The sequence below is a fragment of the Simochromis diagramma genome, unplaced genomic scaffold (genome assembly GCF_900408965.1).
Source record: "Simochromis diagramma unplaced genomic scaffold, fSimDia1.1 OVJJ01000343.1, whole genome shotgun sequence".
In the NCBI taxonomy this organism is placed as follows: domain Eukaryota; kingdom Metazoa; phylum Chordata; class Actinopteri; order Cichliformes; family Cichlidae; genus Simochromis; species Simochromis diagramma.
This window is the reverse complement of record NW_024386831.1, coordinates 8,637,373-8,708,492: the sequence shown is the minus strand read 5'-3', so window position 1 is coordinate 8,708,492 and position 71,120 is coordinate 8,637,373. Positions and strand designations below refer to the sequence as shown.

General features: G+C 46.2%; 3 protein-coding genes across 5 annotated transcripts; 1 reads left to right on the top strand and 2 right to left on the bottom strand.

Moving 5' to 3' along the window:
• Window positions 1-13,347: 13,347 nt before the first annotated feature.
• LOC120731068 lies at window positions 13,348-25,284 on the bottom strand. The gene is made up of 8 exons (XM_040027832.1): window positions 25,153-25,284; window positions 22,975-23,095; window positions 22,712-22,835; window positions 19,026-19,216; window positions 18,709-18,869; window positions 15,332-15,485; window positions 14,929-15,056; window positions 13,348-14,349 (listed from the first exon to the last, which is right to left on the bottom strand). The coding sequence occupies exons 1-8, from the start codon at window positions 25,258-25,260 to the stop codon at window positions 13,639-13,641; spliced, it is 1,698 nt and encodes a 565-aa protein (XP_039883766.1). The 5' UTR covers window positions 25,261-25,284; the 3' UTR covers window positions 13,348-13,638.
• Window positions 25,285-28,988: 3,704 nt separating this feature from the next.
• LOC120731067 (uncharacterized protein C21orf62 homolog) lies at window positions 28,989-43,603 on the bottom strand. Of its 2 annotated transcripts, none has more exons than XM_040027830.1 (2): window positions 42,337-43,603; window positions 28,989-34,500 (listed from the first exon to the last, which is right to left on the bottom strand). In XM_040027830.1, exons 1-2 carry the CDS (start codon window positions 42,412-42,414, stop codon window positions 33,709-33,711), a joined length of 870 nt encoding a protein of 289 aa, XP_039883764.1. In that variant the 5' UTR covers window positions 42,415-43,603; the 3' UTR covers window positions 28,989-33,708. The 2 variants fall into 2 exon arrangements, with proteins under 2 accessions (XP_039883764.1, XP_039883765.1); XM_040027831.1 differs by having other exon boundaries at window positions 42,324-43,602.
• A 6,901-nt stretch (window positions 43,604-50,504) lies between these two features.
• On the top strand, window positions 50,505-59,740 carry LOC120731065 (CD276 antigen-like). 2 transcript variants are annotated; one of them, XM_040027829.1, is made up of 11 exons: window positions 50,507-50,800; window positions 51,956-52,006; window positions 52,221-52,263; window positions 53,373-53,711; window positions 53,867-54,160; window positions 55,930-56,040; window positions 58,108-58,149; window positions 58,254-58,304; window positions 58,622-58,678; window positions 58,765-58,821; window positions 59,120-59,740. In XM_040027829.1, exons 3-11 carry the CDS (start codon window positions 52,227-52,229, stop codon window positions 59,188-59,190), a joined length of 1,059 nt encoding a protein of 352 aa, XP_039883763.1. In that variant the 5' UTR covers window positions 50,507-50,800; window positions 51,956-52,006; window positions 52,221-52,226; the 3' UTR covers window positions 59,191-59,740. The 2 variants fall into 2 exon arrangements, with proteins under 2 accessions (XP_039883762.1, XP_039883763.1); XM_040027828.1 differs by having other exon boundaries at window positions 50,505-52,006.
• Window positions 59,741-71,120: the final 11,380 nt, after the last annotated feature.

Genomic DNA, 71,120 nt, shown 5'->3' with positions numbered 1-71,120 from the left:
ATGAGGGAAACACAGGCAGCACCTCCTACTCCCCAAATTAAAGTGCACTATCCAGACTCAAACCCATTTTTCTCAGCAGAACATTTCCACTAATACACACACTCTAAAGCTGACTGAGAAAATATATGTGGCTAAAACCCTTGATACTGCTTCTTTGTTTCATGGCTGGACCATGGGGGAGCTGAGCCAAGCCCAGGACGCTGATGCAGACATTGCACCCATACGTGCCTGGATGGAGGCCAGCAGTGAGCGTCCCCAATGGACTATTGTTTCACCATGCAGCCCGGCCACTAAGACACACTGGGCTCAATGGAAACGGCTCTACTTCAGAAATGGAGTTCTGGTCCGTTGCTTCTACTGCCTTGACGAGACCCAGTTCTTCCAAATCATACTGCCACGCAAGCTACAACCAGAAGTGATGAGCCTGATGCACAAAGGGCCAGTGGGCGGACATTTTGGTGTCAAGAGGACTGTGGCCAGACTACGAACCCGATTCTGTCATGAATCGCTGTGCGGCAGGCAGGAGTTGGACCCAAAATGCAGGCACTCAGGCACGAGGTTTAAACACAAAGAACTCAGCTTTATTCGCTGTCAGGAGAAAGTCATACAAAGAAAACTAAACTGGAACTCACAAACTAAACCCACAGAGAGACACAGGGAGATCCACACAGCATGAGGGACGACGCGGCACTGACTCAGAGAAACACAGGGTTTAAATACACTGGGGAGTAACGAGGGGAATGAGACACAGAAGGAGGGCACAGCTGGGAGAAATCAGGACTGACAAGACAAGCAAAGCAGGATGCATTCACATAAGACACGGACCATCAAAGTAAAACAGGAAGTTTCACACAGAGACGCGAACTTGACACAGTGGAGACAGCAACTAAGAAACACAGAGACATAAACCATAAGGCAGAGGACTCTAAGAACCGAGAGACACAGAGGGGAACTCAAACATGCAGACACAGACTACACAGAACAGAGGGGACACAGAGAAACATGAAGGGCAAGGGATCGAAACTAGAAACCATAGAATAACTCACACAAGTACAATAATACAAACATCACAAAGAACTAAAAACGCTGGGTCAGGAGACCCAGGACCGTGACAGATTCTATTGGTATCACATGAGGGAAGACGTCGCTCTTTGGTGCCATACTTGTACCAGCTGTGCATCCAGAGCCCGACCCCAGAAGACACCACAAGCTCCGATGGGAACTGTCCGGATAGGAGCCCCAATGGAGCGCATTGCGCTGGACATTATGGGACCACTGAATGAGAGCGCAGAAACCGATATGTGCTTGTGATACAAGACTACTTTACAAAGTGGACTGAAGCCTTTCCTATCCCAGATGAATGGGCTGCAACTGTTGCTGAGGTTGTTGCATCTGAGTGGGTGTGCCGCTACGGGATACCTCAAGCAGTGCACAGTGACCAGGGACGCAATTTTGAATCTGAGGTGTTCCAGGGGGTGTGCAGTTTGTTTGGCATAGACAAGACTCACACAACACCATTCAGACCCCAGTCAGATGGCCAGGTTGAACGTTTCAATGCCACTCTCCAAAAGATCCTGGCCTCCACAGCAGAACGTTGTCATTGGGACTGGGACCTGATGATCCCGTACGCTGTTATGGCCTACAGGGCGACCAAGCACAGTGCTACAGGTTTCACCCCAAACTTCATGATGTTTGGTCGAGAACTGAGTGAGCCAGTGGACCTTGTCGCAGGTTTACCTCCCGATCCAGACAACCAACCCTCAGCTCCAGAGTATGTGCAGCAAATGCTTCAGCGGCTGGAGCTGGCTCACCTCATCGTCAGGGAAGCCCTGTGTGAGTCAGTCACGCGCGCAAAGAGACAATATGACAAGAACTGTTGCCACACACAGTACAAGACTGGAGATCCTGTGTGGTATCTCATCAAAGGAACATGTCACATCAAGAACAAGGTCAAAAATTTCCTCCCATCGTATGAAGGACCATTCTTTGTCCTGGGGCAATTGGATGACCTAGTTTATCGGATCCAGAAGAACCCAAGATCTAAAATGAAAGTTGTCCACCATGACCAGCTAAAGCATTATCGCTGCTGCGAGCCCCTGGACAATACCTGGGTCCTTGATCAAGCTCATCAGTGGTCACCTACAGAGGTCCCACCAGCTTTAGAGGATGACCCAGCAGACTGTGATCTGGGTCTGCACAGTCTGTTCTTTACAGACACTGGCAATGATCCCAGCTTCTCTCTGTTTCAGTTGCAGCTGATCCCACTCTGGTTGTGCTTGTCCCATCGTCTCCTTCCCATGTAGACCATGAGAATGGTGGGGGTGTGGTGGGTGAGCCAGACCATCTGGCCCAACAGTTTCAGTGACCAACTCGTCGGCGCAGAGCACCAGACCGGTATGGGGTGTGGGTTACTTAGCTTGGTTTATCTACCATGGACAGTTCCAAGTAGGACTGAAGATTCAGTTCAAGTTTAAATCGTTTCAGCCTCCAACAGTGTTAGCTACAATGGTTTAAGAGAGCTATGTTTTTCATTGTGCCAGTGTTTACATTAAAAAAGGGGGAGTAAAGTATCTGAAGAACCTACGGGGTTATGTACATGCATTTGTATTTGTGCCTTCCAAGATGCTAGGATAAGTTAGTTATTCTTATTATATATAGTCGCCATGTAATAGTTACAGTTGTGTAATTTCTTTTCTACTTTACAGCACTTGAAATGTTTTATTTTGTGCATTACAATTCTGGAGTGGAACTATTGTTTAATTGCCATCCAGAGTGGGGGTAGTGTTGCGGGAACTGCCGGCTTGTGTGTGGCTGGGTGCTGTGTGAGGAGTGTATGCGATGTGTGTGTGAGCATGCGTGTGAGGAAACGCAGTGAGCGAAAAAGAATGTCATGGGTAGGGGCGGCGATTGGGAGCAGCGTTCTAACGGGCTACAGCCTATGCAGTGTGTTTTGAAATGTGCAGTACCGTTATTAAAGCCTCATCTCTTTAGTACTCCCGGGTGTCTCGGCTGATTTCTGCCTGCCTCACTACTCCACAAAAGTGAAGGGAGTTAACCCTGAAGGAGGACAAAACTTCGGCCCTGGAGGAAGCATCTCCCCTTGCGTATCCCGACCATGGTCCAGGGACCGACGGCGAGGAATGGCTAACAAAGGTAAGGTATCATCCAGTTAGCTCCTCCAGACCTCCTCCTGTCCTCCTCCAGACCTCCTCCTGTCCTCCTCCCGATCTCCTCCTGACCACTCCAGTTAGCTCCTCCTGATCTTCTCCTGACCTCCTCCTGTCCTCCTCCAGACCTCCTCCTGTCCCAGACCTCCTCTGTCCTCCTCCTGACCTCCTCCTGTCCCAGACCTCCTTCTGTCGTCCTCCTGTCGTCCTCCTGTCCCAGACCTCCTCTGTCCTTCTCCAGACCTCCTCCTGTCGTCCTCCTGTCCCAGACCTCCTCTGTCCTCCTCCTGACCTCCTCCTGTCGTCTTTCTTACCTCCTCCTATCCTCCTCCTGTTCCAGACCTCCTCCTGTCCTCCTCCTAACCTCCTCCTGACCTCCTCCTGTCCCAGACCTCCTCCTGTCGTCCTCCTGTCCCAGACCTCCTCTGTCCTTCTCCAGACCTCCTCCTGTCGTCCTCCTGACCTCCTCCAGACCTTCTCCTGACATCCTCCTGTCGTCCTCCTGTCCCAGACCTCCTCCTGACCCCCTCCAGTTAGCTCCTCCTGATCTTCTCCTGACCTCCTCCAGACCTCCTCCTGTCGTCCTCCTGTCCCAGACCTCCTCTGTCCTCCTCCTGACCTCCTCCAGACCTCCTCCTGTCGTCCTCCTGTCCCAGACCTCCTCCTGTCGTCTTTCTGACCTCCTCCTATCCTCCTCCTAACCTTCTCCTGTTCCAGACCTCCTCCTGTCCTCCTCCTAACCTCCTCCTGACCTCCTCCTGTCATCTTTCTTACCTCCTCCTATTCTCCTCCTGTTCCAGACCTCCTCCTGTCCTCCTCCTAACCTCCTCCTGACCTCCTCCTGTCCCAGACCTCCTCCTGTCGTCTTTCTTACCTCCTCCTATTCTCCTCCTGTTCCAGACCTCCTCCTGTCCTCCTCCTAACCTCCTCCTGACCTCCTCCTGTCCCTGACCTCCTCCAGATCTTGATGATAAGAAAACTGAAATTGTGGTCTTTGGCAGTAACATTCTCCGTGCCAAACTTCGTGATGCTTTTGGTTTTCTCACTAGTTCCTTTTCCGACACTGTTAGGAATCTGGGCGTGTTACTTGACAGCTCTTTTAAACTTGATAAACAAGTGTCTGCTGTTGTTAGATCCAGTTTTTACCAACTCCGCCTTATTTCTAAGGCCAGGCAGTATATCCCGCATAAAGACCTGGAAAAGCTCATCCATGCCTTTGTAACTTCGAGACTGGATTACTGCAATTCACTCTATTTTGGTCTCCACTCTGCCCTCCTTCATAGATTACAGACAGTCCAAAATGCTGCTGCACGCATTCTAACCAAAACTAGGAAGTTTGCCCACATTACTCCCGTCCTAGCTGGTTTGCACTGGTTGCCTGTGAAATACCGTATCCAATTTAAAATTCTGCTGTTTACTTTTAAAATCACTAACAACATAGCACCGAGCTATCTTAAGGAACTCCTAAGCTCATATGTTCCTGCTAGGGCTTTAAGATCATCCTCACAGTTACTGTTGGTGCAGCCTAGATCTCGGCTGAAGTCTAGAGGTGATCGAGCGTTTGCTCTGGCTGCACCAGAGTTGTGGAACAACCTTCCGATTGGCATCCGGGCGTCTGACTCTATTCAATCTTTTAAATCACGGCTTAAAGCGTATTTGTTTAATCTTGCTTTTTCTACCGGTTAAATTCTGGCCTTGTTTGCAGTGATTTATTCTATTTATTTTCCTATCATGCTTTTATTTGCGCTGTGCATGTCATATCGCCATTGTGTTTTGATGGCATAGTTATATTGTGCTATAGTTATGTGCTATAGTTATACTTTTTTCTATTGGTGGCTTTTTCCTGTGAACATAATTTTACACTTTTATTTTTTGTTTTTATGACTTTGATTATACTTGTGTTAATTTGTTTTATGTTAAGCACTTTGGCATGCCGTTGGTTTTTAAATGTGCTCTATAAATAAAGATTGTTGTTGTTGTTGTTGTTGTTGAGTGGTGAGTCTTTGCTCCCCGTCTGACGTGACTGTCAGATACACACTGCACACCACGCTGAGATCAGGTAAGTTTCCAGCTAACAGCTGTTGGTGCCACTATTTCAGGTCAAACTGTGTTTTTTCATTTTTTTGTAGATTTAGCAAAAGAAGCAAATGACGTGTTTTGTGAGAGGCGAGCAAACACAACGAGCCTGAAGATCCGTTTTAAAATGAAAATTGAAATGTTGTGTGTTCATCTAGTTCATCCCTGGAGTTAGAGGCTCACCTTGGCTCATCTCGGCTTCACCTCGGCTTTACGAGCAAACTGAGCTCGGTGTTACGGTCGAAGCGCTGAACAGACCTTTGTGGGCTGTGAGCGCTTCATCTGCTCGCGTGGCCTTTGCGTGTTTCCTAGCAGTGGAAACGTAGCTGAATCACATTAAAAGAAGTGCGGTGTGACAGAGAGCTGGGCACGGCGCCGTGTTTTGGAAAAAACTGTTGGTGAGCACCCAAACCCTCCAAATTTCATGTTTGGTTTGTTGGTCACACAGCAGGGGAAAGCCCCCTCTGTCACGGCTGCCGAGGCGAGCCGTGTGGAATTGGAAGAAGGACCCAAGATGCAGGCAGTGGATGAGATACCGGTGGTTTTATTTACAGAGGTGTAGTGGCAAACAAACAGTGGGGCATAACAAATAACTAAAGACACCTAAACTGGGAGAACTAAAAATAACAGACCTGGGAGCATATGACAACGGGATGAGAAGCAGAGAGACGCAGACGAGGAACAGGACACCGTGGAACACAGGGTAACAGACTGACACGGAGTTACACAGACGAACCGGCAACAGGCAGGAGAACACACAGGGCTTAAATACACACACCAGTAATCAGGGGATGAGAGACAGGAGGGCAACACAGCTGGGAGGAATCTGGGCTGACGGGACAGGGGAAACGTAAACTGAGCACACTCACATATGACACAGACCTTCACAATAAAACAGGAAACTCAGACACATGGAACCAGACAAGACATTGAACTAAACAGACAGATTTACAAACAGATGGGGTGACACCATAGACAGACAGATACAGACACGGACTCAGAGGCAGACTGAATATAACACATAGAACTTAAACAATCATCATCAAGAAAAAGATAACGAACTAAAAGCGCTGGGTCACCGACCCAGGGCCATGACACCCTCTGCATCTTGGTTAACTAAAGGCAGTTAATAATGGAACATGAAACTGCATCTATTTCATGAAAAGCGTCTGCTGATCCCCCCGTTCACATGAGACACTACAAATATTAAAAAGGTTAACTGTAAGGACGCCCACAGCTGCTCCATCCCAGCACGCTGTCTGCACGAAGAAAATACTCAGATGAATTCAAGGTTTCACAAACTAAAGGTGACAACGAGTCACACGGCACTCACCGACACGTTAACAGGAGCTCATCTTTAAAATAAGCCCGGGGTTCATTCATGCTCATAAACCACACGACCTTTAGATCCCAGCAAACAGGTGGTTACAGATAAATAATCACGTGAGAAGACGAGATAACGACTCACAGCAGGTAACAGAGAAGACTTCCTGATGCGAAGTGTTTCCCTGTGCAGGACAGCCTCTGCTCTGAGACTCACGTCACCAAGTCTCCATAGCAACTTCAGCCAAGACGCCAACACAGACATATATCAGCAAACACCGCAGAACGACAACACCAAGAATAAACCCAGATGAACATTTCTACACTGGGTTCAAAGCCAAACTGAACCAGCGGCTCCTCAGGCCACATTTTTAAATATTCACCAGTTTTTTATGTGATAACATTTCCTGTGCACAGAGGAAGCAGCCGCTGGCCGGCGTTCTGCTGCTTCGGGTTGTGATAAACTCAGAAGAACAATGAGCCGAGAACCCTACCCTGGGGTACACCGGAGTCCCGGATACACGGCGAAGACGTTCAACCTTCAGATAAACAACACTCACTCACAACACCACAGAAACGCTGCTCTGCTTTCACCTCAGAGGGGTGGCCAACGTTTGAGTGCAGGCTCGAGGTCAAAGCAGAAAATAAAAGCCAAACTTAAAAGCAGCTTTTGAACACTGCACGGAGAGCGGGCCGGGGTCGGGGTCTTCCTGCGTTCCAGCTCTGAGCTCTCAGCCCTGATATGAAAACATTACTTTGATCATGAAGCGTCTGAAATGTGACCAGAGGGACGTGAGACACTGTGAAACTGAATCACTGTGAGATCTCTGTGGACAAACATTACACTTCAGTCTGGCGAGCGCTTTAAACATGGACGGCTCGTGCCGATGCAGGAGTATTAAAAGTTGTTTGCTGGCATCTCCACACCAGGAATAACACGGCACGTTATGAACGGAGCGATTAGCGGCTCGGTGACCGAGCAGCCGAGCGGGTCTCAGCGCTGCTGTGACTGGGAGCAAATGGGATTTCACTGCGGTACGAGCTGTAAAAACATGGCTGTGTTTCACCTCTCGAAGCACATCCTGCCTGCACGCTCTGTGTGCGCGAGCTCTTTAGCAGCGTCCTGAGTCTGTGCAGCTGTCTCTCTTTGTTTGTACAACCGCAGCTCTGGCAGAGTTTCCACCTGCTGCTGTTTCTTCCTGTGTCTTTACTCAGAAAACGCTGAGCGCTCGCCGCTCGACCACAAACAGCAAACAGCACATTAACTGTTTGGCCTGCGACTCCAGCTGTAGCAGAGAGCCCGACCCTGGGCGATTCCACCACATTAGAGTCCTGTTAAAGCATCTGATGGTGTAATCTGCACTCAGATTTATGCTTCACACGCATCAAAGGATGTGAGATGACAGAGATGTGAAACCACAGAAAGAAAGAACTCTTCACACGTTCCCACTCGTGTTCTCTGCAGATCAACGGGAATATTTCTGCTGAGATCGTTCTGGTGCTTTAGACACGCGGATCTGTTCGCGTGGAAAACACTTTGCTGTGATGAAGCAATGAGAAGTGACAGGAGTGAGACTGAAACTACGTGACTATCACAGCACGATCGTATCACGTTCTCATGAACCAGCGTCCTCGAGTTCGCTTCAAAGGCTCAAACTCAGGACCTCTGACCCGTTTGCTGCTGGATGCTGAAGGGTCAGGTCCAGTTAGCGGTGCGGGTACAGGATGGAAACTTTATTTTATAACTGAAAACAACTGAACTTTCAAAATAAGAGCCACTCGTCACACGCATCGCGATGGCGTTCTTTGAAACTGTGAAACAACAACAAAGGTCGAACATCAGACAGACCTACGAGCGCTGACGACTGAAACCTGAAGGAATCAGATGCTAGAATAAATCGTCTTCCTTTGGTGACGTGTTCAGCGTGTGATGCTCTGACTCTGAACTTACCAGAACCGACGGCAGCAGCCTCCGTCTCGGACAGATGAACCCGGTCGAGATCAGCATCAAGATGCAGAACATGACGATGATCACCAACGAGCACAACATTTAGAGATGAACATCAACATGAACAACATCATTGTTCTAACAATATAATATCATGTTATTACAATATACACAACTATCACGTTCGTACAATATAAATATTATATTGTTCAAACATGAAAAGTATATTGTTAGAACAATAAACTTTTCACGTTCTAACATGATATAGCTCTATTTTCCTTTTGCCTGGGTGGCAGCTCTACGCTTACGTACTCAGATGAGCTTGCCTCATCCTACAAGTTGTGCTTCCATCTCTTGTGTCCAGATCACACGCTGCACTGCTGTGCTGCTCCACCTTTTCTCTTTCATTTCTGTGTTTGTGCGTGCGCAGTGTGAGAGGCTGCGTTGAGGGGCGACAGGATTTCAAACAGGCTTGATTATCTTGCGACCAAACGATTGATGATTGGGAGCTGGTCGTGAGGTGTTAACTGCTCATTACCCCATGTATACTACACGATGCACGACACACGATGAAGGCAAAACACTGGCCGATCCCCAAAACTGTTGCGCGACTGAAAAATCGGCTCAAAATGGGCCAAAAATCGCACAGTGTATGGCCAGCTTTTGGAGGCTAGCTCCAAACAAACATCTGCAGCTTGGCAGTGTATACAGCACTATAATGACCAGACCTAATTCTTTTGAAAACCTTACATCTTTCCACAGGTCTCCACTTCATCAGACATCACCTAGACTCAGAGCTGGATGAGGCCAGCACAAACAGCGGCCTAACCGACTAAGATGATGGATCCATGGGGTCAGGAAAGCCAGAAGCAGGGGAGCTGGAGAGGTACCTTTCATGTCCATTCACTGGAGGTGTGGATCTATTGCATGGCGTTCCTCACATCAAGAAGCTGTTGATCAAAGTCAATACAGCTCTTCCTGCATCTGGAGCTTGTGAAGGACTTCTCAGTCATGCAGGACTCCTGTTCACTGCTGAACAGTCACAGCTTCACAGAAAGGACCTTGAGAGCAAACTGCTGCTGAAGCTTAACCATCACCTCACTGAGTGAAGAAATGGCACATTTTTGCTAAATATGCAGAAATAGATGCACACCCATACAACTTATGGTAAACTGAGCTGCCTTGTATGAACATATGTTGAAGATGCCTCGTTCTAATGTTTTCTCTGAGGCTGCTGCTGTTTATATATTTATATTATTTACTGTAGGTTTTGGTGAAAAAAGCTTTATGTTGTGAAAAACTGAAATCTGGAAATTAGAATAGTTAATTGTGCCTCTGAGGCTGTATCTGAGGCTGAGACCACGGGACTGTAAACATGATTGTTGGGCTTCATTTCTGTACTGAACAGTCATTTAAGATTAGTTAGTAAATAACAATTAGCTAATGTTGTTCATGAGACTAAAGTCATCTCACTGTGGCAATGTAAATATAATATGGCCAATATTATAGTATTGTCAGATTATTATGATATATATATATACAGTGTTGGGGAGTAACGGAATACATGTACCGCCGTTACGTATTTAAAATACAAAATATGAGTAACTGTATTCGTTACAGTTACCGTTTAAAAAGGTGGTATTCAGAATACAGTTACTTTGTTGAAATAAATGGATTACACTGCGGTACTTTCCTGTTTCATCTTGTCGCGGGTCAGGACTGTTTGGGTTTTGTTTGACAGCTACGTTCTGTTGTTCCAGGCGGCAGCGTTACGGTTGCCATGGTTACAGTCAAGGCTGGACTGGGACAAAAAATCGGCCCGGGCATTTTGACTAGAGACCGGCCCACCAGGATAAAGATTGAAAATGTGACGTCATTCAGGGGTAAAACCGCAAAGGATTCTGGGAACTTGTGGCAAGAGGTACTAGCGCACGCAGGCTTTCAATTGAAATCAGTTACACAGCGATAAAAAGAAACCCAAAAAATGGCAAGAAGCTGTTGTATTATTAACTGCAATAGCCGGTCGCATGACAGCCACAGGAAGCCGACGGGTAAAGAGATCGTTTTTTTTTTTATCGGATTAAGTCGTTGAAGAGAAAATTTTTAAGCCATGTTTCCGAAGTAAGAGCCGACGGATGGTCTGGATATACCAAATATAACGTCTCAGAACACTCCAGCTCCCATGTTAGTCTGCTCCAAGCATTCCCACAAAGGTCAGAGTTTTGTAGTAGTTAATACGTCATTTTTCTTAACATAATTGGTGATATAGGTTACAAGCAAGTCTGGCGCTGAACAGAAATTGTTGCGCTATGCTCCTTTGTTTATTGTGCATAAATAGTGAATTGTCCTGACACAATATTGCGTTTCGCTTCTGTTATTATGGTACATTGACAAAAACATATACTTTTATTCACAGGATAAAACAGTTGTTTTGTATCACTAATTGCCCAGTACGATTACAGCATACAGTATTATTGTCACTGCTACATTTCTGTGATGCTACCAGAAATTATTTCCACTACTAATTAATTACCGTTGAGCTCAAAGGTTATATTAATAAACGGTTAACGAATGTGTATTTATGACGACGATTTGTGAGACTGGTAAACTTACCTTTGTTCGTACGATGGTCTTTACTTTCTACACGGTGCATTTCAAGGTCCTGCACCCATCCGTCGGTAAACTGTACCTGGGCTTGTTGCAGTGACCTGAAGTTACTAAACTTCATGAGTGTGTGCACTCACTCCAAGAACCATATAATTATAAATCTGAGCGTGGTGAAAGTTGGGCAGCACGCTAACGTCTTTTGTCCACTCTGTGTGCTCGTAAGGGTCTAACCCATGCCTATTCAACTACGAAGTTAGTTGGGCCAGATTTTCAAACCGAGGAATTTATCTGGGCCAGATATTTTTTTTGAAGCCAGTAAGCAGCAGATCATGATCAATTTCAAACCCAAACAACTGTACTGAAAAACAAGTATTTTTTTTATTCCTTTTCCCCTATAAATCTGGTGGTGACCTCTCACAAATGCACACCAAAAGGTCCATTTAAAAAAAAGGGAGCTATAACTAAACTATTTTTTGCACATTTGAAATAATAATAATAATAACAAAAAACATTTTGATAATTCCCTTTCAAATTAAAATAAATATTTCGCTGACCACTCACTTTTCCTGCCATGGATGGAGCCCCATCGGTCACACGTATACAGACACGCTTCATATCCAGACCATTTTCCTCAAAAAGAGCTTAAATCTTCTCAAACATCATTTCGCCAGCTGTTTGTCCCTCTAACGGTAGTAAGCCGAGCAATTTCCCATCCAAAAAACGGACATATACGCATTATCAGTTCTGTCTGTGATCTCCTGCTATAGACATTACATCAGTTTTCTTCAGGTCATCTAACAGCATTTCAAACTCGTCTGACGCCAGAACTTCAATTCTACGAATATTTGAACTGTCCTACAGGGGTACGTTTTTAATAGCAGATGTCACACTCACTTTTCACCGCATCCACCACGGCCAGCATGCAGTATTTCATTGTTTCAGAATCTGTGAAAGGCCTTTTCTTCTTCGCCAAGAAGCAAACACGAAGGGAAGATGCTGCAGCTCTCTCTTGGGCTGTACAGGACCCTCACCATGGTAGTACAACTCCGGTTTTAAGATTATTAAACTCGGTAAAATGAATAAGTATTTGTCAGTCCGGGCAGGGTTAAACCGACAGTTTTCATTGTCAATTTTGCGCTTTTGGAGTGAGAAAGACATGCTGTTGTCGCATCATATATTACGATGATTGTTTAATATGTTTACATCACGGTGCATTGTGGGTTAAATATTGCTAGGCTACTAGGAGTGTTGCATTCACAGTCTACACTACGCTGTAGGGATATTTATTTTTTTTTTTAATTAATTAACGAATTCATTTTTTGCGTTTTCTCTGTGTTTCTGCCAGGACCACAGGCAGGGCCACTCGCAGGTTGCTTCTGGGCCGCATTTGGCCCGCGGGCCGCCATTTGAATAGGCTTGGTCTAACCCTTTCACTCCTTTGATTTTTTCCTCGTATCTTTTCTTTGTCTTTTCGTCGAGTCTGTCTTTGTACGGACCGGCATTGTTCTCCTTTTGTTTTGTACATTCCTTTTTTGTGCGTCAAAGAAAAAACAAGAAGGTATTGGAACCGGAGAATGAACGTTTTGCGGTGCTGCAAATGCTTACATTTGATGCGGTACTTGGATTGTTTTGCCACTAGTTCCCGGCATGCAATGCGCGAAAATCACGTGATTGCTAAACAAGGGGGAGGGTGCATCCGGCCTCCTCGGCTGTAATTGGTCCAGCCCAGAGTCGATCATGACCAATTGGCCAATCCAACACCTTTCATTATATATCCAGTCGCCTCTTTGTTACTTCGGAAACATAGCTCGAACAATTTCTCTTCAACGACGTAATCCGATAACAACCGATCTCTTTACCCGTCGGCTTTCCGTGGGTGTCATGCGACCGGCTATTGCAGTTAATAATACAACAGCTTCTTGCCATTTTTTGTGATTCTTTTTATCGCTGTGTAACTGATTTCAATTGAAAGCCTTCCTAAAAAAAAAAAAAAAAAAAAAAAAAAAAATCCATCGGCCCATAAAAAAAAAAATCGCCATCGGGCATACCGGGCCAGTCCAGCTATGAATCACGTGATGTTGTGGAAGCACGGACGCTTACCTGACAGGCTCCCAGTAGCTTTGAGAAGTCATGTGATATAGTTTGTGGTTATTTTTTCCTGAGACCCAGCGTGAGATGACCCAAACTTAATTATGAAGTACAGAGAATGGAAACCAGGAGAAAAGCAAACATTAAAATCTATATTTAATGAAGAACATTAGAAAGAGAAATGTCACAGTTTCCTTTGATTTTCTTAAAATGCTTATGTTTAATTTTCAAACAACATTAAAAAGTGTCTGGACCCCATTTGGGAGCATCAGTTTTACGTTCACAGTCAAACAAGTCAAAAAGTCAGACACAGAAAATCCGGCTGGTTCATTTGCAGATCTTCTGACCTGCAGCACCAAATAATAAGCTGGTCTACAAACACGAGGAGAACCTGCGAGTCATCGACGCTCAGAGCAGCACACATCAGTATCATCTGTTTCTCAAATAGGGCGAGAACTCCTCCTCTTCCTCTTCAGTTAGCGTGTCCGTGCTGTTGCCTTCACATCTGCTCGCAGTGCGGTCTGTGTGTGTCGGGAATACTTGAGGTGTCAGGTGATCTGATTCAGTTTGTGAGTCTGTGGCAGGTAAACCCTCCAGGCTGGACTCTTTCAAAAAGCCTGTGACGTCCTCCTCATCTTCATCGCGTGCAGCCATTGAGGCGAGGGTGACTGAGAACAGGTTGACATTGCCGGAGATGTCCCGCACCTCCTTGTCCTCTTTGGACTTCGTCACCTCCTCGTCCTGACTTTGTCCCCAGACTCCACTTCGACTCCTCTCTTTCACCAAACAGAGCTGCGCTCCCTCCACCTCCGTCTCCACCTGGCCTTCGTCAGACTCTGCAGGCAGCGCCGTTACTTTCACCTTAGCAAATAACCTTGCGCTTCCAGCGTCCAGTGCTGCCGTTGGCTCGCTGTTCGTTGACATGTTGCCAGACAGCTCCTCACAGCAGCAGCTCTCCCCCGAGGAGAGATCCACTGCTCTGTTCACATAGTTGCCATCATCGTCGTCCTCTGAGACATCGTCAATGTTGGCAGAAGGTGATGTTGTGTGATTGTTATGCTCCCCGGTCTCCGAGGTAACTGAGATGGGATCTGGGACGGTGGGCTGCGGGGCCAGGACGTAGCCTTTGGTTAGAGCCGTCTACAAAGAGAAGAGAAAGAAGCTCTGAGAAGGAGGAACAGAGGCAAACTCTGCTGAAGATGTCTGAGTATCATCGAGTCACAGCTGTGTCTAAGTATGCAGGACAAACACATCAGCCAAAGCTGTTTTCTGGGGACAGTCACTGTGATCTGTTAGCTGTTTAACAACTACTCTTTCAAGGATCTAGAGATGGTCTAGAGATGCTTTTTGAGTAAAGGTTTAACTACAGCCAGCTTGAAGGCCTGTGGTACACAGCTGATTATTAGAGATAGGTTGATCATATTTAAGACTGAAGCAAGATATACACAGAGCAGCAGGGCAAAACAGAAGTAGTTTTCAGCTCAGCTGACTCATTTGCTTAACCTTTGAAGGACTTTGGTCCTTCTGTGGAAATGCAAATCACAATATGCTGGAGGAGCTTTACAACTGTGGAGCTTCAAAGTGTTTGAACTTTGTCCTCTGAGAGACGCTCATGGATGAAATGAAGGCGATGTTCAACTTCACAGCAGAAATAAACACATCATTATAAAATCTCTCAAACCACAGGTGTTAGAGTGCACATGAAACTGGATTTCTTACAATTAGAGCTCTGGGCACAGTTTCCTTCAGTTTACAAATGACTCCCGTGTAGAAGAGGAGGAGCAGGCAGCTCGTGACGATGAAGATGGCAACCATCGGGACGCCGATGACCAAACCTAAAGTGAGGCCTGCAGACACACAGACACACATTATTCCATGCAGACGACCGTCTGAACCAGCCGAAGTACAGCGGAGGGGTGTGGTTTGTGGCTGTGCTGTGGGAGGGATGGGTGGAGCAGGTGGCTGGGGGAGGAGTCCCACTGGCGAGAGGGGCAGCCCTGGCATGTGTTAGTAATTACTCCCTCTGCATATTTACACAGATAAGGAGGCAGATGAATTGTGGCAGCTCATTATGCTCTGATTCAGCAACAACGCCCGCCTTACCGGCTGCACATCAGCTCACCTCTCTGCTGGTCCACCGCCGTGGTGAAGGTGCACTTCCAGGCAGACGGCTCATGCTTGTTTAGTTCTCTGGTGTTGAGCTTCACCTCTATGCAGTACTCCGCCCCTTTCTTTAAGTTTTCAAGGGTAAAACTTTTATTTTCTGTTTCCAGCGTCTGCAGGTCAAAGAAGGAGGAAACGTGTCATTAAAATCACATCTGGGATTTGTCCACGACCCACTGGTGTGATCCTCAGCATCGTTTTCTCCTCTGACCTCTACGCGGCCATGAAGACACCTTTGGAGGCCTGACCAGGTGTACAACACCTGCTCTGACAGGTGACTCTCAAAGTCAAAGTCTCCTCATGTCAATCAACCCGACACCTGCTTTTAGGCAGAAGCCTGCTGTGATTGCAAGGGCGTAGATTTGGTTGTGGCATTGGTGGGGACGGATGATTCAACCACCGACCCCTGCCCTGTTTCTTTTCCCCCCCCTTTTTGTCTTTTTTTCTTGATAAAAGGAGAAATATACTTGCCTACATATGCTATCTCTTTACATCAGCACTAAGGGAACACTGAATGACCTGCTGGGTTTTGTCCATAAAACTACTCACGAAAGATTACCACAGAGTAAAAGATCTCTCAGCAAAATTCTGCAACATTTTAGGCACTATTGCCCCGATCAAATCAGTGAGCTGGGATCTTTTATTCTAAGCATGAACTACTGTTACCAGTTGGTGTTGGCACAAAACCTTCGGCCTTCTGTTAGAAAGCGGAAGATATGCCCCACCTTTTCCGCTGGCTGCGGGAGTTCAGCAACATATCGGGGTATAAGGTTAATTTATCAAAATCTTTACTGTTTCCATTGAACAATCTGGCAAAACAGACCACTTATGACGATTTGCCTTTTAAAATTGAAAATGACAAATTCACATATTTGGGACTGGAAATAGCTGGCTCGATTAAGACTATTTTCCAGTATAACTACAGGTCTATTCTGGACAGTACTAAATCTGATCTGGATAGGTGGTCAAAACTTCCACTTTCGCTGGCAGGACGGATAAATGTGGTGAAGATGACTGTAATGCCCAGGTTTCTTTATCTATTCCAAATGATCCCCATCTTTCTCCCCAAATCCTATTTTGCCCAGCTGGATCGCTTTGTCTCTTTGTTCATATGGAACAAAAAACCTGCACGCATAAGGAGAGCAAGCCTGGAGAGAGCTAAAGCTGATGGTGGTTTGGGCTTACCTAATTTCTTATTCTATTATTGGGCTGCTAACATTGTCAAGCTGACATATTGGATAACCATGTTTGCGGATGGGGAGGGTCCAGTCTGGGCAGATATGGAACTGAGAGCTACACTCCCAATCTCCCCGATTTCGATCTTAACTGCCCCTCTCCCACTGAATGTCAAAGCATCTGGACTGAACTCCAATTTGGTGGTTCAAAATTCAATTAAGATCTGGGGTCAATTCAGGAAACATTTTAACTTGACAAATACTTGTGGCTTTTCTCCGATAATGTTTAACCATCTTTTTACACCATCTCAAATAGATCATTCATTTGCAATCTGGCACAGAAACGGTCTGGTTTTCTTTCAAGATCTCTTCACTGAGGATGGCTTTGTCTCATTTAAATATTTGTGTGAAGACCATAACTTACCAAAGTCTCACTACTTCAGATACCTTCAGGCTCGGAGTTTTGCCTCTAAATTTCTCCCAGGGTACCCGTCTCTGCCCTCTAAGGACCTACTGTATCTAGTTCTTAATGTGAGTCAGCCCACTAAAAGAGCAATATCGAAGATTTATGCATTGATTCTTGAAAGCTGCCCTCATACATGGGACAAACCTAAGGCGGCGTGGGAAGGGGAGGTTGGAGAACTCATGTCAGAAGACATCTGGAAGAAAGCCATACAGCGTATACATACGTCTTCTCTCTGTATTAGACATGGCCTGATTCAATTTAAGGTTGTCCACAGGCTCCATTACTCTAATGACAGACTGTCTAAACTGTACCCTGATGTTGCACCGAATTGTCCTAGATGTGATTACTCTCCTGTTTCTTTGGGGCACATGTTTTGGTCATGTCCCTCTCTGTATGGTTTCTGGGCATCAATTTTTCAATCACTGTCAGCTATATCGGGTGTGAAACACTGCGGCCCGACTCTTTGATAGCTATCTTCGGTGTACCGCGGGAAGAGCTGAGACTCTCTCCCCTCCACAAAAACGCAATAGCCTTTGCCTCGTTGCATGCCCGCCGTCTGATACTGCTGAGCTGGAAGGCGTCGAACCCTCCTTCCTACGTCCATTGGATTAGAGAGGTGATGTTGGGATTAGCTCTGGAAAAAATTAGGTATACCGTGCGCGGCTTGGAGAGTAAATATGACAAAACCTGGTCACGATTCATAACTCATGTCAAGAGTCTGTCTTTTGCCTGATTTATTGTTCTTTACTTGTTGGTAATTTATGCTCTTGCTCTCTTCTCGGCCTGCTGTCCACAGTCTCCTCAATGCCCGTACTTTGACTGTTGGGATTTCTTTATTCCCTTTTTCTTCTTTGTTTCTTCTCTCATGTGCCGGGGTCCGGCTGTTGGTGCTATAATGACTGTCACAGATTGGTTTGAGTGTTTCTCCCCCTTTTTTTTTTTTTTTTTTTTTTTTTTTTTGTGTTGTGTGTATTGTGCTTCCTGGTTGTGGGGATGCCACCTGGATTGGGGGGGGGGGGGGTTCGCAACTTTTGTAAGAAATTCTGGACTGTTTTGTTGGAAAACTATAAATAAAGTTGTAAAAAAAAAAAAGAAAGCGGAAGATAAAGAGGAACTTCATCTTTCAGCACAGCAATGACCCAAAGCACACATCCAGAACAACAACAGAATGGATTCACCGGAATAAGGCTGAGGCTTTGGAAGAGGCCGGACAGAGTCCAGACCTGAATTCCAACATCTGTCGGCTGATCTGAAGAGGGCTGTGCACAGGAGATGTCCTCGCAATCTGTCCGATTTGGACGTTTTTTTTGCAAAGAAGAGTGAGCAAATATTTCCACATCAAGATGTGCCATGCTGATAGGTTCCTACCCAAAAAGACTGATTAGAGTGATAAAAGGCAAAGGTGCTGCAACAAGGTATTAGTTTAAGGGTGTGCATATTTGTGCAACCAGGTTATTTTAAGCCAAATCTGCACCTTTGTGTGATTGGCTGCATTTCCATTTTTATATCGTATATGTACTGTATGTGTTTTACAGCCACGCCTGGACACCAGTCAGCGACCGCTGGCTCAGGGACAGGATGGTCTGTAGGCCTGTGTGACTGAAGCCTCAAACAGGTTTAAAGGAACTCTAGAATGAAGATACCAGCTGAGGTCTAAATCTGCACGCTGATGTTGGGATGAAATGGATGTCTTACCTGGATTTCTCCATCGGTTCCGATCCGAAATAAGACTTTGAAGCCGTTATAATGCTGGATACTGGGAAAGTTTGGCAGGTCATCGGGCCAAGGCAGTGAAATGTTGATCTGGATGTAGTTTTCATATCCGACCAGTGAGACCTCTGGAGGACCTAATTTAGCTTGTAAACAGAAGAAAACACGCGGTCACCTTGTGGTAAAGATTCAACCAGTCCAGAGATTTTAGTTCAATCAAAGCCTGATGCATCTGGATTATGGGACACACTTAAATCCAAATGCACCAGTGTGAAACCCAGAAGACACTCATGCTGACGTACTTTCTTTGTAAGGGACAAACACAATTATTTTGGACCTCGGAGACCAGGTTTGGTTGAAGAACGCTTTGACGTGCAGGTAATAATGAAAGTTCCACTCTGGTAGCATCAGCGGCATCGATGTTCCAGATGTTTGGTTGCATTGGGGCTGCATTGGTATGTTGCATTGCTGTTTCCACTTCTTTCTATTATCACTGAACAACGACAAACAGAACATTTTAGATCAGAAGGACAAAAACAGTAAAAGAAACATTTGCTTTGTGTTACGACTGTTTGCTCAAACAGCGACGATGAGCTGTTCATGTCTCGAATCCAGCTGGTCCTGGATTCAAACGAAAGCTGATTTCTGATTGGACGTTTACTGTCAGGTTACCATTCATGAATAAGAGAGGAGTTTAGATGTTAATTAAAAAGCTCAGAAGTCTGCTGCTTTGCTCAGATGCAGCTTTTCAAACCTAAGCCGTGCTGTCGAGGCTGTGACCTTTAACCTGCTGAGGCCTGTAGACGTGTTTCCAGATAAAAGATGATGCATTCAGGGTGCTTAAGACGGGAATATGACACAAAGCCAATATTTCAGAGCTAAAACAGGACGAGTGAACGCACCACTTGTCACAGGTTTTATCCCCTCTGACAGCTCGTTCAGATCCTGATGGAAACCCATCTGAGGCCTGAAGCTGGCTCACCTGAGGCCAGCACACCGGCTCTGAAGACTCAGTGAAACCTGAAAATCATTTCTAAGACATGCAGGAAGGCAGCCGGATGCTGCTGCGTTTTAGCTGTAAGACAATTAGGGCTGCCACAAACAATTATTTTGATAGTCGACTAGTCACCGATTATTTTTGCGATTAGTCGACTAATCAGATCATCATCCATTGGAGTAAAACGAACAGCTTATTGCACCAGCAGCATCTGCTCTTATATAACTATCATTAGCTTACAGCTTTAAGTGTTTAAGGTGCTAACTAAAAATAAAGACAAGATGATAGTTTATTAAATTTAATGAAATTTGCAGATTGTTTCGGTGGAGTTTAATAAACTCCTTGCTATCTAAAATATAACAGGACACTGGAGTAAATTCTGGAGCATCTCACACTTCTGATAATCAGCTGTCTGATTGATGTTTATTCAGCTGTGTAAAAACTATAAGTTTAATCTCAGCCAAACCGATTTACTCAGGAACAAATAAAATACTGAAAAAAGCCAAACAATAACATTTTTAAGTTATCTAAGTGACTTATATATCATGTTTAACCTGAGTAGCGAAAGTCCACCAGGAGTTTGAAAACGATTTGCCGGGAGTCCGGTGTTCTCACGGCTCTAGTGAGCCTAGCCCCCGGCTAGCTATCGAGCTAGTGGGTAACAGACGTCTCCGAAAACGTCGGAGCGCTTTTGAAAATATGCGGTGTCTCGATAAACTGAGCAGATATTTGAGGTTTACACAGCTACATTCTCGCCTGAAAATATGTAAAACGTTTATTTTGTGACCCAGAAAGAATAATAAGAGTAATATTAAAACTAACCAGCTGCCGCCATTGTTGGAAACTGAGCAGGGCCGCGCTATGAATTCTGGGACACAGCTTCTTCTTCTTCGGGGCTTAACGGCAGCTGGCATCCTTGTACATGCAGTGCTGCCATCTTCTGTTTCAGTCCGTTATTACACTCTTAAATCCTGCTACTTATTCCTGCGTCTGTTGGGATCTTACAAAGCTTCAAACAACGCGTCGACGATTTTGATAGTCGACGTAATCGTGACTAGTCGACTAATCGTGGCAGCCCTAAAGACAATAAAGACTCGTTGGACCCACAGGCTGTGGTTTGGTGACGAGGACGCTGTATGAGGAAGAACACAGTTTCTGAACTAGCTGAAAAACACGAAGCCACGAGCAGTTTCAGTGTATTCATGTTAAACCTTGCAAACGTAAAGCGAACCCTCACGATGAGTGCTGAAACTGAAACGGCGTCAGAGCCATCCCAGCTGCTCGCTGTGAACAAACCGCCCAGGAGAGAGAAAGCACCCCGCCCAGGCAGATATTCCACCAAAGAAGAAGAAGGAGCCAGTGAAGCTGACTGAAAACGTGAGCAGATTAAAGGTCGCGGTTCACCAGCAGGAGATCATCACCACAGCAACGCGGCCCAAACAATCAAAGTCAAACAGTGTAGAAAAACGTGAAAAATGACGGAAATGCAACAGATTTGGTGATCGGTACAAATGTTAGAAGATTCATTCAAATATGAAGGACGTGTACAAACGTGGGGCAGTCTCCATGGTTACATATCAGCTGATGGTTTCCTACAAACATGTTCACAGAGATATCAGCTGTGAGAACTCCCACTGTCAGTGTGTGAGTCGTCCCTGCACACACACTAATATCTGTTATTGATAATATTAGAATATTAAAGGCGAGCTCTGTGTCGGACACGTCGCCCCTCGGAGTACTCAGTACCCTTAAAGTAGCTCTCAGGGCAAAAAGGTTGGTGACCCTGGTCTGAAGAGGTCCCCACAAACCTCAGCCCGCCGCTCTGCTTTCACTTCCTGTTTCATCTCCACGCACTCCAAAATAACCACGATCTGTGTGCTAGAACATCTTTGTGTGTGTGCGCGTAAATGGAAAACAGCTGCAAGCTGTGTTCACGCTCTCGAGCCTGTGTGCGTCTGTTATCAGGGGTTTCCTCCATGCCTGAGAGGAGCGCTCCCTGAAGCCTGGACCAGCTGATCTCTGTGCAGCAGTTGCTCAGAGACGGCGGCTCATCGTCCCACAGAGCACGCCGTGCACGCCATCACAGGCAGCAGGGAGGGCTGCTTCATGTTTACCACACATCATAAACCTGCATGGAGGTCACGCCCCCACTCACACACCTGATCCTCCATCGTCTCACGATCACAGCACACTTTGTCTTTTTATTTACGCGTACGAACGAGCTGCTTATGTTTCCCCTGTCACGACGAGTTTGGCTCGAATGTTTCTGATGTCGTCACACGTGGACACGACACCGGGTCTAAAGACCAGAACGTCTGTCTCCATGAAATCTGTTCTTCTGGATAAACTGCAAAAATGAAGCCGTTTCCTTTGATTTTATAAAATATGAACAAAAAAAACTTGTAACTAACTAACTTTGTATAGCTGCATAATTACAATATAATTAAAAATGAAATTATTCTGTTGTTTCATTTCTTTCTTTGATCTGAAGAAAAGTGCAGACAAACTTGTGTGAGTTACAAAATAAAACAGGAAATCTATTTTTGAATCGTTCTTTTGGTAAAAAAGAAGAAGCAACAGTGGAATTTCCCAGCAGGCTACGGGGGGACTTTTACCCTCCTTTAGAAAAAATATCGTGTTCTGAACTTCGACAGGAAGCATCTGACAAAAACACGCAGCTGATGCAACACTTTTATTTACAGGTGTTTAATCCTGTCCTTTATCTCAGGTGTGTGTGCGTGTGTGTGTGTGTGTGCGTGTGTGTGTGCGTGTGTGTGTGTGTGTGTGTGTGTGTGTGTGTGTGTGTGTGTGTGTTAATAAAAGCCTGGAGTCACAGCTGAGCTTGAACTTGATCCTTCAAGCGTCTGAACTATGCGTTTCTACATCACCCACAGAGCTCAGAGGTTTTTTGGGGTTTGATGTGAGCACCATCGTCTTCATGTTACCAGGCTGAGAGTGACAGGACGTGAGGACAGACGGCGGACAAATTACCTCACAAAGACCCCGTACTCTGTCCCAGGGGGCGTGTTGTCGCCGGGCTTCCACCGAAGGACGTGGCGGAAGTTCAGAGAGTCGACAGAAAGGTTAACAGGTGCGGGAGGCGGATGAGCGAGCTCTGCGAGAGGAAGAAAAGGGAAAATATGTGAGGCAATCTGATGAGTCACGAGGATCCAAAGTATACCTGACAGGTATCAGCCTGTGTGTGGGTGGGGCAGGACGGTATTTGAACACCTGACTGCTTTTACATGACTCACCTGAGTGCAGCAGCAAGCTGAGGCAGAGCAGCAGAGGCAGACAGGCCATCGTCACAGGTGGGCAGGATTCATCGTCACGTCTGCAAACGCGCTGAGAGCCAGGAAGCACCACGCGGTCCAGCTGCAGCGAAACATCATCTACATTTACATCTCATCGACGAGACGATTATAATGTTTCGGATTGTTTCAGTTCGAGAAAAGATTTTCAGTCAATTAAACATAAACTCAGTTAGTTGCCCAACTGCAGCCGCTTCATCCTGAAGACAGAAAACCCCCACCATCAGACAGCAGTGACAAAAACCCCTTTTCACAGGAAGAGAGCAGGGAAACAGGATGAAACACTAAAAAGACAACATTTAGTGACGCACTGCAAACGGCGAGAGAGGGGAGAGGACGCTCAGAGAGAGAGAGACTCTCAGACTTGTGGGCAACATCGTCAACATGTTGCATCAAGCATGAATGATGACATCACAGCAAGTCTGGCACCTTCTCTCCTCTTCCTCCTCTTCCTCCTCTGCCGCTGAGCCCAGCCCTGCTGCCTCAGCACTCTCACATCCTCCCACGTGCATCACTTCTACCACATTATTAGAAACCAGAGTTAAAGCTTGAAGGTGAACTTTTTACTCAGTGTTCACGAGACGGCAGCTGCAGAAAAAACTGACGTTCTTTTACAAAAACAGGAGCCGTGCAGACTGACTGGAAACACGCTCAGGACCCCGAGTCTGGTCCAGAGGCTGGGAGCCTCAGCACCGCTGTGAAAGTCTCCCAGTTCCTGTTTTCAGTGAAAACATCACGATGAGGACGGTTCATGAGCGTGAAACACCAGGACATCAAAGGTTTACTGTATGGTGTTTGAAAAACCACACGTGAAAAACACACAACACAGTCAACAACTGGGCTCCAGCCCAGTCACAGGGGGCTGGAGCCTCCCAGTTACCCTGCACGCTGGACTGGTCGCCAGTCTGAGACAGACCAGACTGGACACAGACACGGGGAGAACACGCAAACTCCACGCAGAAAGACCCGACAACAGCGCTAATCACCGCGCCACCGTGCTGCTAAACAACAACAACAACAATAATAATAATAATAACTGGACAGTCTCGTGCACTTAAGTCAATTCAATTCAATTTTATTTATATAGCGCCAAATCACAACAAAAGTCGCCTCAAGGCGCTGTTGTTGTGATTTGGCGCATTACAGTAGTTTTAGTCAGCGTGGATCGTGATATAATAATCTGAGCCCACGGTGAAACCTGTCCACTCTCCCACGTTTAAAACAATAAAAGGCAAAACCAGATTAGTTTAATGAGCGCTTTGTTCAGAGGAACACAACACACAGTCTCAGTGACCACGGACACCAACGGACACTCTGATTGACTTTCTGATCAGTCAGTTATCCCTATTATCATTGTTATCATGATTATCATTGTTGTTGTTATCACTTCACGCGGCTGGTCGGTGTCCGCTCCACAGTCTGGCCCCTGCTCGTGTGTACTAGTCGGTAGTTAAACACCAACCGGTGTTGTGCCAAAAACTGATTTCCGGTATTTGCCAAAAAGCGATCGCTCATATTTAAAGTGCTATGAGTAACTTGTTGGGCTATAATATGTTAAACATATGTCAAATGCATCCCTTATGGATGACATAAAGTCATCTTGAGCCACAAACAACATTCGTGTAACAAGATCGAAGCCGCAATCAGTTTTTGGCAGCGACTTTTATATAACATTTATTTATGCAGTAAAAAAAATCTCATTAACATTAAAAATGGATTTTGTAAGAGTAAGTTGCCCAACAGGACAGCAGAAATGGCAGCAAATATTACAATAGTTCTGTAAAAATATTTTAAGTGGGGATAAAGGACCGGATTGGTTATAATGTAAGTACAAGTTGTAAAGATACTTAAAAAAAAGATAATTTTTTAATTCTTTATGTAACCCCTTTGTATCCCCTGTTCACCGAAGTCTATTTACGAACATACGTAAAGATATTACACATAAAACATACACAGAAACACTGGAAATCAGTTTTTGGCAGACAATCACTTTTTGGCACAACACCGGCCCCGGAGTGCCCGCCGGTCACTGCTCCCTGCGGAACCGACACAGCCACACACAGACAGCGGTGTCGTGGACATGTTCGGCCGGCCTCGGTGGCCCTCTGCCCGGTCACTCACCTCCTGTCTGCCCGGAGCGGAGCTTCCACAGCCTCGGAGAAAGACGAGCAGCTCCCAGAAACTCTCCTTACACTGTGACGCAGACGGGCTCCTCTCAGCTCTCCACATCAAACCTACCACCGCTTCCTGCCACGCCCTTCAAAGTAAAAGCCTCCCGCACCAACACAGTTCTACACTGGTCTCGGTGGACTTTTTTTCCTTAAGCTGGATCTAGTTTTCTGTATCTTAATAATATGTTATTAAATTATTGTAATGTGATCGGGATGAACTGTGGACCTGTCACAGTAGGAACTGAGTGGTTAACATCACGCGTGGGCGTGTCAGAGTGCCAGGGTAGAATTTTCCCCTTGCGTCGGGAGCGCGCACTGATGAGTGTTTGTGGGTTACAGGAGAAAATGATGCATTAAAAGTTCTCACGCGGCGCATCATTTCCACACTGTGGCTCATATTTATTTGTATCCTGTAACTTTACTGTTTAAAGAGCCAACGCCGCTAATATTTCAGCAGAAATACGTCTTTATAAGAAGTGTTTGTGAACTAAATCTAAAAACGACAGATAGTGTTCATCCGTGATTCGGACAGCCCTGTGCGCGCTCCCGACGCAGGGGAAACAAATCGTCTGGGGATACCAACCCTGGCACCACACCGGCGATCCAGCTGGATGGAAAGGCTGTTCGGGGGTGAGGAGGGGAGGATGGGTGCCGTGTTTAGGTCGGGACTCCAGACCCCGCCGGATCAGCTGCTGTCTCTGAGATCCCGTCGCGCATGCATATAGTTTAATAGTTTAATTATTTATATAGCACATTTAATTACAACAGGAGCGTTGACCAAAGTGCTGTACAAGAATACAACATACATAATAAAACAACTTAGAGTATTAAAAGCAAACACCAAATATGAATTAACAAACAACGTGCTCATGCTGTATTAAAAGCCAGTAAATAAAAATGTGTTTTAAGATAAGATTTAAAAAGATTGATAGTATGAGCCTGTCTGATGTGTAGGGGTGAATTACTCCACAGCTTAGGCGCTACGACTGCAAATGCTCGATCACCTCTATGAACCAGCCTCGACCTTGGTACAGCTAAAAGCAAAAGATCACTTGATCTAAGAGATCTAAGGGGGGTATAAGTCTGCAAGAGGTCAGACAAATACCCGGGAGCCTGTCCATTCAGGGCTTTGTAACAACAATACAATTTTAAAATTAATTCTGAGCCAGGGAGCCAATGAAGGGAGGCAAGTACCGGGGAAATGTGTTCACATCTTTTAGTACGTGTCAGAAGACGAGCTGCAGCATTCTGGACCAACTGCAGCCTTGAACAAGCATCCTATAAAGGATGCTTGTTCAGGGGAAAGGTTGGGGGGTGTGGGGGGTCTATAAGTTCGGTATTTTAATGTCGGGGAAGCTGGGAGGAGGTGGCTGGGAGGTGTAGTCGCAGTTGGGGTTGTCAGTGTGCAGTGTCGTTAATTTGCAGTGGGTGGATCCTGTGCTGTGGTTTATACTGGCGTAGACAGATGCGGCCTCGCTCGGGTAAAAAAAATCGTAGATCTTTTACTGAAGTTCACGAACTTTTCCGGTAAAACAGAAGATTCCGTAGAATTTCTCTACTATTTACGGACATTCCTTCAACTCTAAAACGGAAAATTACGTTTGTTCACAATAAAATTTCTATGAATAGAAAAACTGAAAGTCGTGTTTATCATTTACAGACACTGGTTTTCACTGTAACTCATTAAATGTATTTCTTTATATCTTTACACTTTGATACAGTTACAACCTTTTACACCATCTGCTCAAAAATTCGTAAATTAAAACTTCATGAACAAAATAACTGACAGACATCAAAATGTGAAGATTTGTATTTCCCTTGAAGTCACTTTGTCCTCATGTAAACGCGTTCATGCACATTCAAGTGTTTTCTTCCTACAGGACACCTGACCAACAAACATGTAATAGTATTTGTACAGTAACAGTATCCAGAGTACTTTAGGTTCGAATCACTGCTGCGGTTGTTTGGCTCAGCCAAACACGTGTGGTTCACATCCATGTGTGTCCACTCATGAGAAGGACACACATGTAGTCCTGCATTCACTTCATCAATGAATCCGAGTGAACGTTTGTCCTGCATTAACTCTGTGGGGTCTTCACCTTACAGTAACACGTGTGTTTGTTCACTGATGCTATATGAATAAAAGTGAACTACAGGTGTTCCTGAAACGTGTCTTTGTTAGAACAGGGCGGATGGATGAGCACAGCCCTCTCAGCACAGGGCTGACACCACTTTGCCCCTTATAAGAAATACAACACAAATTTATTAGGACAGGTTACTAAACCAGGCTTACAGGTAAAAGGACATTTACTGAGCGGATCGTGTCAGCTGTTGCTTCCTTTCACCCGCTGTGTGAAAACAAAGCCCTGGGCTCCCTCTGCTGGTTCGTTAGTTGAGGACAGGGCAGAAGGGCAGAGGACCCAGTGCTCTTACGTTGAAGTTCTTCCGCTTCCTGTCTCGCTGCTATTGCGCTTCCCAAACGTCACTCGGTGGTTTCCAGGCTGTTGTTCGGGGGGCCGCCGCTGGAGGGCGCTGTGGGAGTTTATTAGTTAGGAGTTTTTTTTAAACGCTTTTATTTCTGTGAACTTTGAAAAGCTGCAGAGCTGTGAGGAAATGTCTCAGCGACTCACTTTAATAAAGTTTTTAGCAGAGGTGTGGACTCGAGTCACATGACTTGGACTCGAGTCAGACTTGAGTCATTAATTTTATGACTTTAGACTTGACTTGAAAAAATGTTCTAAGACTTGTGACTTGACTTGGACTTTTACACCAATGAACTGGGACTTGAATCGGACTTGAACCGGTTTACTTGAAAAGACTTGATATTTCACCCCAAATATAAAATTTAACATGCATATTATATAGAAAGTGTGCACCATTAATTCAATTCATTGATTCATTTATTCAAACCACACTCCGTATGTATGTGTGCGTGAGCTGTAGCACAGCCAATCAAATTAACCAGATTTAATAAAAAAAAAATAAAAAAAATGCTGCAAGGAGTTATTTTTTTCAGGTACATAAACTATGAAGTAGTCAACAAAAAACTGAAATGCAAAACATGCAAGAAGACAATCACAGACAGAGATGGAACAACTTCCAACTTTCTCCGACAGTTGAAGTTGCATAAAGAACGTAGGTGGTGCTTCTCTCTTGCTACGATGAGATCATGACTTCATCTAACAAGCAAATCTTGTCCAGGCTACGTTGGTGATACAGTTTTTTTTAATGTGTATGATACTTTTGTCATGCGATTTTAAAGCCGGTCCTACAAGCGCATCCAGGAATAACATGCATCTTATCTCAGAACTGTCGGTGAAAATTATTCTTGGAGCTAAGTTTAATTGAGCTGCATTTTATAGAGGTGCAATTTCACAATTTGTGTATATTTTCTAAGTTCACTATTTCGTCATGTGTTGAGAAAAACACAGATTTTAAAATTACATGGTCTAATATTTACATTTAGCATAACTGCAACATGCTTCTTTCGTTTTTTGTTTTTTTTTAAAGACTCGAAAGGACTTGAAATTCAAAGTTTCAGACTTGTTACTTTACTCGCACTTTTACACCAGTGACTTGAGACTCGACTCTGACTTGCCTGACATTACTTGAGACTTGACTTGTGACTTGAGGATAAAGACTTGAGACTTACTTGAGACTTGCAAAACAATGACTTGGTCCCACCTCTGGTTTTTAGAATCAAAGCCTGTTGGTCTGACTGTGACTGTTGTTTATTACTGTTGGTGTGAAGTGCAGGCATGAAGCTGTAACAAAGTCAACATCACAACACTGTTTCAAACTTTATTGTCAGACTACACAAAGCTTCCACATGATGACGTGTTTATGACATTCACTCCAAATTATATACAAATCAAAGGTGCCGAGCCGTTTCCAAATACACAACCTGCTCCTTAAACACACAAGTCATCACGAAGCCTGCAACAAGCGTGCAAATCATCCGAAAGCAAAACACGTTCCCTGATGCAGAGTTAAGGTGCTGGAACAGAGACCAGGAGAGGAAACGGAGACAGGACGAGGGAGTGACGTCAAACCCAAAAACCCCGCTGAGCTCATTTTCACCCATTTTGTGGTGGAAAGTTCCAGACTCTTTGACTTTCAGTGCCAGTCCTCTGTGAACTGCCTGAAAACCATTATGGAGGTGTGTTACAGCCCAGTTTAGCAGATGGGAAGAGCTGTGGAAAAATCCCAGTGTGTCAGAGCGCTGCACGCTGGAAATGTGAGCTGCTCTGTTTGCGTTTGCCACAGCAGATGGCGTTCACAGACAGACTTCTGCCTGTTGCATAACTACAAGTGTTTGTGCTCAGGAAGAGCAGGAGGAGCCTGACAGTCACCGAGGAGGGCAAACTCACCCAGCGGTTCTCCTTGTTCCTGACTGGGTAAACTTGAAAACACAGACTGTATATAAAGATGGACAGCATGGCAATCGCCCTCTGGTGGCAGGTTGGGGTAAAAGTTATAAACCCCGCCCCCTCCAAATCAAAGTGATCTTAAACATTTTCTTCTCATGAGCAGTGCTTCTTAAATTTAGGTTTTCACCACTAACCAGGTGACGTCAGCTGTTGGACAGGCCTAGAGACCGGACAGGTCGGCCCGGAAAAACAAGGATTCACCAGCTGGATGGAGAAGCACTAAACCTCCCTGTGACCGCTTCCAGCAACCAGGTGGAGAATTCACATTTTTCCTTAACAATCGGAGGTTTCCGTGCAGTCGCTGACTGTCTGATAAATGCTAAGTGTAAATGATGTAAGCATGAAAATCAAGTGCAGAGACCCTCTGATGAAGTCAGACACTCACAGGCTGAGCATCTTTCATGTTACGTGGAGAAACTCAAGCGGACCGTGTGTCACTGCTGCTGGGTTTGTTTGCTGATGGGGCGTGCAGCCCTGACCCCTCCCTGACTTCACACCACATGATCTATAATTATGTCATAAAAGCTGCTCATATGAGACCAGATCCCAAGGCCTGCAAGAGTCTGGGTGCTTATCAGAGTCTGCTGTCAGGACGGCTAACCACGAGTCATTGGTCACTGCTGAGGCATTTAACTAACCAATAGGCGGAGAGGTCATGAATAATGTGCGCTTACATCAAGCCTGAACGTCAGTGTTTATCTGCACGTTCGTTTTTCTGGAAAAGGATTAGCGGTTTAAATGTCTACACTTTCAACTGAAGTTCCACGTACAACCACTAGAGGGCTGCAAACAGCCAGAAAATAAAGAAGAACGTTTGTTTTGGTCATTTAGGGGCTGCTTCAAACAGCAACAGCCCATCAAAGGTTTATATGGACTGTTACAGTATAAGAAATGATAAATGTATCTTTATAGCTTATGGTTTAACTCAGGAGCAGCTTTCAGTTCTGTCTTTGACCACCAGAGTGTGAGGAACTACCAGGACATTAGCAAACATGCACTGATTTGCCTGACAGCCTCTGTCGTGTGGCTGCAGCACAGCGACACCTGCAGAGCCAAAACTGAACTGTTTCAGAACAGAGAAACTCCAGGAAACTGAACCCTCTGTTCACATCAAATGTTTGTGCATGAGATCAAACCCAGTTTAAGAAAAAGGGCTAATCCCTCCACCCGGCCTTGGACTCTGGCCATGTGTGTGCACTTTGTAGCTGTCCTGCTGTGAATGAGAATTAGAACCTGGAAGCGAATCAAAGCATTTCTGACGCACATCATTTTGGACTCTAAGGTTGGTGTTTGTAAAAGTGAGCCGTGCTCTGTGCACGTTTTAAAAGTTTCTGTTTGCGGGAACATTTCCTCACACAGAGGCGCTGAGCAGCGTGCAAAGTCCCGCCGTGTAATTAAGCATAGAGGCCAGCGTGTGCTGGGCGTGGACCTGAACTCTGACTCTCTGCTCTGAATCCTCACTGCATGGGTTACACACACACGCACGCACGCACACACACACACACACACGCACGTGCGCGCACACACACACACGTTTGTGCGAGCAGGTCTCACAGAGCCTCTCAGGACTCGAGCAGGAGGACAGCGAGAGCATGTAAGCTCCTCGGCCTTAAAGCGAGTGTGAAACAAACACATTCTGTTTGCGCTCTGCTGAGCGACAGCTGCGCAGCCCCGCCCACTCGTCCAGCTCAGCAGAGCCCAAGTCATGGTCGCCGTCCAAGCGAGTGCGCGGTGTTGGCTGCTGACGGAGGATCCTAACGCTGGCACTCGTGTTGTTCGGCGTCCATTTTAACCTGTTTCAAAACAACTTGTTTTATGAGGCCATCTGCTCTCAATCAGAGCAGCTGGGAAAACGCGGCACAGCGCCTGCCGAGCTCTCTGGCCTCAGCAGACCCCGCTGCTGTCGGACATGTTTACATTCAGAGGCGTCGTCCTTAAACCGACACAGCGGTGTGTTTGAGTCATGTTTCAAAGACAGAGCGGCAGACGCGCTCGTCCCGCTCTGGACAGCGTTCACTGTGGCCAGCTGCCCCAGTACGTCTTGTTTTCATCTTCATAATCTGCACCGACAGGATTTCATCATGTGGCACACAAATGTTCTTCCACGAGGCCGTTATGTAACGCAGACCTGCAGGAAGCCAACGCGCCCTCGCTCTATCCGCAGCGCTGCTGAACGTTGGTTTGAGTTTGAAACCGCTCAGCACTCATCATTTGATGCTCTGGGAATGAGACTGGAGGAGTTAAAGTACAGACGTGAATCTGAGAGCGGCTTCAGCGCTTTGTGGTGGAAATTCATTCTCAGACCGTCTTAATGTTGATTTATTATCTCGCCAAATAAAACTGAGTGCTGAGCTGCTGCCCAGGATGCACCTGAAGAGGTTTCGTATGGGGTTTATTGTTGGCTCTTTTGAAGTATGAACTCTGGAGCCGTGAGCCTCTGAGAGGTTCTGCAAGTCTCTAGAGATTAGGGTTATTGAGTACTTTGCTCGTACTATGTGTCTGCACAAGTGGTACACCGCTTTGGTTACGTCCTTAGGTTTGCCTCTTTCATCCCAAATTGGCGACTTTATATGTTTTTAGTGCTGCCAGCTTTAACGCGCCATCATCATGACTAACACGATTAACAATGAACCCATCTGGAACACAGATTGAGTCAAAATCCCTTCTTTCTGCGCTCCAGATGGGTTGAGTACATTAAAAAAAGTTTAATCGCATTAATCGTGACGACTGCGTTAATGCCGACAGCCCTATTAGTTCGTCCATGTTTGTACTTCTGCATGATTACATTGCTCCGCCCATCAAAAAGTGTGTGCATGCGTGAATATATCGCCCATCGTCGATTATTGGACTGATGATTGTCGGTTGGAAAATTTTTACATATCGCCCAACCCTACTCGAGATCTGCTATGAAATCTATTTTGTAAAGATATTCCTGCTGTGATGATGAGGATGGCGTGGCTCATCAGTAAAAGCGTGCAGGGAGCCCTGCTGTTTTTCTGATTTGTGTTTTTGCTGTAAGTTTGTCGCCCATGTAAGTCTAAGAACTGAGAAAGAGACGGAGGACGGAGCGCTAACACCCAGCCGGCAGCTGGAGGCAGAGCCTGGATCTCTTCTGTCTCCGGGAACAATCGTGTTGTTTGTCTCATAGATTCAGGAAGCCTGCAGACTGTCTGCCCAGTAATGACTTCACAATTACAGTCGTTTAATCGCCGTACGGCACCTGAATGAACCACAGCTTTTGGTAACAGTTACGCTGCAGTCCATAAAGTCTGAGCGAGGTCTAAAGGCTGTGAGACGGCTCGCGGTCGATGGTCGCTGACGTGAACCTTCAGTTCATGAAACGCAGACAGATTGAATGTGAACTGGAGGAGAAAAGTGAGCGCAGAGACAGGAGAGATCAGCGCTCGCAGCGCCTGCAGCCTGAGTCACGTTAGCACCTCGTCCCCTTCCAGCTGTTTCACACAATTTTCCATCCTCGCCCACTATTACTAAGGATTTACAGATCACTTACATGCCACTCACACACCAAACCATTAAAATCCCCCAGCTTCAGTTTCCTGATGAGACACTCATTATAAACTGTGAGTGAAAGGCTTTATGAACCACTAACACCAACAGCACATCAGTGAGTTATGAGAACATCGCTGGGCTCAGCTTACTGTTTGGTTTTGTTGGTAAAATGCTAAAAAGGCTAATTTTCATTATCTGTGACAGGTCAGAGTATCTTGACGGACACTGAGAGGTTAGCCGTGAAGCATCTGCAGATGTTTAGACTCATGAGACTCCAGCAGGTCCTGGTAGTGGGAATTCCTGTTAACCTCACATGAAGCCCAAACCCAACCTATGATGTTTAATAAAGCTACGAGTTTCTACTGCGGTGCGTTACCACAGTGGACGGTCAGAGTGTGTACGTGCGTGTGAAACCTCTGTGGCAGCTGTCCTCTTATCCAATCAGAGTGCAAACATTCCCAAACCTCGTTACAGGATCAGAGCATCAAAGGGCACTACATCTCCGGGACAGGAGCAGCAGCAGGAAGGGAACGCGTCCCACAAAAAAGTGCCGTCGGTGTCGAGGTTCAGTACACGAAGGTCACCAGCAGGTCCTGCAGGCGGTCTGCAGCCATCTCAGCCGGGTCATCAGAGGGGGGCGGGGAAACGGGCAGCAGGGGGAAGTGCTGGGAGAGGGTGGGGGCAGGCGGTCCTGCCACGCTGTACGCCTTCAGGGCGGACAGCCCGTTCAGCACGGCCACGTCCACGAAGGTCATGTGCAGGAAGGAGGAGGAGCCAAAGGAAAGGGCGTCCAGCTCCGCTGTGACCCCCGCTGGGGGGGAGAGGGTCATTTCCTGGTCAGGGTATGGAGTCTGCGGCACGGCGCTGTGGATCCCAAGGGTCTGCAGACCCCGCAGAGCCAGATACCGGCTGTCCACAGGTTTGATCCCGCAGAACGACAGGCGCAGGTGGCCCACCGAGCTGCCGTTCAGCAGCTCCTCCAGGACCCAGAGCTCCTTCACCCACACCGCCAGCTGCCCCGCCTCCCGCAGCCCAGCGCGGGGCAGGGCGGAGCGTGGCACGCTGTGGCAGCGGCACAGAGAGTTCGCCAGCACTTCGTCGCAGTCCGTGACGGGGACGGAGCAACTGCAGTTACGCAGGCTGCGGCTAGTCGCAGCGCCGCTCTCGTAGAGTAGCGTCGTATTGGCCCTCGGGGAAGCTGCATGTGTGGGGGCGGAGCTCGTCGTCTGGGGGCGGGCGGCAGTCAGGAAGAACAGCAAGCACAGTGACCATGGCAACAGGGCAAAGAATGAGACTGGAGACATCTCCATGGAGACCAAACAGACTACATCTTCACCAGGTGGAAGGAGAGGACCAACCTGAGAACACACGGGGGAGGGCAGGGTGTTAGCATGGACAGCACCAGAGAGCTTGACTCACTCACACTCACTCACACACACACACACACACACACACACACACACACACACACACACACACGCTCGCACACACACAGACTCGCTCGCTCACACACGCGCGCTCACACACACGCGCGCGCACACACAGACTTGCTCGCTCACACGCGCGCGCGCACACACACAAACGCACGCTCGCTCGCACACAAACGCACGCGCGCACACACATTCATATCTTAGTAAGGACCTAAGTAAGTAAGGATCTAAATGACGTTGCCATCATCATGACATCATTTCCCACCATAACTTTAACCCTGACACTAAAACCACATTTTGAGCCTCAGAAACGTCTTCAAACTCGTGGTGACGGCGTTTTGTCTGCATAAGGACTGTTGGTCCTCACAAGTATAGCAGCATGCCAGTTTTTGGTCCCCACAAAGATCTCTGAACATGGTGCACACACACACACAGCTTTATGGGCTGATTGCCTTCCAGGCCTCGGGCTGGCGCTGGGTTGATGGAAGTTTCCTGTGCCACGCTGCGCTGCGGTCAGCGCGGCTGCGTCCCACCGTGTTAAACGCTCAGGAATGAGCACACTGCTCTCTTTATTCTCCGGCTCAGTCGTGGAAAAGTGGACTGAATAAGCAGTCTAGACCTCCAGAGCGAAACTTTCCCCTCTTCTTTCCAGAGTTTATGTCGGACAAAGTCGAATCAGTTTTCCAAAAAACACAAACAAGTGATGCATTCAGGAAGGTCACAGCCATTTCTTATTCTTCACTAATAACTTTAAATGCAAAGTTTCTGCAGACATCGCTCGACCTGTGACACGTCTGAAACCTGAAATCATTACGTTGTCGTGGAAAGGTCAGGGGTCACTTTAGACCCTGCTGCTGTTGTAAACACTTTAATGACAATCAGACGAACGCAATGATGTGCTCACTTCTCCCGTCGGCACTCGGAGTAATTTTCCTGCTGCTCCAACAGAACCTGAGACACTAGGATCATTGTTCCCACACTGAGTGCTGTGAGGACAACCCGAGCAGGAAGGAGGAATTCTTCACACGTGAACTCCATCCATCCATCATCCATCAAATCATCCATCCATCTGTCACACAGTGGAAATTTGTATTTTATTTTTATTCTGATTTTTAGCGTTTATTTATGAGTGTCGTTTTATTTGCATGGTTTTATTCTGTTTCTATTGCATGGTTTTTAGTGTTTTATGTGACATGGTTTTTATCCACTGTGGACTGGCTGCACATGGGACAAATTAGCTGATAGGGACCACCTGCTGAGGCAGGGGTGTGTCCAGAGGTGGCCTATCAGCTGTGTAAAGACCTTTTAAAAACAGGCTAGCTGAGCACTGAAGGAGGGAGGCCCCAGACTGGAAGGTTAATGCGAGATGGCCAGTGTGATGCGGCGGCCCAGTCCTGACCTCATGGAACGGCAACAGTAAGAGACGACGCGTGTGATTGGCAGCAGGGCAGAGGTTTACTTCTGCCTGCGTTTGTGAGTAGGGTCTCTACTGTTGTTTACTGGGTGCAGCTGGATTGGGAGAGGGTCACCATGGCCATGAGCCAGGGCCGCTTCTGGGACCATTGTTCTGGCCCCTATTTGTTATTTTACAGGACACCGACGCAAGGGGAGCTGTGGCGGTGGTCGCATGATTAATTCGGGTGCTGAACGCAAGCCGGGCTGGGAAGTGATGGGCCAGCGGAAGGACAAGAAGATGGGAGGCTCTTTCTTGTCTGCCGAAGACAAGGCTGGCGTGGACTCTGCTCTAAAGAAGGAATTCCTGGCCTGCGGATGGACCCATAATGAACATGTGGCATAATTATAGCGGGGGGGGGGGTTAGTGAATGTAGAAAATGGTAGTTTTACGGGTTTTAGAATTGTTTTTAGTAGAGAGACAACATTTTATTACGTACATTTTAAGGGTGTTTTTATTTGTGCTCCCTGGCCCAGTAATAAACTGTTTCTGATCAGACCTGCTTCCTCTCTGTGCCCGTGGTATCTGACTCGCTTGCTCCCCCTTGCATTTTAAAGAATCTTTCTTTTTAGCGTGACATTCTGGCGCGACCGCTTTAGTGTCGCCGCGCGTTACACATCCATCAAACCATCCATCAAACCATCCATCCATCCATCATCCTTCCATCCATCCATCCATCAGTGACAGGACCAGGAACACCTCGCTGTGTTTGCTTCACATGTTCTGGGATTTTAAATTGAAGCCTGTGAGAGCTGAGCTGTGGCGAGATGTTCAGCTTCCTGTTTACATTCATTAAAATAATTTCATTTACTCGCTTTATGCCCCAAATGAAACAGTGAGCACATCCAGGCTCACAAGTTTTCTTTTGGCTTGGTTTGTGTCCACACAGACGTACAAACAGATTCAAACATCAGGATTACTGAATGTTTAAGTGAACCAATGAAACAGTTTACCTGGAACTGACTTTTTTTTGAAAGAACAGTTTTCATGCTCCCGCCAGCTTCCAATGAGCCACAGCCACCAACAAATGACAGTGCTCTGGAAACGTGATCGGACTGTGAGGGCACACGAGGAGGAGGTACGAGCCACTGGCAATGACCTCGATGTAAACACATCGATGAAACGCTCGCTAACTGCGCTCCACGAGACAGGAAGAGCTTGTGGCAGATGGAAAAGTGATGATGTGGTCACACGGTGGTAAAGGTAAGCTTTAAGTGGCCCGAGACAACATCACAGGAAGTTTCAGTTTCATCCTGTGACAGAGTGTGGTTAGTTAGTCTAGTTATTGTTCAAGTAAACGGTTAAATAGCTGTTCCACTGAAATCATCACTGAGGCGATGCCTGTGCTTACATGTCATGCGGTCTGCCATCACTCAGTATGTCCCTACCACCATAAATATCATTATCGCAGCTCTCTTTCAACTCTTGAGGCACGATTTTAAGGTGATATTGTGCTGCTCTGCTAACCTGCTCATGTTTCTAATAAATCTCTCCTGTTCTTCGCTCTGTTTTCGTCGGTTTTGTTGTGTTTCAGATTGTCGTTTTACTCAGCACTGTTTCTTTGGGAGCTTTGGAAAACCAGAGATTAAGGAGATGTCATAAATGTCAACAACAAACATGATGTTGGCTTTGAAAGCATCAGTGAGGCAGATCTTTCAGAGGTTTTCACATATTTGTGTTGTGGTGTTTTCTGTGTTGTGTGTCTGAAGCTGCACTGATCCCAGGTCAGTTTGTAGTTGAGAACACGCCTGTGCTGAGCTTGTGCTCCAAGTGCTGACGCAGTTTAAATGCTTCACTCGGGCTGTATTTAAATGCTCAGTGGGATCCGTCTCACTCTGGGATCGCGCTCTGTTTTATCGTGTTTTGCTCCCTCGTCTGAAGCCGACTGCAGACTGTTGGGATATAAAGCGATCAGCGGCTTTACGAGGCCGACCCAGCTCTGCTCGAGGTGCTTCTGCACTCACGGATTCGGCAAACACTTCTCAGCTCTACACACCGCTTTAGCAGCCACAGGGGACGCTATTTATAGAAATGTTCCCGGACTTTGTTTCTGAGAAGATCTTTTTTCAGAACACAAACCGTTAACCTGCCAGCCTTTTATGGATTTCAGTGCAGTGTAAACAAGTGTGTGCGTGTGTGTGTGAAGTAAAGTCAACCTTTTACTCGTTTATAAAGGCTGGATAGTCTCGCCATGACATCACACACTAGTTTAGACACTTCACGGTCAGCACCATCTTTTATTTGGAGCTGAACAGAGGGTGCAGTGCTAAGATATCAGCTAGCTAGCTTAGTTAGGAGTTATAGGAACATAGCGCACACACACACACACACACACTCCTGTTCACAACGCTTCATAATCACTCAGGCTTCCTGGGTAGTTGGTACAGTGACCTCACAGCAGCCATATTATTGGTCACATGATGCCATTAAAAATGATCCAACAGCACGAACACGGTGCAGAGGTCAAGTTCATGTGAAGCTAGCAGACAGCTAGCAGCTACAGCCAGCTGTGTCACCATCCACCTGGCAGAGGCCACGCCCCTGATTAAGGCCTCAGGCTCATGTTTGTCTCTGCTGTAAAGTTGGATCTTCTAACATGGGAGTCTGGGGGACTGCCTCCCTGCTGGAGCCTCTGCTGGACGTTAGAGGGACTGCAGCGTTAGCTGGCGTCTGCTCTTTTTTCCAGTTGAATGCACTAATTAAACTCAAGTGTTTAATTTGGATGTTAATTAGCAGGTAACAAGGTGGCAGGTGTTGATTTGTCAAACTTTGGATTCTAGGAGGTCACGGTGGCCACCTCCATCTTTTATATACAGTCTGTAGAGTAAATCGAGCCGTCGACCATGAAAGATTCTGGTGAGATGACTGTGTGGCTATAAATAAACGTGACTTCAGCGTGGCTGGTTTACAGTAGCAGCTGCCCTCCGTCCCCTCCATCCTCCACCGTCTTACCTCACTGCTAATATTAGTCATAGTCTTTCCAGCTGTTCCCAGCATCTGGCCCTCCCGCTCATGATACCAGTCACTTTCTGTGTGTGTTCCCTCGCTCTCTCCACTCCCTTTCCTCCATCTCCATCTGTAATCCTGCAACGAGCTGCAGCTGCAGGGCCGGATGCTGGAAATCGACCACTGAAAACACATTCCACACTCTGACACGACACTCTTCTTCCTCTCATGTGATTGCGTGTCATATTTGTGCTCTTTTAAAGCATCTTTGTTCAGTAAATATCTGTCACATGTGTGCGACAAATACAAACGGGCTGCTCGGACCACAATAGGCGAGCGGCGGCTGACCCGAGGACAGAAAAGCGACAGCGAAACGAGCTGGACGGGGTTGAAGCGTATGAGTGCGAGGTGGCCGCCGCTCGTTAAAGGAGAGGCTCAGCACATTCCTCTGACATCATGCTCCGCCACAGGCACCCACCCTAATCCGCCCTTCCTTTCTCCTTCTTCCAGCTACAGCTCGTTTCTTCCTCCATCTCCCTCTGAGCAGCTGCAGCTTCACAGGCAGAGCTGAAAGACTCACAGCTCTGAACACTGAACGTAAAACCGATTATCTAACATGATTTATTGGTTTATTCCCGAGCGGTTCACCGTGTTCTTGTGACCCAGTGGGCTGCATCATGTGCTCTTTTAACCACCAAGCTCAGGCCTTTATTGTGGCGTCTTCATGGTAACCGTCTTTAAAACAGCTCACAGCCACACCATCATCCATCAGACACTTAAATTTGGTTAAAAAACTGTGTTCCCCACAGCACAACAAGACAAGCCCAGACATGTCTGACAGCGAGAGCCACGTTTTGGCTTTGATGATGATTGAACACCTTAAAACACAGTTTACCTGCTGTAAACATCGATTATATGAGCCCAGCACTTTTATTCTATCTTCCTACCATCACAGTTATGGAGGCTGTGCTGTGATGATTACATATGTTATGGTAACAAATCCCGAAGCATAAGAAGAGAAAGTCATTCATTATTATTATCAAGGTCCAAGTAAAGTTTACAAGGTCGATCGATGTAGGCGAGGATGAAGAGAATCAGGAGAACAATAAAAGATGATCAGCCTTCAAAGGAACGCAGGAAGCTAATGATCAGGCTTTTTGCCTGCTGTGGTCTGAATCAGTCGGAGCTTTGGTGTCTGCTCACACAGAGTGAAACGCAACGCGTCACTGTGAACCAGGTGGGAACTTCCAGTCTGCTTATTGGCCAGGTGTGTTTGAGGCAGGAGCGACAAAGGTAAACACAGGTACCCTCTGTGTACACCACACACCACAAATGAAGCGCTTTGGCGATTGCTTGGAACTGAGCGGAGATCTCGTCTGACCTGAGTAACCAGCTCAGGTGTGAAAAACCCACACTAAAGAAGACATCAGACAATCAGACGAAAAAACACTAAAAACAAGAACGGGCTAAAATATTCAAATCAAAAAAGTCCAAAAATCAGAATCTGTAATCTCAATGTGCGGGGAGGCGAACGAGGAGAGGCCAAAGAAAAGCCCGGGTAATCATCCATGAATAATAATCTGCTGGTTTCCAGTGTTCTCGGTTGGTCAGCCTCCCATATGTCCGAGTGCGAGTCGTCCGTTTCATGCAAGTGTAACATGCAGAGCGGTGCACATGCTAACATGTCTTTAGCCTCGTCACTCTCCTGTCAGTGGGACCTAATTAAACCACAATGTTTGTAACAACAAACCTAATGAGACACTGACACTCCGTCACCCAACCGAACAGGGATATTTTAGATTAGATAACAAAGGAAACAAGGCTACAGCTATCCAGAGCCTCGGTATGAGCAATGAAAGGATGAAAGCAGTCAGCTGTTGAGAGCAGATCCTGGAACTGACTGGAGTTTGGGGGAAATCATAAAGTTTAAGCATTTCTTTCATTATGAAAATAAAGTTCTTGGAAAGAATATCGGCGTCAGCAGGTCATTGCTAGAGAAAAGTCTGAATGCACGAGCGGTGCATCTCTAGTTTGGAAGCGTTGGGGCTGCATGTGTTTGGAAAGGCTCAGAGATCCAGACGTAGACCCAGAAAGCTTACATCCAGCAGCAGAATGATTTTTCTCTCATACCAATATAAGCAGATGTTTGAGGGGAAATTTGGGGAAATTGTCGAGCAGCCTGAGGCGTATCGGGTTAATCTGCAGTTCCATCTCTAAGACCAGCTGAGTAAAGAGAAATGACTGAAGCTGTGAGGCTCTCAGCGTCTCCCTTCTTCGTGGTTACAAGTGTTGTTTCAGTGCTGATGAAGAGCTTCCTGTGTGTGGAGCGTGTTTACGCGTCACTGACCTCCATCAGCCGTTCACTGGAGGTTTAAATCTGTGCTGCTGCAGACGCCCCCTGCCCCATACTTTTCCCCACATTGAGACTGTGGTCTCTTTATTTTTAAGTAGACGGCAGGCTGTGAAACTAAAGTCCAGACTCTTATACCTGGGCACCATCCATCTATCCATCCAGACGACCTCTCACAGGGTCAAACATCCGATCTGACAGTGAGATTATTTAAGAAGAGTGCATATATGGACTTTACCTCAAAGAAACCTCTACAATCTTTCCATCTTCAAGTTACTTTAAATGACTAATAGATTTTTATCATTAAGAGTTCTTGTATCCACTTGTGAGAGACTTCCTTGGAATATGAAGATATCCGCTGCATCTGTGTGAAGAAGTGTTTCTCTGTGTCTGTGGAACCTGAAGGTCTCAGATCCTCTTCAAAGTGTGCTGAAGCTTTAAAATGAGCACATATAGAGGCTGGACATTCACAGCAGTGAATCTCTCTGAGCCGCTCTCCTGGCCAGGCTCTAACAGCGCACACGTAAAAAGTCAGTAAAATGTGGGCTGTCCACCGACTCAAGCGCGGAGCGTGAAACTGCGCTGGCTTCAGAACACGTTACCGTCAGAGGATCAGCCCTCTGGCTGCTGCAGGAGCTCCTGATTGTTAAAAGATGGAAGAAATGAATTCAGAGTTCAAATGAAGCCAGTGAGCTCAGGGTTTACTTCGATGCTGAAGCTCCTGGACACGATGACCCGACGAGGTCAGAACATGCGGTGAGTCTGTGGGTTTAGCTGTGAGCGGCCATCAGGACAGACGGATGATGACTCAGCTTTCTGCTGGTTTCTCTGTGATCTCAGCAGCGTCTGCTTCTCATTACTGACCTGACCGATCCTCTGGAACCACCATCGCAGCTCCAATCACACACTCATTCACAGACATCAGTGTGTGTGTGTGTGTGTGTGTGTGTGTGTGTGTGTGTGTGTGTGTGTGTGTGTGTGTGTGTGTGTGTGTGCACTCACATGTGCGGCTCACCGCGGGTTCAGGTGGCACGGAGCTCTGGGCTGATCGTCCTGCTTCCTGCGGCGGTGAGAGCAGCGGCAGCGTCCACATCTGTCTGCAGGCTGGCAGGAAACACTCATCCCTCTGCCTGCGAGCAGGGGGGGAGGGAGAGAAGGCCGGGATGGAGGCAGAGCCGGGGCTGAGAGGAGGAAGGAGGTGAGGGAGGCCTACTCTCTGCACACTGTGTGGAAACTTTCCTCATCAGATGGAAGAGCGTGGCCAGCTCCCTGTCCATGTTCTCTGCCCGCTTCTGCATCTGCGCCTCCTCCTCAGCCTCACTCTCCTCCCCCTGTGGAACCGCCTCCTGCGTCTTCTCCATCAAACATTTAAGAATGCAGCCACCTCGTGGCTCCTCAGGCCATTACAGGGGGAACAGGGCAGAAGCATTCAGCAGAAGCCTCGCTGTGTGCTTGTTCAGGCTGCAGGACATGAAAAGACTCAGATATCAGCTGAGCATCTGAAGGTGTAACAATACTAAGTTTACTTTCCACCAGCTTCTTTTTAAAATTCTCCTCCAGACGTGTCGCTGACAGTAAGAATGAGAGGCTCGTTGACTCGCTGCACCATCTTGTGGAATAAACTGGTATTACACACAAGTGCCAGATTTGTTTCTGGACATGAAGTCATCGTTTTTATGTGTTTTAGCAGCTTTATATCGTTTGGTTTTGAAACATATGTTATGAGTTTAGCAATTCTTGCTTCTGGTCTCATATATGTTGAGTCCAGCTTTACCACTCAAACTCACATGACCGATTAAAGATGCCACAGCAACAAAATGCTGCAACACTGAGTCTCCATGTCAGCATGTGTAGACTAACTAACCCTTACACCCCTAAACCAGAATTATGATAAAGAAAAAAATATGTATTGCCTCCATTTTTAGGTAAGGAGTTGTAACTTTGCTGTTTGCAAAATTTGTGCTGTTAAAATGTTGTTTTGTTTTCAATTTTCTTAATACAGTTAAAATGAAAAAATAACAGTAAATTCAGACCTGTGAGGTTGTGCTCAAAGAATGACACTAAACAAGGCGAGGAAACCGCTTTTAAAGGTGAAATGCAAAATCAGAAGTAGTCAAAAACAGCCGATTATACCCGGGACCTCAGAGGGTTTTAAGGGAGTCATACTGCACCCACTCCAGCAGCACCTCAACTATGGGGCGCCGTTTGTAAAGTGAAACATGCTGAAATTAACGGCAACATTTTTCCACATTTAGCTCAAAACAAGTCATTTTTTACAACATTTAGTAAAATATTTGTAACTTCTCATATTTAAAACAGAATTTTAAATGTTAAATCTAAATATTATATTTAAATCTAAATCTAAACGTTAAATCTAAATGTTTAGGCTAACATGCAAATTTATTGCACGGATCAGCGGAAATACCAAAATAAAAGCTTTCCGAAAACCTCCGGTGCAAAAGTGTGCCGGTAGTGGTCAGACACGTTCTCACTCCCTAAGCGTAATAATTTTCGCTAGGTGACAAATTATAACAAATTGTCAACATTTTATAAATGACGGCATCGGAAAAAGGAGAGCACATGAGAACCGTTTGGACTCAATCTACACATGTTCGTTCATTTTCTAAAAATCGATTTGGAAAACACTATTTTACATCATTTAACTGCTAGTAAAGGTTGGGAATAAGGTTATAGTTATGGATAAGGTTAGGTTTAGGGCTGGAACGTCTATTATGGCGGGACCGTCATTCCACTGGAATTCAGCCATAACCCGGCCATGAGAAAGCACGTCCGGCGATTTAGCTGAAAACATCGGAAGATCCGTTTTGTCGGCCATCCAAAGGTTCAGCAGTAGTGCACTCTTAGCAGCTGCAGTCTCCACTTCACAATCGCTGCAGCACATGTCCAGCAAAATCGCTGGACATGCTCGTAGGCAAGAAGTGAAGCAGCACATGGCGGGGAGAAGCGAGGAGGAGAACAGACACAATTTTGCACCGGAGGTTTTCGGGAAGCTTTTATTTTGGTATTTCCGTTGATCCGTACAATACATTTGCATATTAGCCTAAACATTTAGATTTAACTTTTAACATTTAGATTTAAATATAATATTTAGATTTAACATTTAACATCTGATGAAAAGTTTCAAATATTTTACTAAATGTTGTAAAAAATTACTCGAAAAAATATGTTTTTGTAAGGCTTTGAGCTAAATGTGGAAAAATGTTGCCGTTAATTTCAGCATGTTTCACTTTACAAACTGCGCCCCATACTCAACTGCTCTTCAAGTGACCTTGGTTAACTTCACCTTCATTCCCTTATGAGACAAACCCACGACTAACATGTTGTGGTTACTTTTTGCGGTTTATATGTGTTTTTTTAATTCACAATAACAGGAAAAAGGGAGGAGAAGTCGTGTACGGGTTTATGTTCATGCGTACAATACGGTGAGGTGACACAGCTTTACATCACTGCAGTACTTTTACAGCAGCAGGATCGTAGAGTTGTTTTCTCTGTTGTTGTGTTATGACGGATGGACGTCTCAGTGCACACTCAGTAAAGCAATGTTTTAACCAGAATCAGCACTTGATCGTTCTATACCTGCGATGTGTTAGTCTCCTGATGTCAGCCGTGAGTCTGCTGACACATCAGGGAATCCATCCTACCTGACAAACCATCCTACCTGTTATTTCTGCGCATACGCACAACACGAAATTCAGTGCCAAATCATCCTACCTTTGTTTATAAGAGCTAGAAACATACTCTGACGGGTAAAATTCAGTGCCAAACCATGCTACCTTTGTGAATGTGACCTACAAACATACTTTCACGGGTAAAATGAAGTGGCCAACCGTCCTGGCTTTATGAATATGAGCTACAAGCATACTCTGATGGGCACAGTTACGTGGCAAACCGTCATACCTACTTAAATTGGTGCTGAAATTACTCTGTGACAGCAGAAATGTGCATAAACTACTTATGGTAGGACGTTTTGCCAAAGTAGCATAGCTGGCGATTTTTTGTTTTTATGGGCCGATCGATTTTTTTTTTTTTTTGGAAGTGTAAAAATAATGAAAGGTGTTGGATTGGCCAATTGGTCATGATCGACTCCGGGCTGGACCAATTACAGCCGAGGAGGTCGGATGCACCCTCCCGCTTGTTTAGCAAACTTATAGACGAACTAAAGAAAATGGAGAACAAAAAAAGGAAAGGAGGTGCAGAAAAAATTAGGGCCAAAAAGAAACAAGGCCTTCAGGCAGACGCTGCCAAATGTGTAAAAATAACTGAATTGTTTGGCTGGTAGCTATGGCATAACTTCCACAGATTTAGCAACATCAGCAAGTGGTGGAGGCCAGCAGGTGGATAAGGGAAAGGGGAGGCAAGAGGAGGAGAGACCGAGGCGGCCGCCGGTCATAGTGGCAGAGGAACTGAACTTCAGGCAAGAAGTTATGACCTGCTGTCTGTGTCAGATATAAACCAAGTTTAGTTGTAGTTTGTTTTCGTTGTGCTGACTTTTTACAGGCGCTTAGAATAACTGGTACTGCGTACTAGCTAGCATTACGGAGCTTATATACTGCTGGGCGGGTGCTATGAAGTTACTGATAGTACATTTTATTTTATGCTTAAGGTTAGTTTCTCAAACTCCTCAAAATCTTAACAAATTGTGCCAATCCTTACATGTTGCACCAGGCTGATTTATCATCTAAAGTGGAGAAGTCTGTGACAGAGGAGACAGAAGAGCAGCAGAGAGAGATGGAGAGATGACTTTATGTCATCCCTGAGGGATGCATTTGACATATGTTTCACATATTATAGCCCAACAAGTTACTCATAGCAATTTAAATACGAGCAATCGGTTTTTGGCACAACACCGGCTATTGCAGTTAATAATACAACAGCTTCTTGCCATTTTTTGTGTTTCTTTTTATCGCTGTGTAACTGAGTTCAATTGAAAGCCTGCGTGCGCTAGTACCTCTTGCCACAAGTTCCCAGAATCCTTTGCGGTTTTACCCCTGAATGACGTCACATTTTTGGTGGGCCGGTCTCTAGTCAAAATGCCCGGGCCGATTTTTTGTGCCAGTCCAGCCCTGCAAAGTAGGATGGTTTGTCAGAACACCGGCGCCATCAGGGCAATCACAAAGCGTGCCGTGTGTATCTTCTGCGCCGCGGCCACGTTCCTCAATGAAAGCAACAGTTCCTCAGCATCAAGGAGAACCAAAACTGTCTCAACCCACTCGTTTGAGGGGAACAAACCAGCACTCCAATACTGAGTAAAACACTAAGAAAAGAGCAGGAGCGGCTGACACTGGCTGCATGCCGGTGACTGGAAAATGTAACCAAGATATTGGATTTATACTTTTTTAACATTTGATATCAACTGTATGTTTTCCTAATATTAATTTTAAATGAAAGCTCTAAAGCTGTGTCATTCAGCCCTCTCACAGCTTCCTCAAAAACTCCCGACTGCTGGGAAATTCGTTCCTATTTAGTTTTATATTTTTCAATAGTTTAAATAAAAACAAAAGAAATGAAATGTGCAGCTCACTTCTGCAGCAGCAGATCGCTGCTCCGAGCAGCAGAAGGATAAAGACGACAGATACAGGATCACATTACAGGAAGGCCACAAATTCGAGCTTTGAGGAAAAAAGAGGTGTTAGTAAAGGTCTCACCTGTCAGTGACCGCTGTCAGGACGAGCACGGCTCCGTGCCGTCAGTTCTCATAGATTCTGTGATGAGTCAGAGCAGGTCGCCAAGTCCAGCTTCTTGTTTGACTGATTGTACTCATGTTTTGGAACTTTTTCTTGAATATTGCTGCACAGTTTTGTGACATCATCGGCTATTTCCTGGTCCAAACTCAAACATACACAGCAGCATGGCTGAAAGTTAAAACCAGCCCAAATTCTTTCATCTCTAAGGCTGCGTTCACACTGCAGGTCTTAATGCTCAATTCCGATTTTTTTGATCAAATCTGCTTTTTTTGTCTGCTTGTTCACACTACAAATAAAATGTTCACGTTTCTCCAACGTTGTCTTCCCAACAGTTTCACTAACATCTACACTGGATGGCCAGGAAGCGTTCACGATGTCTTCTCGGGCGCTTCTGTGCCTAAGCTTAAGGCTACGTTCACACTGCAGGCGAAAGCGCATCAAATCCAACTTCTTTGACCCTGTGCGATATCCCGGACGAGCCCCTTCACATAACAAGCTGTTAGCTTCAAGGAAACCTTCGGCAAGTCTAATTCCTTCTGGGTAATGAACATATGTTGTTTGCCAAACCCTATGCGACCCATATCCCATCATGGTGTGACAGTGTGAACGGCACTGTCACACCCAAGTCGGATGACTTGGGTGCTGAATCCGATACATATCTGATGTTTTAGAAAGCGACTGCTGTTTGATGGTCATGTCGCATTAAATCCGTCTTTTATGTCACTGACACAAGACAGACGCCAACTATCAGCGCCGGAGAAGCGCCCAAGTTTTCACTATCCCCAACAGACTAAATTAACTGATCCACGTGGCCAGTAATGTTGTGGGGATGGAGCTGGACGTTAGGGTGGTGTCTGAAAGGCAGATGTTGTCCAAGATAAGGACAATCATGGATAACACCTCCCACCCTCTCCATGACATGCTGGCTACTCACAGGAGTAGTTCAGTGAGAGACTGAGATTACTCACAATGCACCACTGACCGACACAGGAATCATTCCTGTCTGTGGCTCCCTGTACAACTCCTCCATCTAACACACTGTGAACACTGCAACAGTTACAGCCTTTTTGCACACGCTCTTTTCTACTCTGGAATATTCTCATCAATTTTCTTGATATTTATTTATAATCCCCTCTGTTAATCCTTGATATTTATAACTGAGTGATCTGTATATATTAGTGCTGTTTCTTAAATGTGTAAAACCTGTAACATAATGTATTGTTTGGAGTTTAGTCTGTTACTGTTGCTATTTTTACCATTTCTTCTTGGAGCAACTGTAACCCACATTATTTCCTTAGGGATTAATAAAGTATTCTGATTCTGATTGTTTCAGGATGACCTGCCATCATCCAAACACACATCTGCTTACCTGCATCTTTGGCTCGTTTCTCCTCCTCTTCTTTTCTCTTTTTTCTAAACTGAGCACCTGATGGCTTTGAACTTTTCTTGTCCATCTTGGTTTTAATTTTGCACTCCAGTATGAACTTAATTCACAGATTCACTTTGTCTCGGGTTTATTTCTGGGATTTCGCACAACCCAGGATTCAAATCATGAATACATAATGGGCTTGGATTTACAACATTATGAATGAAATGTGCTCTATTTGGAAGCAGCAATAAAGTTTACTTTGACTTCAGCAGCGAGCAGGCGCACCGAGGCCTCTCGCGCTCTCGCGCTCACCTTTCGCGTATAGAATTTTGAAAAAACATCGGTGCTCGCTGCTGAAGTCAAAGTAAACTTTATTGTCATCTCCGCTACATACAGTCCAGTATATAGAGAGACCACGAGGCTCCAGTTACAGCAGTGCAAGTAAACAAACAATAAATATAAGAAGAGTAAGAAAATAAATATACACTTTAGGACTCGGGGTAAAGGGATCAATAACAATTTGAAATGTTTAATTTACAGTTTGATGATTTAAAGTCACACACAACCCGTTGAAAGGGGAGGGGCCTGCTGCTTCCAAATAGAGCACATTTCATTTATAATGTTGTAAATCCAAGCCCATCATGTATTCCTCGGTTGTGTGAAATCCCAGAAATACACCTTAGACTAATTGAATCTGTGAACTAAGGTGTAGGTCTGTTAGGTTATGTTGTGCTGATCCTCAGGTTGGGGGATGGGTGTTCATACTGGAGTGCAAAATTAAAACCAATGGAAGATGGACAAGACAAGTTCAAAGTCATCAGGTGCTCAGTTTAGAAAAAAGATAAAAGAAGAGGAGGAGAAACGAGCAACAGATGCAGGTAAGCAGATGTGTGATTGGATGATGGCAGGTCATCCTGAACCAATCAGAGTCAGAATACTTTATTAATCCCTAAGGAAATAATGTGGGTTACAGTTGCTCCAAGAAGAAATGGTAAAAATAGCAACAGTAACAGACTAAACTCCAAACAATATGTTATGTTACAGATTTTAATATTAATTAGTCAGTTGTTGCTTTGTCCTGTTCTCATTGTATGACGAATTATGATGGCTGTTTGGTAGCCGCTTGCATACTATGCACTCTCTCTCTTCATATGTGTGTGTGTGTACAACAGTTTTATGTTAATGTACAATCCTTAATATGTTTTATATGTGTATGTGTGTGTGTGTGTGTGTGTGGGGGGGGGGGGGGGCAGAGGGAGTGACCGCCACTGGGTACCAATGCCATCCCCAAAACGCGCTGCCATGATGTCTGGGCAGAATGAGTACGAGCAACTTTTTTTGCCGATGCCCGTGATGACGCCCCCCACCACGATGCCGCCGTGAGCAATCGCCCATGTCGCCCATATCAAAAACCGCTACTAGGCTGGAGGCATTTTACTCAACAGTCGATCCACATGTGGCCCACACATTAGCTTGTAAGTGTTTTGCGAGTGTCTTTTGCGAAAGCCCCAGGATATGTCCGCCGCATGGCGGTAAGCCTCCGAATCTCCAGCTGAACCAGCTGCAGTGCTGCTGTAGCTGAAAGGGCAATCTGCCATATGACGGTGATTAAACGCGTCGCCACAAGGTGTCGCTGCTGGGCTTCCCAACACACGGAATGGACCGATAACACCTGAAGAGCTTCCTGAGTATGCCCAGTTCTTCTTTTCTTCAGAAAGCAGCATGACAGTTTATTATCACGATTATTTTTGCTTTGAGGTAAAATCACGAGCACCAAAGTGTCCCCTCTGATGTTTGCTGTAACAGTTCAGGTCACAGCGAGGTGTGGACACACAGGTTCGTGGAAGTCATAGCAGACGGGAAGCAGCCTTTTTATTTCTGTCAATGATGATAATAATGGCAGCTATAATCTGCAACTGCTCAGCACCTGAAACACTCTCCGGTTAAACTGATGATCAGATTTTATGAATGCATGACACCGAGGTTATGACGTCAGCAGAGTAATGGTAAATGGCCTGTATTTGTAGGAGGCTTTACTAGTCCCCAAGGACCCCACAGCGCTTTACATATCCAATCATCCACCCATCCACACACTGGTGATGGTAAGCTACATACCACCAGCCCAAGGACACAACGACCGAGACTGTTCACGCCGGGGCTCGAACCGGGAACCTTCCGATTACAAGGCGCTCTTGAGCGCCTCTTGAGCTCTTGAGCCACGATCGTTGAAAGGTTTTTATCACCAGAAAGGAAGCAATGCAGAAGCAGAAAACGTGCGCGTGGCTGAGAGTGAGAAGGGGGAAGTCGAGGTTGTCTGTAAGGGAGGACGTGCGGATAACGGGAGCCACTCTTCACCGCGGCCGTGAGAGGAGCAGCCCGGGCTCCTGTGACAGACTCTGATTCAGGTGAGTCTGTAAGTCTGTGAGGACGCAGCGCTCACAGAGGCTTCCTGGGATCAGTTACGCGTTTATTGGCGATGAAAGAAATATTTGGCTCTTACTTAGCTGAGAGAACAGCTCCGGCTGTCACGCGTGTCCTGAGCTTTTATGACTGTGCACCGTCCTGCGCGCTGCTGGAAACCTTTGAGTCTTCAAACTCAGTTTGCTTTGAATCATCTTTATCGTGCTGACCTGAGCCGGTACAGTCTGGAGATTTACAGCTTTGCTTCTTTTTCATTCCTTCCATGTTTGACTTCCTGTTTATTTATTTTAATATTAACAGTGTTTCCGTGGTGTGCGCGCGTGCTCGTCTGTGTGACTTTGTTTTATGTCGGATCAGCGCTTAAAGGCTTTCAGCAAACCAAAGAGCGAGCCGTTATAGATCCGGACACTTTCTCCGGAATCTGCTTTTATAAACACCATAAAATGAAGTACTTTTCCCCCTTTTTCTTTTCAAGTAAATATAAAATTGTCAAAACTGACCTGTAACACCACAGATGTTGCTGTAGTTCATAACATTAAAACGAAAAATAAATAAAACAAATGTATTTTACAGACATATTGAAATACATCTCAGTAATATTGAGGTAACATAACAACATTTATTTTTTTATAGAATTGTCTTGATGTTCAGTTTACCTTTTTTTGTTTTGAATGTAAAAATAAAAATAGTAAACCAGTATAACCAGTATAAACCAGCTATATAAATACAACGAAACTGAACTGAATTACTGTTGAGTGCATGTAGCTCAGATTTAATTTGCTGCAGTGAGAAACCAGAAGTTTCTCACTGAAAACACACCACTGCGCAAAGAACAAAGAACTGCTTCATGATGGTTTATTTCAAGCCAAGTTTGACTCGCTACTTCATCAGTAAAAAAGTTGTTTGCATTTATGACACGATGCCTGTAATACACCTGGGGTTTGGCTGCTAAATCTATTTGCATAGCTGGTTAGCAGCTGCATGCATAGAGCACACATTTGCAAAGTACCACAATCCCAGAATTTCCCTCCGTGATGCTCTATGATGCTCTGTGGGCTCTCCCCACTGTGTGGATCCTTCACAGAAAGCTGCTCTCCAGGATGTTTGACTCTGTAGCTGTTGTTGTTATTTGCTTACAGCATGCAGAGGTGGAACAGCTGCTGTCTGTGAGCCCGACACCATCTAATCCTGTGAGTGTGTGCTAAACACTGTTTAAACACAAAGTACTGGGATTATATCACTTTATTACTGTGATCTTGTCACTAATCTGAATACAATGTGGGCTCATTACATTTCCAGTAACACCTGCTGGAGCCCAGCCAGACTTCATGAGGAAGATGAAACAGTGTGTTTACACGCAATAATAGATATGTGACCACAGCATGTTTTACCTTTGTTTTACAGGCAGACATGTTAACTGCAGGCCTCGTGGTCGGACTGCTCGGTGGTAAGATATGTTTGGGCTTCACTCCTGGTGGAGGATGTGCTGCTACATGATGCTCAAATATCCCCAGAAATATGCATGTTTGGGCTCGATTTGTAATTTGTACTTTTATATTTATTTAAGGACTAACAAACCTAAAGTTATTAAAGACCATCTGCTCCATTTGTCTTTCTTTCATGAGCCATATTTAAATCATACAGTTATTACAGCTCTATGATTTACCATGTCCTGGCTATAAGTGTGCTGCATCCATACTAAATCCAAGTAAATGCATTCCAGCCGTATCGGCTTCAGTGAAAGCTAAATGGAGTTTACAGCACACAGCTGAGGCTCTGTCTGCATGTTAAGTGCTGATGTATCGACTGAGCGTCCTGTCCAAGTGTCTCCTGCGTTGTGTGAGGCTCTTATTTATTGAACAGACACAAAGCCCCTAAAGCTCTTCAGTCATCATTCTTGGCCTCTGCAGCTCGAGGTGCCCCAGACAGCAAATATTTAAACCCTCTGGTAAACAATCATTCTCGAGCCGACTAAACTCTCAATAGAAACCAGCTAACTACCTGCTAACTCTGCCTAACCTTGTAAATCCTCTTGTTTATGACACTCTGCTGTTTTTAACCTTCAGTTTGTTTCTTTGATTTTAGGGATGAAGGAGCATTTAGAGCTAATAATACCACAATAACCCAACAGATCCATCTCATCTCACTGGAGATTTTTAATATTAAATTACGTTTCACTTAGTTTAATTCAATTTATTTATTTAGCAACAAAAACAGCCTCGGGGTGCTTTATATTATAAGGTGAAGACTGGACAGTAACGCAAAGAATACAGAGAATCCAAAACAACTGATAGTAATTTGGGAAAGTTAATGACCCAGATTAGCCACTAGTGTGAGAGACTGCACTCCAGCCAGAAGGAAAAAGGTTTGTGAGGCACAAAGAACCAATCAGATTTCTGTTTTTAAAATAAAATCTTTAAATAGTGAAAAACAAACTTGAAGTTGGTCCTGTCAGTGCCTGTCTGTTTACAGTTTGGCTGGTTTTCTTAAACTGTGCGTTACATCACTGATGTCATAATTACATCGTTACTGATGTGTTTGTGTTTCTTTTTCCAGCCCTCATCTCGGGTCAGCGAGCGGAGCTCCTCGGTGCCACTGTTGGAGGCTCTGTGCTGGTTACCTGTAAACTCCCAGTTCCAACAAGGCCAAAGTGGTTTTACTGGCAGGAGGACGGGACTGAAAACATTTTGATTCATTGTGAACAAACGTGTCAACAAACAACATCTGAAGTCTACAGGAACAGAGTTACAGTCTTTGCTTCTGAGTTTGGATCGGGGAACATCTCCATTAAACTTCACAGTGTTACAGCTGCAGACGACCAGAAGTCGTTCTGGGTCATGGCTTCCTTCAAAGACAGATGTGAGCGCTGCTGCAACTCAACACTGCAGGTTTCAGGTAAGGAAGATATCTTCTTACGTCCAGATCGAATACGTCTCCCTGAGACTTTTCATACAGCTCTGACTCTGATGTTCTTGTTTCTGGCATGAAGTGTTTGTGCTGATGTGCTCTGAATGTCTGTGGTGTGTAAACAGTGTTCACCTCTGTCACAGCTTCCTACAGAGATATAAACCTGACCATTGACACAGCAGACACTGTGACCTGCACAGCGCGTGGAGGATACCCTGAATCCAGCGTGTCATGGTCGGGTCAAAACACGACCGGTGGTGAATATGTGGACCTGCATGAATACAAACCGACCCACGAGAGGGACGCAAAGGATGGAACCTTCACTGTCAGGAGCTCCGTCAGTGTGAAGGAGCTAGTGTCGGTGACCTGCCGCATCACCAACCCTCGCTCCAACCAAAGCATCAACACCACCACAAAGATGGACAGAGATGGTGCTGGTGAGTGCAGCACATCAGTAAACCCCAGTATCTGTCAGAGTAGGGAGTGCTGGTGGAGGCGGGGCTAGATAATGTTGTAACATTAGCACTATTTTGTTAAACTCAGTGCTTGTTTGAGCCTAATCAGTATTGAAGGGACGCTGCTGATATGTTTCTGTTGTACATCCGTCCCCCGATGGATGTTCACACAGTTTCAGGTAGAATCTGGGGAACATTTTTAAAATGAAGCAATAAGCCATTAAAAATCATTAAAAGCCAATAAAAATCAGGGACTTTCTGAGTCAGCAAACACTTCACTGAGTCGAAATCCTGTAAATCCTCCAAGACCTTGCTGGATCATCCTGCAGAATGTTTGATGAACGTTATGACAGCGATGACACTGATACTGCCATCACTGTCCTGACAGTGTTACATGGCTGTCCTTCAGATTTCAACTTCAATTTTATTTACACAGCGCCAAATCACAACAACAGTCGCCTCAGGGCACTTTATATTGTAAGGTAGACCCTACAATAATACATACAGAGAAAAACCCAACAATCATATGACCCCCTATGAGCAAGCACTTTGGCGACAGTGGGAAGGAAAAACTCCCTTTTAACAGGAAGAAACCTCCAACAGAACCAGGCTCAGGGAGGGGCGGGGCCATCTTTGACATACTTATAGGTGAATGAGTGGTGGTGTTATTACAGACGAGCTGAGCACTAAATCAGATAAAAAGTCTGAGAAATCAGAGAGAAACTCTGTGTAAGGCCCAGGTGGACGATAGATGATAACAAGTAAGACTGGTTTCTGAGTTTCACAGCTGGGGTGGACGAGGTTAAGCATCAGGCTTTCAAACGAATTAAAAGTCTGTCTGGGTCTTTGGTTGATTAATAGGCTGGTGTGAAAAATTTCTGCCACACCTCCCCCTCGGCCTGCGCTTCGAGGTTTCTGGTAGTTGGAATGACTCGGGGGTGTTGATTCATTTAAACTAACATAATCATCCTGCTGCAACCAGGTTTCTGTAAGGCAGAGTAAATCAATTTGTTGATCAATTATTAAGTCATGTACTAACAGAGACTTGGAGGAGAGAGACCTAATATTTAATAATTGATCAGTGGTTGTTGATCAATGGTCATGAGAATTTGCATTCAGTCATTATGCAAATGTCCTGTTTATAAGGAAACCTGCAGTCAGCTGAGACTGAAGACGTCACCTGATGATGACGAAACGTTTCTCCCACTGCAAACGTCCAGATGAACTGAATGTTTAATAAAGTTTTACTCTTTGGTTCAGATGTGGATACTGTATTGTTCTTTCTTTGTAATTGTTTATGTTTAAGTTGTTTGTTGCTGGTTTTTAGTTTTTTTTTTGTCTGTTTGGGAGCTGACACAGTCTCTATGGAGATGGGTTTTTGGGGGGTAGCAGGAGGAGAGAAGCTGCAGAGAGGCGTGTAAGACTGCAACTCTGCTTCCTGGTCCCAACTCTGGATAGTCATATTTTGGGGGGTTTAATAAATTTGTCCATATTTCTAGAAATGAGAGCTGCTCCATCCAAAGTGGGATGGATGCCGTCTCTCCTAACAAAACCAGGTTTCCTCCAGAAGGTTTGCCAATTATCTATGAAGCCCACATCGTTATGGGACAACACTGTCACTGTTAGAATTTCATTAATAAGAGAAAATATTCATGTAGCCTAACCTGGATTTTAAGGTAACCTGAATAATAATTACAGTTGTTGGTAAAGCAGCCCAGCTCATTTCTGTTGTTCTGTCATATTCTTCACAGGTCCAGACACAAATCCAGGAGTGCACTCATCCATAAGTCTAGTTTCTGTCTTAATAGTACTACTAGTAATAGCAGGATTAGCAGTAGGAACATACATCTGCTACAAGAAACGTAAGTAAAACATTGAGTTATGTTCTTTTAACATTTACAGTAAACATATGATGTAATGTTGAAAATGAATTGTTCAAACACTGATCAATAAATCAGTGACAGCAATAATCAGTCAAAAGGATGAACAGTCATAGACCCTGTTAGGCTTTTGGATTCAGGTCTTCAGAGCTGTGATGGAGAATCTTTGCACTTTGTCAGCGTCGTGTCTTCATTGATGACCTCTTCGGGTCACATGCAGACATGCTTGAGCAATCAGCAGGAGCATACTGCTGTGATCGCTTCATGTTTTTGTGATGTTAAAGTGGGCGGGGTCAGAGCCACCGTTTTGACCCCGCCTATGTAGCACTTAGCTGTTTCATAAAGAGAGCGAACGTTCATCCGTCTGTAGTCACACAGGCTGTCCACAAACACACGTTTTAAATGAGACAAACGTGTCACACAGCACAGCAACACAACGTTATTATTAACCTGTAAACTGAGTCGTCTTTACAGTCGTACTGTAGCTATGGCTGTATTGTTGTGTGGTCATAGACTCAGCCGTAGCTACATAAGTAACACTGCTGTCACAGTTACACAGTGTATGAAGCAGAAGAAACGTTTTCTCACAGTGCAGAGAGGATTCATTAAGTCGGCCCCGACTGTTGCGGCGATCCATCAGAGGACATTTAGCTACCCCAGTGTGGGAGAGTAACGACTCCTCGGGGGAAGATCATTTCAGCTCAGGGCAAACGTCAGGGTAGGAACGTAGATCGACCACTAAACCAATAGCTTAGGTTTCAGCTCAGCTCTCTCTTTACCACAGTAGACCAGTACATGCACCTGCTGCCCATTCATAAAATGATCACAGTAAAGCATCAGTACACTGAGAGGTAGCTGCTGTTTCTGTTTAAACAGATTTTTGTATTCTATCCAGGTAGTTTACAAGGAAGTAAAGCAACCTTCAAACTTTGTTAACTGCCAGAAGTCAAAGCTCAGCAAGTCCTAACAGGTCCTGTTACAGGAGTGAAAGGTCAGCAGTCTGTAGAGCTGCAGAGTGAGTGACTGGAGGACCCTGCACCAGCTGTGCTAACGACACTTATGTGCCTGGTCTGTGATTTCTGGGAAGAGACAGAGGCTGTGTCCCAATTCAGGGTCTGCAGCCTTAACGGTCCACAAGGGCCGCGTACTCAAAGACCGCTAAGGCCAGAAGTGCGAGGCTTGTGTAATGGGACGGTCTAGCCTCCGTCGCGCTGCCCAGGTTGCCTAGCAACCATGATACTAACAGCTGGAAACGTGTCATACAGCTGTGTTTGACAGAGATGAAGGAGAAAATCTTGTGTTCATTTGTTTGTTTCTACATGAGCTTTGATCATTCTCTGTGAGATTAAGCTCAGCTATTGAACGGCGTATATTTTAAAGTAAAGGCTTTAAAACCAAGTTAGTACAAACGTCACTAATGTCACATGACTTTGCCGACATGTGGCCAACAGTCATGTTTAATGTTCTTCGTTATTAAACATTCGCACATAAATAAGTGACATAATATTCAGTACTTACTTAAAGTTCACTCTTCGGGCGCAACTCATCCGCCGTTTTTTATTGGCAAAATTATCCACACCCACCGCCGCGCTATGCATTCTGGGATATGTTGGGCCACGAAGTCTACACCGCCACATCCTTAAAATTCAGGGACATGAAGGACGCATTTGAGGGCCGCATTTCGAGCAGCCTTCGAATTGGGACAGCCTTCGTCGCGTCGCTGTGACGTAATCGGCCTTAAAATGCGGCCTTGAAGGCTGCAGACCCTGAGTTGGGATACAGCCGCTGTTACTAACAAGACTGTTAGTCAAGACACAGAGGCATAACATATCCAGGATTACAAAATAAAACAGGAAGTGACAGTGACCGTAACTGAATTAGATTCGAGCTTAACTTCTATCTGTCAGATCTTTGGTGAACCAGTCAGGATCTGGCTGTTTCTTCCCACATCCATATTTGACTTTCCAAATGAAACAATATTTTTCTCACAGCACTTCAGTTATTTAGTGTTTCCTGCTCCTAACCTTTTTCCTCTGCTTTTGCTTTTAGGCTGCAAATCTGGCGATGAATCCAACGGACAACTGAATGGAGGTAACTCTGCAGTGAGGTCAAAAAGATCTATGATGACACGATTGGAGGGTCACAGCTCCACAGTTGATTCTTGACTGAAGAGCTTTGCTTTGTTTCTGGTGTAGAACAGCCAGGAGGTGAAAACCATGCAGACCAACAAATGGAGCTCCAAGAAGGTAAGAAGGGGGGAGGCGGTCCTGGTGCTCTCACAGCAGAGGTTCAACATCTGGAACGCCTGGGAAATAGTGACATATTTGGAAATATATGGTAGAGACCATGATGGTGTTACCAACACTGTGCAGACGGCTATATTTCAAAATTAAACTCGTCATGGAGAGAAGGAACCCCTGAAATCAGCTGGAAGGGACTCTGGTAGTCATGCAAAGAGTGATCCTGCAGCATGAGGGTCTCGGAGCTCTCACATCCAAAGACAGCGTGGCACATGTCACAGTTCTTTAATGTTTGTCAACCATTGTTTCTTTGATTTTGTTAGAATCTCAAGAGGCAGCAAATGAAGGGAGCAGAGACGACGAGGATCCACAGGATGAAGGTTTGGACTTTGGCTCACTCACAAACACAATGAGATAAGATGACTGACACACTCAGCAGCTACACTCTGATGTGCTGTTTCCACAGATGAGTGGGGAGATGCACATCGAGACAACGTGGACCAAAACCTTCTAGATGGAGCAGGTAGTGTTCGTGTCTGTGCTGCACCGAGTTAGCAGACATTGACAGTCTGTAGAAATATGAATAAAAATGTAATTTTAAAGCAGCACTTTGGTCACACCTTAACTGTTTGAGTCCACTGTGATGGTGAACAGACACTGAATAGAAAATGAGAAGTGTTTGATGTCCAGATACTTACAGCTCTAACTGTGCTGCGCACACTCTGGTGAAGAGGATTAAAACCTGCATTCATCTGTTTCACAGTCGAGAAATCGCTGTTGGATCGTTTCTGAGAAAAATGTTTTGTCTGCTTTTCTTTTAGAAAACCAGGAGCACCGCCCTGCAGGTGGTGCAGAGCAAGGCGGAGGCAGCGTGCACGCAAACACTGACTAAACTGAGGATGGATTCATTGTTCGACTGCACTCACACACGCTGTGAACAGGACGACGGCTGTGCGGCCGACACACCAGAGGCGTCGCCAGAGTAGTTTCCTGAAGAGTTTAAACCTTTTTATTTGCACAGTTCAGTTTAAAATGACCTGTTATTGGCTCGTTCTTAGTGCCAACGAGTTCTTCTCCAGGCGGACTCAGTGAAACCTACAGTAAAACCAATGAACGATGCAGGGAGCGAAAATGTTCTGTTTGAGCTCTGCTTTTGCCTCAAGACGCCGAGAAGGATGAAATGATCAAATGAACCGTGAGCCGGTGAAGCTGCTGTGACTGACTGAGCTCAGCTTTCCTCGAGCAACAAAACAAGGATTTCGCGTCTTTACTGTTTCCCAGCTGAACAGGGTCCGATCAGCTGCACCGTTTTCTTGTTTGTCACTTTATTTAAAGATTCTGAACTGTAAGAGTCTACAATCCAGAATTTCATAACTTAATGCTGTTTTAGATGTTAGCTGACATCTGCTGTATGCTGTAAATACAGATTATAGGAGGCTGAATCCATCTTTGCTGTGTGAGAATGAGGAGCAGTGATGACTAATAATGATGACGATGATTCAGCAGCATGTGAATGGAGTGTTGCTATGAACATGTTCACAACAGTTTTACTCCTTTACTTCATCTTTTATATATTTATTTATACATTTTAATTTGTGTGCATTCGATACACAGCTGGTACAGTAACACACTGACAAACATGAAACACTGGAAATTTAGGGACAGGGGGGTGGAAGAGGCAACAGGACAATTTATGCATGATCCATGTGGTCAGATGTTCATATGCTGCGCTCACTGATCCTCTGAAGCTAGTAATACTGACCAGGGAGCAGAAAGGAAGCAACGCTTTTGCAGGTAATTTCAGATGCATCAGCTAAACAAACAAACTGTTTCTATGCTGTCAGTGTGTCTGGCAGCTAAAGGTCCAACTCACAGAGAAACGAAACTAACTCGAGAAAGATGAGAAAGGAAGGAGAGAGCTTCGAGTGCTCATTTAAAGCTTACATGTCAGTCCTCATGTTTTTGAATCAGTCCAACAGCGTCACGATCAGAACTGCCAGAGTTATTTTCCCAACTGGACCATTACAGCATTTCTTATAATCACTGTTGGTCAAGTTACTTGAAAAAAGTAATCAGTAACTAATTACTGATTACTTCCCCAAAAAAGTAATCCCGTTACTTTACTGATTACTTATTTTCAAAAGTAATTAATTACTTAGTTACTTAGTTACTTAGTTACTTTTTAAAAACAGGATTTACAACCTGAAGAGGTGATAAAGTGATAGATCTTTCAGCCCAATTCTACTTTTTCTACATAATCCATCATACAAAATGTAATCAAATGGAAAAGTCTCTTTTTAAAACTTGTTTTATTAGTTTTAACCTTTTAACTTTATGCATCAAGCAAAAATGTAATTATATGCAATATTCTCTGACTGGAAGAAATTAGTTTAACATTTAAACCTATTTTCTGCACATTCCAGCACATAAAATAAATATTTTTTGTGTTTACACTCAGTCTTTCAAATAGATGCAAGTAAAACACAGCAGAAAATAAATAAAGTCAAAGACTCAGCGGTCCTGTTGCTCTATTTTCACCTGTAAAGCAGGAGTGGGGTAGGCGGAGGTTTACCCTGGTGCAGGTGTGCCGCGGTCAGTGGAAGAATCCGTGAGTTTCTCTGTGAGTTTCCCATCACGTCGTAGCTACTCGGTGCTTGTTGGAAGTTTAGGGGTTTTTTTGCTGTAAAAAGAAGTTTTCTTCCCACGCACAGCGGACACTAATGTTTTTGTCACTTTTTATGGAATCAAACTCAAAGTAAGGTCAGTACTTCCACGCTTTAAACGCTGCACGCTCATACTCTCTCTGCACTCGATATATGATCCATTGTTGATCTGCACACAGCTGTTGTCACGAACGTCGCACTTGCTTACGTCACTGTCATGAGACATTCTCGCAAAAAAATCACGGTTTTAGTAATGCAGTAACGCAGCGTTCCTACGGGAAAGTAACGGTAATCTAATTACCGATTTTGCAATAGTAATCCCTTACTTTACTCGTTACTTGAAAAAAGTAATCGGATCAGATTACTGTAAAGAATCAATGAATCTGCTGTTACGAGCACAGACTGGGATTAAAAGTTCTAAGTATTACTTTCAGTTATTTCTAAATTATATTTCATTTGTGTCATGGTGACACACCTGACAGCACGTATGTCCTTCCTGTGGTGATGTCAGTACGATAAAGTCAGGAATCCCTAACACGTGAGGACGATCAGCTCCAATCAGCTCAGGGGAATTTAAACCTGGACATCTGTGGGACTGAGTGACCCTCGAGGTGACCCCTTTTTTCCCCCCCATCCATTCGCTTCTGCTTATCCTTTTCAGGGTCACGGGGGCGCTGGAGCCTATCCCAGCTGTCATAGGGCGAGAGGCGGGGTACACCCTGGACGGGTCGCCGGTCTGTCACAGGGACAGACAACCATTCACACTCATTTTCACACCTAGTGGCAATTTGGATTATCCAATTAACCTATCCCCACAAGCTGCATGTCTTTGTACGGTGGGAGGAAGCCAGAGTACCCGGAGAGAACCCACGCAAACATGGAGAGAACATGCAAACAGAAAGACCCGGCCTGATGGTGGAATTGAACTCAGGACCTTCTTGCTGTGCGGCAACAGTGCTAACCACCGTGCCACCGTGCTGCCCTTTTTGTTTTTTTTAATTGAGAAAATGTTATTTTTTTATTTAGTTTTATTCTAATCGGTAAACAGATAATTACCATTGCAGGTGAGGGAGGAGACGCGCTGCTTCAGCTTTCATTCTAAACAACTTCTGAGCTGCCACTCAACTGATTACAGACGGTTATTGAACACTGAAATATTTGCTGGGATCATTTTCAAATGGCTCTGAAATATGATTAAAGCTTTTATCTGTTCGGACAAACTGTAGCCTCAAACATCAGACTCAATATTGAGTGCAGAAGTGGTTTATTTAACATTCCCATTGCTGTGCTGTGAATGCGAGCGCTCGGCTTATTATTAGAAACCATCGACGCAGTCAGAAACACCTGAAAGCACACACACAGGAAGTGACCTGAAGGCCACTCCAAAGTCTTCATTTTGTTTTTCTAAAGCCACTCAGAGTCGGACTTGGATCACTGTCCTGCTGCAGATACAAAATGTGCTTCAGCTTGAGGTCATGAAGGTGTTTACTTGTGTTATCTTGTTGCTGTTGATGAGTGGGAAACACTCTGTTTCCTCAGATTGAACATACACAAGACATGACAACACCACATGGCACCTGTGCACACCACAGCACAACAACACAGGAAATGGTTCGTGGCTGTCAGAGGTTTCAGATTCTGTTTGGAATAAAGCTCAGTGATAAAAATTGTGAACAGTGAAATCTGAAGATCTGAAACTGTAGAGGAGGATGGACGAGGTATTAAACTTCAGTCACACGGCACCTCCGACCTTTGTCTTCTCAGACAGTTCTCTGGAAGGTGAAATACAAGCTAATGTTGTGACCTTAGAAGTGGCAGTGCTGCTTCTTCTTCTTCACTGTGAGTCAGGATTTGCGTCATGAGGTTACAGAAAGCGGGTACTTCATAACAGAAAAACGAGAACTGCTGCCCTGATTTCTGTTTTTTGACCAGGACATGTCCAGGCAGCACGGTGGCATGGTGGTTAGCACTGTTGCCACACAGCAAGAAGGTCCTGAGTTCAATTCCACCATCAGGCCGGGGTCTTTCTGTGTGGAGTTTGCATGTTCTCCCCATGTTTGCATGGGTTCCCTCCGGGTACTCTGGCTTCCTCCCACCGTCCAAAGACATGCAACTTGTGGGGACAGGTTGATTGGATAATCCAAATTGCCACTAGGTGTGAATGTGAGTGTGAATGGTTGTCTGTCCCTGTGTGTTGGCCCTGCGACAGACTGGCGACCTGTCCAGGGTGTACCCCGCCTCTCGCCCTATGACAGCTGGGATGGGCTCCAGCGCCCCCCGCGACCCTGAAAAGGATAAGCGGAAGCGAATGGATGAATGGACCAGGACATGTCCTTCAACTCACATACTAAACAAAAATGTAGGACTGCTTTCTTACATTTGTGCAACATCTCTAAAACTAGAAATATCCTGTCTCAGAGTGACGCTGAAAATTTCTCCTGTATTGGATTCTCTTCATTGGCTCCCTGGGAGGCAGAGCCTTCAGTTTTCAGGCCCCTCTTCTGTGGAATCAGCTTCCAGTTTGGATTCAGGAGACAGACACTATCTCTACTTTCAAGATTAGGCTTCAAACTTTCCTTTTTGCTAAAGCATATAGTTAGGGCTGGACCAGGTGACCCTGAATCCTCCCTTAGTTATGCTGCAGCAGGTGTAGGCTGCCAGGGATTCCCATGATGCACTGGGTGTTTCCTCTTCACTCACCTCTCTGCATTTAATCATTAGTTATTATTAACCTCTGGCTCTCTTCCACAGGGTGTCTTTGTCCTGTTTCTTCCTGTTAAAAGGGAGTTTTTCCTTCCCACTGTTGCCAGATCTGTGCTGGGAATATAGTGATGATTATGGAGAATGTAGATCATTTACATAAACAGGAGGACCAACAACACTCTTGACTGGTTCATTTGGAAAGTGAATGTTCTCATTTTAGATATGCTGTCATGGTCCCGGTGACTGGCTGTGTTTTTCCACCCCAGTGGAGCCCAGATCAACACACCTGTCATGATCACCTGTGTGTGACGCTGGATGATCACTTAGCAGTATTGAAGACCACAACTATTCATCTCTTCATCTGTGTACCTGTGTTAGTAATACGCCGCCTTTGCTTCTTGTGGTTTATTTGTTCGTGTTCACTTAATCCAGTCTGTCACATGTCCTCAGGTCTCCGTACCACAGTGCCCCTCCTGACCTTTCTCGTGCTGTTTCAGAGACCCATGTTCGAGTTCCACGTCCACGCACATTTCTCCCGTGTACTGTGTTTCTCTTGGGTCTGTAAATGAAGCCAAGTTAAGATTGATTCCTGCTGTCTGCGTCTGAATCTGCGTTTGGGTTCACATTTACGTACTGGCCCCCAGGCCCGCTCCATCCATATACCCAATATATGATGGCCATAGAAGGGGGCACGAGGAGGCACAATTACCCCTGAAATATGAATGCCTGTGCACAGAACCTGTGCACTACTAAGCTATTTAAGCAGGATTATCATTTTTAGTTAAGTAAAAGCAAAATCAGTTATTTTCTACACAGAAACGTCCTTCTAGTTTGATGATGACTCTCACTGAAGCTAAAACAGTCTTAAACTGAACTGCTGTGATCTTTTCCACCAGTGGGAGAATATCTGCACTTTATCAGCCACAAACACTGAGCTACAGTATGAACCAGGGGGCATCCAGCAGAGGTCAAAGGTTAAAGTGCTTTGAATATAACAGGAAGGAAAGACGAACTCTTGACCTTTGCAGGATTATTTCTATTACATCAGGCTCTAGTTTCAGATGTGAGTAAGATGCTCGTGCCCGCTTCAGCTATCAAACCGTCCTGTGATGAGTACTCGCCACAAAGAGCTGCGATGTCTCACACTCACTTTACTCATCTCTTACAATAAAACAACAATCAGTGGAAACTATGGACCAATATAATAGCAGGGTATCGCCGCCCCTCTATCTTGCAGAGTTAATGCACTCCTTAAAGCATTGTTTATTCCAGCTCTGTTTTCCAGAATGAGCTCAGTTTTATTTCCAGCATTGCAGACTCATGTTTACTGCTGCTGCACGGGGCCTCGTACCCGCATCGACCAGGTTCTGTCAGGAAGGAGCTGCAGGTGTTTCTGAAAAGTTGTGACAGTTGGCTCAGATGCTTTAGAGGCCACAGGGAGCATCAGAACGAACATTACACAGATACAGCAGTCATTATCTCTTTGTCTGCAGCAGGAGACGGAGAAAATGAAACCCGATGGTGTGATCAGTATTGTTTATGTTCATGTGTACGCAGACGAGCCCATAATTATTCATACCTGGCAAATTTTGACTTAACCCTCTACTGCTTAGCGTAAAACTGTTAATTTTCATTTGTTGCCTCAAGGCAACACTGTGCAGTTAGCCTGTTTTTTTCAGGCAATATAATGCATTAGCATATATGTGCAGAGATGTGTTTGGGTGCATTTACATGATCGATTTTTTTACTATCTACTGATAATTACAGGACATGGACGTAAAAACCTTTTACGGAAGGAAACCAAAGGAATGTGAAGTTAGGGACATTCCCTCAGAAAATGAGGACAGCAAGCTTTCAGGGAGCTACAGTGAGGTGGAGGATCCCTGAATCAGGTTTGAGGGACACTTAAGAGCTCAGGGGTTAGGGGTCAGTTGGTAAACTAATTGTGTGTGTGTGCATCTTCCTGTTGCATTTCTTTCTTTCTCATAAATAAATAAATAGATAATCTATTATTATCATTACAGGTGGATTGCAAGCAGAGGAAGCGCATCACTGTCCCCTGCCCTGCTGCGGTGCAAGAACATAACAAGAACATGGGTGGGCTGGACCTGCTTGACTCACTGACTGCACTCTAACGTAACACAGTTAGATCCAAGAAATGGTACTGATAGGTTTGTAGCTTGAACCTATTCGCTGGAACGTTGAAGACAATATAATTACACAGCAAAAGCATTGAACACCAAGTAGGCAAAGTTCTTCATGTTACTCATGCATGAGGGAGACCTGCCTGGAACCAAGTGTCGTTCCACCACTTGACCTCCATCAGACTCTCAGCCAGGTTCCCCATAGCACTCCTTTTATTGTGGTTACATGAATATGCATAGGGTCATTAACATATGATGTCTACATACACACAAAGAGTACCTTGCATGTGTGTGTGTGTGTGTGTGTGTGTGTGTGTGTGTGTGTGTGTGGGGTCAGAGTGTGACCCCATAAACGACTTCCCTTAACCTGCTGGTCTGGAAAATCCAACAGTTCATCTAAACATCTAAAAGCACTTAGTGTCACGATCTGGTACAGGGATTCAAACGCAGAGCGGTAAGGTATCTCCAAGGTGTAGTTTATTTACAGTGCCAGTGCAATATATGTACAGTGAAGGGATCCAAAACTCCGGGGGAATCACAGGGTAACTCGCTCACGTCTTCTTCGCTCACACTCACACACGTTCCCGCAGCAGGGAGGTCGCAGGTCCCGGGGGGGGGAGATGTTAGGGGTACAATCATCCAGCGACGAGAGGATCTGTGTTCCAGCCTCAAATAGTGCTCCCGGTGATGATGGGTGAGTGTTGTCAGGTGTGTGTGTGGGCCAAGGGCAGGAGCCCACAGTGAGCTCCGCCCAGGCAGAGAGGGAGAGAACAGAAACAGCAATTGTAGCCTTGTGGGGCCGACCGGGCAGGCACGGAGACCATGACAGTACCCCCCCCTCAACGGGAGCCTCCCGGTGACCCACCAGGCTTACCTGGATGCCTGCGGTGGAAGTCCCGGAGCATGGCCCCATCCAGCACAGCAGCTCGAGGCACCCAGGAGCGTTCCTCTATCCCGTAGCCCTCCCAGTCAACCAGGTACTGAAAACCCCGACCCCGGCGCCGGGAGTCCATGATGCGGGTGATATTGTAGACCAGCTGACCATCCACGAGCCGGGGGGGCGGCGGGGCCCTGGAGGGAGGGCACAACGGGCTGGAGAGCACCGGCTTGACCTGAGACACATGAAAGACATTGTGAATGCGCATGTTGCGCGGCAGCTTGAGGCGGACAGACACAGGGTTCACAACGGCTTCCACGGGAAAAGGGCCAATAAACTGAGGAGACAGCTTCTTTGACTCAGTCCGTAGCGGCACAAAACGGGTAGCCAGCCATACCTGTTGACCGATGGTGTACACGGGGGCCGGTGTCCGGCGACGGTCAGCGAGGGTCTTGTTCCGCTCCTTAGTACGGAGTAGGGCAGCCCGAGTCACCCGCCAGGCACGACGGCACCCGCGGAGGTGAGCCTGTACAGAAGGAACGGAGTGCTCACCTTCGATGGCCGGGAGCAAAGGCGGTTGATAGCCCAGGGACGCTTCGAAGGGAGACTTGCCCGTGGCGGAGGACGTGTGGCTGTTGTGGGCGTATTCGATCCATGGAAGCTGTTCACTCCAGGTCGATTGGTTGTGCGAAGCGACACAGCGGAGGGCAGCTTCCAGCTCCTGGTTGGCCCGCTCCGATTGCCCGTTACTCTGCGGATGGAAACCGGAAGACAGACTGACCTTGGCCCCCAATGCGGAGCAGAACTCCCTCCAAACACGGGACGTGAATTGCGGCCCTCTATCCGAGACGATGTCCACGGGGATCCCGTGAAGACGGAACACATGGGAGGTGAGGAGCCGGGCCGTCTCCAAGGCAGAGGGGAGCTTCGGGAGGGCGACGAAGTGTGCAGCTTTGGAGAAACGATCGATAATGGTAAGTATGGCGGTGTTACCAGCGGAGGGCGGCAGCCCCGTGACAAAGTCCAAAGAAACATGGGACCACGGTCGGGCTGGTGTAGGGAGAGGCTGCAGAAGACCCGGTGGAGGGCGGTTCGAAAGCTTATTCCGGGCGCAGGTCGAACAGGCCGCTACGTACTCCTTGGCATCCCTAGCCATAGCAGGCCACCAGAAGTAACGTCGGAGGAACGAGCAGGTGCGGAGGACCCCAGGATGGCATGAAAAGCGGGCGGTGTGAGCCCACTGGAGAACCTGAGAGCGGACGGCTGAAGGAACGAAGAGGCGACCAGGTGGACCAGTGCCAGGATCCGGTTCGGTCTCCTGCGCCTCTTGGATGAGCCCCTCGATCTCCCAGGAGATGGCTCCAATTATGCAGGCGGCCGGGAGGACAGGCTCAGGGTCCGAGTCCTCCCCAGTGATGGAGAATTGCCTGGACAGGGCGTCTGGCTTTACGTTCCGTGTTCCTGGCCTGTAGGTGATAGTGAAGTCAAAACGAGCAAAAAACAGCGCCCACCTGGCTTGCCGGGAATTGAGACGTCTAGCCGAGCGCAGGTACTCCAGATTCTTGTGATCCGTCCAGACGATGAATGGTTGTGCCGCTCCCTCCAACCAATGTCTCCACTCCTCCAGGGCCAGCTTGACGGCCAGAAGCTCCCGGTCCCCGATGTCATAGTTACACTCTGCTGGGGAGAGACGGCGAGAATAAAAGGCACACGGGTGCAGCTTACCGTCCAGCTGTTGAGACAGAACTGCCCCAACCCCGGAGTCCGACGCGTCCACCTCCACAACGAACTGTCGTGTAAGGTCCGGTTGCCGGAGTATGGGAGCAGTGGTGAACCTGTCCTTGAGCAGGGCAAAGGCTCGCTGAGCGGCAGAATCCCACTGGAAGGGAACTTTGGGAGAGGTGAGTTTAGTGAGAGGGAGAGCGATTCTGCTGAAATCGCGAATGAACCGTCTGTAAAAGTTGGCAAACCCCAAAAAACGTTGCACTTGACGGCGATCAGGAGGAGTAGGCCATTCCACCACAGCCCGCACTTTCTCCGGATCAGTCCGCAAGTCCCCCTTCTCGATAATGTGGCCCAGAAAACTCACTGACGCCACGTGGAAATCGCACTTCTCCCCCTTCACAAAGAGCCGGTTCTCCAGAAGGCGTAGCAGGACCTGCCGGACATGGACTTTGTGCTCCTCGAGTGTCTTAGAAAAGATCAAGATGTCATCCAAGTACACAAATACACAACGGTTAACAAAATCACGAAGGACATCATTAACCATCGCCTGAAACACTGCGGGGGCGTTAGTCAGCCCAAACGGCATCACGAGATACTCAAAGTGGCCCCGATGCGTATTGAACGCGGTCTTCCACTCATCCCCCTCTCTGATGCGCACCAGGTGGTAAGCGTTGCGCAGATCCAGCTTGGTAAAGACGGTCATGCCTTGAAGCAGTTCAAAGGCGGAGGAAAGCAACGGCAAAGGGTATTTGTTCTTAACAGTGATCTGATTAAGGCCCCGAAAGTCAATACACGGCCGCAGCAAACCATCCTTCTTATCCACGAAAAAAAACCCAGCCGCGACAGGGGAAGAGGAGGGGCGAATCAACCCTGCCGCCAGCGACTCCGAGATGTAACGCTCCATAGCATCCCTCTCAGGCCGGGAGAGGCTGTACAGGCGGCTAGACGGCAGCGGAGCTCCAGGAAGAAGATCGACGGCACAATCGTACGGGCGGTGCGGGGGAAGGGACCGCGCCCGATCCTTACAAAAAACATCCCGCAGATCATGATAAACCCGCGGAACCATCGAGAGGTCCGGGGCGTCCGACGGCGAGGCCGCGGGTGGGAGCGAAACGGGGGAAGCCGCAGCCCGGAGGCAGTTCATATGGCAGGCCACACTCCAACCCAGTACGGCACCCTTCTCCCAGTCGATATGCGGGTTGTGGAGAACAAGCCAGGGGTGACCCAGAACCAGCGGAGTGAGGGGAGCCTTAAACGAAAAAAAACAAATCCTTTCTGCGTGATTGCCCGAGAGAGATAATGAAAGGAATTCAGAAACATGAGTGATGTCAGGCAGGCGCTGGCCCGACAGTGCGTGAACGCGGAGGGGGCGTGACAGAGGCTCCAAGGCGATGTTCAGTTTGGCGGCGAGTGAGGTGTCAATAAAGTTCTGCTCAGCCCCAGAGTCAACGAGAACGGAGAGAGAATGAGAAACAGTCCGAACACGCAGAGTAGCCGGCAAAAGAAGTCTGGGGAGAGGGCTTTCACTCGACAGATCGCCCACCAGCACCCTCACGATCACTGGTGAGCGCGCCCTTTTGCCAGCGTCGGGCAGGAGGAGACAGAGTGGCCTTTACGGCTGCAATAAACGCACTCACCGGAGGCAAGACGGCGCTGGCGCTCCGCGGGCGACAGCCGTGAGCGCCCAAGCTGCATGGGCTCTTCCCCATCCCCGGTGTCGGCGTCACACGACCCATGGGCTGCAGTAGGGGTCCCACAAAAGTCCAGCGGGGCATGCCCCGAACGCGCGCGTGCGCTCCGATGTGCGCGCACCTGATCGTCCACCCGCATACACAAAACCAGAAGCGCATCCAGGGAGGAAGGCAGTTCACGGAGCATTAGTTCATTCTTTATTTCCTCATTAATATTAGTGAGCAATGCACTTTTAAGGGCCTCTTCCCCCCATTTCGCCTGTTCAGCCAAGGTAGAAAAGTCAATAGAAAAATCAGCCATGCTGCGTTTACCTTGTTTAAGCGCAAGCAAGCGCTGGCCGGCGGTGGCAGTTGTAGCTTTCCTGTCAAACACACCTTTAAACTTAGTAAGAAAGTCAGAAAAGGTGATGTCCGGCTCCGCCTGAAGCGCAGCTTGAGCCCAGGTTAGAGCACGGTCCTGGAGTAACTGGACGATATAAGCGATTTTCGCACCATCAGTAGAAAAGGCTTGCGGTTGCTGGCGAAACTGAAGGGCACACTGAGTGAGGAAACCAGCACATCTATCAATCTCTCCCGTGAAAGCCCTGGGAGTGGGGAGGAATCTGTCAACGTGAACAGGTGAGGGAGCAGGTGGCGTGACACTTACTGCTGGAGCCGGCGCCTCCGACGGAGGAGCGGCGACCAGTGGAGCGGCCGGTAGCGGTGTTAGCCGGGCCACGGCCTGTGTGAGGTTCGCGAGCTCTGCTCGAAGGTGAATGAACATCTGCTCGTGGCGTGCCAGCATCGCGGCCAAAGTGGCGAGGGTGGGAGTCGAGACCGCTGGATCTGCTGAATCCATTTCCGTGGCTGGATGATTCTGTCACGATCTGGTACAGGGATTCAAACGCAGAGCGGTAAGGTATCTCCAAGGTGTAGTTTATTTACAGTGCCAGTGCAATATATGTACAGTGAAGGGATCCAAAACTCCGGGGGAATCACAGGGTAACTCGCTCACGTCTTCTTCGCTCACACTCACACAC

Bases quoted from the DNA above. Each gene is read 5' to 3' on its own strand.
- LOC120731067 (XM_040027830.1), bottom strand. From the start codon at position 42,414: ATGTGGACGCTGCCGCTGCTCTCACCGCCGCAGGAAGCAGGACGATCA. The intron at 34,501-42,336 runs GTGAGCCGCACA...GTGTGTTCTCAG, and splicing joins CCGTGCCACCTGAACCCGCG to GTTGGTCCTCTCCTTCCACC.
- LOC120731065 (XM_040027828.1), top strand. From the start codon at position 51,851: ATGCTCTATGATGCTCTGTGGGCTCTCCCCACTGTGTGGATCCTTCAC. The intron at 53,712-53,866 runs GTAAGGAAGATA...CCTCTGTCACAG, and splicing joins CTCAACACTGCAGGTTTCAG to CTTCCTACAGAGATATAAAC. The intron at 58,305-58,621 runs GTAAGAAGGGGG...TGATTTTGTTAG, and splicing joins ACAAATGGAGCTCCAAGAAG to AATCTCAAGAGGCAGCAAAT.
- LOC120731068 (XM_040027832.1), bottom strand. From the start codon at position 25,260: ATGTGGAGAGCTGAGAGGAGCCCGTCTGCGTCACAGTGTAAGGAGAGT. The intron at 19,217-22,711 runs GTAATTTGTCCG...GTCGTTGTTCAG, and splicing joins GAGTACGGGGTCTTTGTGAG to TGATAATAGAAAGAAGTGGA. The intron at 14,350-14,928 runs GTAAGAAATCCA...TTCTCTTTGTAG, and splicing joins CTGTGCCCAGAGCTCTAATT to ACGGCTCTAACCAAAGGCTA.